We start from the raw sequence: 65,929 nt of genomic DNA on the forward strand, positions 1-65,929 counted from the left end.
CTCACAGTGGTTAAGGGACTTGCCCAGCTGCTGAGGGGCTGAGCTGAGACTCAAACTAGGACTCTCTGATTCCATCCAGTGCTTCTAGCTGGGAGTGTGGAGTAGTCGGTAGGGGTTCTGCTTAAGGTTAAGGGTGTGGAGGGGAAGGGGAAGAGGAAGCAGAGAGGTTCCCAGGGGAGGAAGTCTCTGGCCCCATGTTCCAGGACCAGTGGGGTGAATCCTAGTTGGGGTTCCTGCCCTACTTCTGGGTCCAGCTGCCACACTAGGATGTGTAGCCAGATTCTCCACCCTCCTCTCATGCCAGGGTAGGGCCTCCTCATAAACACACACACACCCACACAGCCCAGCCCCAAAGCCTAGAGAGAGGGAAACAGTAATTGCCTTAGACACAGAAGCTTTATTTTTCTATAAAATTATTCCCCAGAGAAACTTTCTTTTAAATGCCCAAAGTATATTCCTTCTTCAAGAGGAAAACATCCCCAAAGATGGTCTGTCAGAAATCCTTTGGTCAAGCAGGTCAGCTGGCTCCCATGACCCTTAGGATAGCCTGACTCCGTCACTGTCCCTAAAACCTTCTAGGACATCTGCTCCAGGAAGAACTTTCAACTCCAAAATTCATCTCATCTTACAGATGGGAAAAGTGATTCTCAGACCGGACCAGGGTCAGGCCAAGGTCATCCAGCATCAGTGGCTGGGCTGAGACTGAGCCCAGGGAACCCTGCCTGCTCCTCTTTTTTCCCAGTGCTCTCTGTGAGTTCTCTAACCAAGGCAGCGCTCTTGACGGAGAGCTAGGAGGGAGAGATAGGAAGTATAGCTGAGGCCGTGACCACTCCACTCTTCACCTAAAAAATGTAACCAGTGGCAGAGGATCCAGGCACACCTAGGCTTTGGGGCCAAACAGGCCTAAAGAAGTAGGTGACACACTTCCTCCCTGCTGTCACCTCCCCTGGAATCAAGGGTCTGCCAAGCTAAGTGCAAAGGGACACCGGTTTTGAAATAAAGGAGAAGTTCCACATGCCTTTGCTTTGGGTCTGTGTGATCTCAATCTGCTTGGCAACTGAGTGCTGCTCAGAAGTCGTTGTTAACAGTTAAATATGTCTTTGTTTCTTTTTTCTTTTCTTTTTTTTTTTTTTTTTTTTTTGCCGGGACAGGCAAAGTCATTTGGGACACGCGGTCCTCAAAGGTGGAGAAAGATGAACAAAACCATCCTCAGGGCTGAGAAGCCAGGGCTTCTGTGCTATGCAATTGCAGAGGGACTTTCTTTCCGAGCGCGGCATTCCCCATATACCAGAAAGGGGTGGACGAATGTCAGAAGAATGGCAAGAAGGAGCATCACGTTTACCTGCAGAGAGAACAGGAGTGAGGGGAAATCCAGGAATTCTGAACAACAGAATTGTTGCTCAATTAAGCAAGCACAGGTCCATTTCATGGCCAATGAAGGGACCAGAATTCTACCGAGTTTATATTCACTTTTCACTCAAACACTATGGTGCCCTGGAGGAAGCACTTTCAATTACTTTTTATTCTGAACTATGGGGTGGGGTGGGAGATAATAAGCCAATTTCACAGGTGAAGAAACAGGCCTAGTGAGCATTCAGTGACATGCTCGAGGTCACATGGGAAGCTGGTGGAGGCACCAGCTAGAATACAGATTTGCTTATTAGGTCACCTGATGTCACAAGCAAGTCATTCGCCTCAGACTTCAAGTTTAGTCTTTTGGCCATACACAGTGGTTCACGGCTGTAATCACAGCACTTTGGAAGGCAGAGGCGATCACTGGAGGCCAGGACTTCAAAGCCAGCCTGGGCAATGTAGCAAGACCCCAGTGTCTATCAAAAAAAATAATAATAATAATAATTAGCTGGGAGTGGTGACACATGCCTGTAGTGCTACCCATCTTAGCTAAGATGAAAGGATCACTTGAGCCCAGGAGATCGAGGCTGCAGTGAGCCGAGATTGTGGCACTGCACTCCAGCCTGCGTGACGGAGAAAAGACCCTGTCTTCCAAAACAAAAACAAAAAACATTTAGTCTTTCTTTTCTCCAAGTGATGAATTTTAAACTCTAATTTGACAACCTGCTGCTTTAAAAAATGAGGCAAATAGAGCTGTGCAGTGGTCAAAACACTGAATTCAATGTTGAAAGACTTTTGCTCCCTTGCTGGTGCCTCTGAACACATTAAGTCATGTAACCTCCGTGGGCCTCAGTTTTTGCAAAGAACAGGAGAGTCATGCCCACCTCCCAGGGCAGGGCCCCAGAGCATCCCTCCAGATGAAAGGACACAGAGGTGAAAGCACAGAGCTCCTGTCCCTGGGGCCAACTGTGGAAACCCAGCATGGATCTAGGGGAGAAGCCAGGGTGCACCTGCACTCACCATAAGCAGGAAACACCTTTGAAGTCTCAAGTTTTTGAATTTTTGCGAGAATTTCCCACCCTACTCCAGAATGTCTATTTCCCCACACACAAAAATATTTTTGCCCCAAATATTTAAATAACACAGACTCTCTGGGAAGCTGGGCCATGCTACATATCCAGGCCATCACAGCCAGGTTTGGGGTGGCCCTTGCTGAGTCCCTCAAGCCTGGATGTCCTGGGGGGCAGGGGTCTAAGGCCAAGGCCCCCTGCCAGGGATGCCCATCCCCCAGAACTCACGTAGAAAGGGTCATTCTGAAGGGGCCCTTTGATGAGGGTGAAGATCGGGAACTGGAGCAGAGACACCACAGCTGACAAGGCCATCACTAGACCGAAGAGCTTGCCAAAGTGCTGCGACGGGAAACTGGGGAGAGAAACCAGCGGGGTTCCATTGAGCTTCAGGGACCCTCCCTCCAAGCAGACACCTGGCCTCCGGGGGCTCTGTTGGCCACTTGTCCCCACTTCCCTTGTCTTAGACCTGCCCTCCACCCATGCGTGCCTGGCCTTGCCCTCTTCACTCAGACGTTCGACCCACAGAACCCAGAGAAGGCACATACGGGACCCTGCGCAAACAGAGAGGACTCTCATGCAGGCTGCACCAGGGAGGAAAAGACAGACACGTAAATGGATGACATGCCAGACAATGCACTAGCACAGGAAGCAAGACTAGAGTACTAAGGACACAAGGAAGGGAATGTGTTTCCATCTCTGCCCTGGAGAGCTAGAACAGAAGTAAGCCTTGGAGGATGAATCAGAGTTCACCAGGTAGAGAACAGAGGCAGAGGGCGCCACAGATATAAAGCCTCAAGCACATGAATCTTCTAGCCTTCCCATCACCTCTGGTCTCACCCCCTCCACACCTGCCCCCAAACCCAGCCTTCTGCACCTGACCGCCTCCAGGCACAGCCTCACATCCCTATTTCTTTACCTCCAGCTTCTCTTTGCCCCAGTGTGTCCCCCTCCACAGAGCCCACCCCAAGGCCACTTACGCAACGGTGAGGAAGGCCGCGTTGCTCCCGTAGAGGAAGGAGCGGCTGATCACTTGCAGGATGAAGGTGAGGTACTGGAGGGGGAGGACGGGGACTGACGCACAGAGGGCAAAGCCCAGGGACAGCAGGGACGTCAGGGCCAGTGAAGGTACCGTCGAGCAGAGGGCCACCACCCAGGTGGAGGAACCTGGGCCAAGAGGGAGGAAAAAGAGGCTGTCTGGAGACCAACCCAGCAGAGGGCAGGGCAGGGCCAAGGACGATCGGAAAAAGGGGAGGAGCCACTATCCATCCAGCTGTCCCAGCAGAAACCTGGGAGTCATTCTTGAATCCTTTCTCTACATGCCCCACCTCAAATACATCAATAAAGCTGATCATTCACTATATATCATTCAGAGGTATATATCACTATATACCTCTCCAACTCCACTAACTCATCCTAGCTTTAAACCACCATTAACTCAGTCATGGATTATTGCAATGATGGGCTCCATATCTGCCCCTCCCCACCCTGAGCCTGCAGCCAGATCCTCCTTGTGACGCTACTGGTAATAGCAAAAGGCTGGAAACAATCCAAATAGCCATCAATACGGGAATGCTGCAGCAGCTACGCTGCAGCCACATAACGGAGACCCAGGCAATGGTTAAAAGGCATGAGGAGAGGTCCCGGCTACAGAGCCCCCTCAGGATAGAGTTATACCAAAAACACCCCTGCAGAATAGTGTGTACCGTATACTGCCTTTTATCTAAAAGAGAGGGAAATGTATTGATAGGGTTTGGTTGTGTCCTCACCAAAATCTCAACTTGAGCTCTATCTCCCAGAATTCCCACATGTTGTGGGAGGGACCCGGGGGAGGTAACTGAATCATGGGGGCCGGTCTTTCCCATGCTATTCTCATGAGAGTGAATAAGTCTCACGAGATCTGATGGGCTTATCGAGGGTTTTCGCTTTTGCTGCTTCCTCATTTTCTCTTGCCGCCGCCATGTAAGAAGTGCCTTTCACCTCCCACCATGATTCTGAGGCCTCCCCAGTAAAGGTCTTTTTCTTCCCAGTCTCAGATATTTCTTTATCAGCAGCATGAAGACAGACTGATACATGTATATACCCCCATACAATGTTTATATTAAAAAAAATTAAAATGGCTACCTAAAGAAGAGGAAAAGCGGTACAAGAAACAGAGAGGGAAACTAAACTTTTTTGAATATTATCTCGTTTCACAGTTTTAGCTTTGGGAAAATGTAAATGTTGGAACATTACAAGTGTAAAACATTTATAAATGTTTTACAAATAAAATTAAATAATAATAGGAAGAAAACAAGCAAAACAATCTTTAAAAATCAGAAACAGGAAAAAATGAAACCAACAAACATAACTCTATACCAAGTGGGTGACCCTTAAAATACAGTAATTTGGCCCAGTGTGGTGGCTCACACCTACAATCCCAACACTTTCAGAGGCCAGGGCAAGAGGATTGCTTGAGTCCAGGAGTTAGACACCAGCCTGGACAACACAGACCCTTCCTCTAAAAAAAAAAATTGTTTTAAATTAGCCAGACATGGTAGTGCATGCCTGCAGTCCATAGTAATTGGGAGGCTGAAGGGGGAGGATCACTTGAGCCCAGGAGGTTGAGGCTGCAGCGAGCCGTGGTCATACCACGGTACTCTAGCCTGGGCAACACAGTAAAACCTCATCCCGAAAAATAAAAAAGAAAATATGGGAATTTGCTTGTACATCTCTCATGGGATATATCCTAAGGATGAGAAAGGAAGGAGGAAGGACAGAAGGAAGAAAAGAAAGAAGTGGCAAGAGTATTGAGCAAGTATTGTTATCAAGTAACATCAATATTGATAAAACCAGTAATTATATTTAAAATACCACATGTGTATCTACATTTAAATATGCATATGTATATAGTATTGTTAGGAACCAAGATTATCAGAGGAAGAGAAAGGGCTACAAATATAAAATCAAGGAAATAAAAATTTGAATAAAAATATCAGTAGTAAGCATTTACGGTATTTTTCTTATAAAAAATTACATACATGCTAATCCTACCCAAAACCCAAAAGCAATGACAACCCAGGAGCAATAAGAAACCCCAGCATCCAGACTGTAGTCTCTAAATACCATTTCCAACTGAAGAAACTCAGAGCTAGTTGGGAAAAAAATGACTATTTCAGGTCTAGGGTAGGAAACATACCTAGTGAAATGGACCTGAACATTTCTTTGTTCTAGAAGGTAAGTTCACTGTCTAAAAATAATGTGATTTCATCTAAAAGACACAGATTCTGGGTTGGTAAAGTTTTCAATGGTCAAAGGTGAGACAATTTGAGTATCAAGAAGAACAATGACAGAACAGATTGAAACACGTCAAATATATTTAAACATAAAATTTTATAAAAGAAACAGTAGCCATCCCTGGAGCTCTCTAGGATACCAACTCATTATTTTGAACTGGATAAACCTGTAAACCAAGCATTTATTTCTAAGTAACAAAATAGTAAGAAATGTTTTTCTTTCTAGAAGAATTCTAGCAATTGAAAGAGGAAGACAGAAATAGAAAATCATCCTTTCAGCCAGGCGTGGTGTCTCACGCCTGTAATCCCAGCACTGTAGGAGGCCTAGGCGGGTGGATCACCTGAGGTCAGGAGTTCAAGACTAGCCTGGCCAACATGGCAAAACCCCATCTCTACTAAAAATACAAAAATTAGCCAGGCCTGGTTGTGGGCGCCTGTAATTTGAGCTACTCAGGAGGCTGAGGCAGGAGAATCGCTTGAACCTGAGAGGTGGAGGTTGCAGTGAGCTGAGATTGCACCACTGCACTCCAGCCTGGGCAACAGAGTAAGGCTCCGTCTCCAAAAAAAAGAAAAGAAAAGAAAAGAAAATCATCCTTTTGCAATCCTAATAAAATAATGGGCCTAGGCATTGATCATTAATGGCTACTAAAATCACTAAGTATATGGTTGATGGGAAACTTTATAGTTGATGGATCAGACTGGCAATGTCTAAACCAGTTGATCAATCTTAACATCATAACAAGGCAACAGACACCAGAGGCTGCTGATGGGCGACCAGAGGAAACCCACAGCTCCACCTCTGAGTTATTCATGACAAACAAACAAACAAACAAACAAAAAAAAAAACCACTTAAACTGTGTCTCCCCTAAGCCTTTAATCCCACTGTTTACAGGAAATACCCAAGGAAAGGAATACTTTTTAAATGACACATCAAAACAACACCAAATCCAAAATAAGGGAAAATCATCCAGTGTCTTCAAGAAAAAAAACAAGAAAAGGTAGGGGAAGAACTGTTCTAGATTTTAAAAGCTACAGACGACGCATCGACCAAATACATTGCATGCACCAGGCATGGATCCTAATTTGAACAAACCAACTGTAAAAAGATGTATCTGTAATGACTGGAGGAATTTGAATAGTGACTGCACAGTAGATGACATTAAGAAATTACTGTTATTTTTTTAGGTGTGATAATGATTTTTAGGGTGATGTTTAAGTAAAAGAGGCCTTATTTGTTAGAGATACATTTACGGGTATAGAAATACATTTATGGGTAAAATGATATGATGTCTGAGATTTGCTTTGAAAACTCCAGCAGATGTGGGAGAAGCAGGTTCATGGGGTCGGGGAAGGGACAGATGAAATAAGGAGGCAAAATGTTAGTCTACTTTGGTACCTCCTGACCCAGCAGGTTAAAATACCTCAGCATCCCTCTACTCCTCCAACCATGTCCGAGGATCAGGCCAAAACTCTCTGATGTGGTAAACAGCTTGACCCCTTCTCATATACATATCTCTCTCCAGCCTCTTCCCTAAGACTCCCCAGTGCTCTGTGCCCTGGCCAGCCTGACTCACCTGCCTAGATTCCTCAATGTTTCACTCTCTCGTGCACTATTTTGACCCCACTCTCCAAGGCCTCACCTCTTCATCTCCTCCCATCTTACTCATCCTTCAGGTCTTGGCTTAGATGCCACCTCCTCCAGGAAGCCTTCCCTGACACCAACCCCATCCTCACCCAGAACAGATTATGTGACCTTCTTTGTGTCCCCATGGCCCCCTGTGGGTTTGCTTCATGGATTGTAACTGCCTACCTGCCTTTCTCCACCCTCCAGACTGAGAACACCTTCAGAAAAAGAACACACCTGTCTTGTCTGTTGCTGAATCCCCGGTGTTTAGCACCATGGCTGACACACAACTGTCACTCAGTGACTAATGTTTTAATGAATGAATGAATGAGTGTAACGAGACAAGGTTAAGAACAAAAGAGAAGACCGGGCATGGTGCTTCACACCTGTAATCCCGGCACTTTGGGAGGCTGAGGCAGGCAGATCACCTGAGGTCAGGAGTTTGAAACCACCCTGGTCAACATAGTAAAACCCCATCTCTACTAAAAATACAAAATTTAGTTGGGGATGGTGGCACATGCCTGTAATCCCAGCTACTCGGGAGGCTGAGGCAGGAGAATCTCTTGAACCCTGGAGACGGAGGCTGCAAGGATCTGAGATCACACCACTGCACTCCAGCCTGTGCAACAGAGTAAGACTCTGTCTCAAAAAAAAAAAAAAAAAAGAAAGAAAAAAGAAAGAAAGAAAGAAAGAGACCATGTCATGGGGCAAATGAAGACCTCCCTTGCTGGTTCCCTGATTCCCGTCTCACCTGTCTCTCTTGCTTCCTTCTGGTACTTCTGTTTAAGCCGGTCCATGAGCACGCCATTCCAGGGGGCAACCAGCACTCCGAACTGGGTGAAGGCGAAGGCATTTGTGTAGCTGCTGACTGCAGAGGGCAGAGAGGTTGGTTGATGAGAAGTTTCCAAAACTCCCTTTCAGGCAGGGACTCTCCCACCCTGTCCTAGCCCTGCACGTCCCTCCTCCCCACATCATCAGGCCCTCTTCTGCTGTGCACAACCCTGCTGGGAGGTTCTATGTTTCCAGCTGGGACGTGCAGACAGGCTACCGCCACATACCTAATTCCTTGTCCCCCTGGGCCATGTTGGTCAGCAAGGAGTTGAGAGTGCCAATGAAGAGGTAGTGCCACAGCTGTATCACAGACAGCCACACCAGGTGCCAGGCAAAGCGCCGAGAGAAAGCATAGCTCCAGAAGGAGCGGGCTTCCTGCTGCAGCCCTGCTCCTGGGGTCTCTAATGGGGAGAGGAGGATCTGGGTGTGAATTACAAGGAAAGTGGACAGGCAGGATCGGGAGTGTGGAGGCCTCAGTGGAACTGTTTCAGGTCCAGGCTCACCTTCTACCCTTGGCTCCCGGAACTCACCCAGCGTGCTCTGCGCCTGCCTGGGACTCATACATCCCCACCTCCCTGCTTTGTCATGCTGGCCCTACCACCTTGGATGACCCTCTGTGTTCTTCTCTGTCTATTGAAATCTGATCTGTCTCTCACAGCCTGGTCAATGACACTTCTTGCAGTAATACCTTCCTGATCTTTCTCAGCCAGAAAGGTGAAAGAAACGACAAGGAGAGGAGAAAGTCAGAAGGGAGAGGAGGATGAGTGTGGACACTCCTGTTCTAACCTGCTCCTCAGCACCTCCCTTTCTTTTGGTACCAGTATCCTGAGTTTCCCTGGGAAATCTTCCTCTACCCTAATCTTCATGGTCCAAATGGGACGATGAATTCAGTGTCCTGTTCCTCTATCAAGGTTAACCAATGAGACAGTTCCTCCTAACAAGGCAGACTGGCCGTGAGTTCAGATTAGGATGAACCTGATCTAAAATAGGTCTTAGACCTGGCAAGCTCAATTTCCTCCCTTGACTTTGGAAGCTTCCCAGAACCCTATTCTTCTTTCTTTAAAATAAATAAATAAGGCTGGGTGCAGTGGCTCACGCCCATAATCCCAGCACTTTGGGAGGCCTCGGCGGGTAGATCACAAGGTCAAGAGTTCAAGATCAGCCTGGCAAAGATGGTGAAACCCTGTGTCTACTAAAAATACAAAAAAATATTAGCCAGGCGTGGTGGGGCACCTGTAATCCCAGCTACTAGGAAGGCTGAGGCACAGAATTGCTTGAACCTGGGAGGTGGAGGTTGCAGTGATCTGAGATCATGCCACAGTACTCCAGCCTGAGTGACAAAGCGAGACTCCGTCTCAAATAAATAAATAAATATTTTGGATCCAATTATCAGACGGTAAAAATAAAAACAAAAAAATCAATTTTATTGTGTATATTTAAGATATTCAATATGATGTCACAGGATACATATAGCTACAGAGATGGCTAATATAGCGAAGCAAATCGTCTTACATTTGTTTTGTGGCAAAAGCAGTTAAAATCTCCTGTTTAGCAAAGTCCCAAACACAACGCGATTTGATTACCTACAGCCTTCAAGCTGTGCATTAGACCTTTTCATCTCCAGACCTTGTCATCCTGCTCCTCTGCTCCCTGTGTCCTTTGACCCACACCTCCCATCTCCTCTCCCACCCCATTCTTATTTCCACTGTAGCCAGTTGCGGTTTGTGTAACCAAAGATGCAGAACAGAGAGGAAGGAAAGGAGGCAGTGATGGAGTTGGGACAATAAGCGAGGGCAGACCCAAGAGACCTGGATAAACGGGGACATTGCACCAGACTTAGTACAATGGCATCAGGGAAGAGGGCAGAACCGGGGAGTGGGGGGAAGGGAAGGCAGGCTTCAGGGGGTGGGAATGTGACGGGGACATGAAAGAGAGAAAAGACAGACAGAAAAGAGACAAAAGCCCTGCCCCTCTCTGGACCCTCCATGAAGTGAGGGGGTTGGGAAGACACCTAAGTTTCTTTCTCTGCCCTACATTTCTTTTTTCTTTTTTTTTTTCATGATCTGTGGTTTTCTTTTTAATTATCTTAAGTTTTACGATCACACATCACTACGTTTCTTGATTCCCAGTCCCTGAGGGAATTCTGGAGATGAGGAGCCAGGAAAGGCACAAGGAGAGGCTCGGGGGTCTGGAGGAGCAATGGGTTAGCCAGCAGGGCTCACCTTCCTTGGCTGAAAGGAACTCCTTTGACTGTAGCTCCCTGTTTTCCTGCTCAGCTGCTTCCTTCTCTTCCTTCGTGGGGCCATTCCCAGAGCACAGGCTAGGGAAACAGAAGCCCCATCAGCAGGGCCAAGGACTGTGAGCTGAACCTGAGACTCGGATTGGAGGGAAGAGCATGGGGAATCCCACATTTCACTGCACTTTGGAATCACCTTTTAGCCACCCTGATGCTCAGGCTGCAGACCAGACCAGTTAAATCAGATGTCTGGAGGTGAGAGCCAGGCTTCCTTTTCTAAGCTCTCTATGTGAATCTAGTGATTCTAATAGGCAGCCAATTTGGGAAGCACAGGAAGCATGAAAAGATCTGGGCAGGCCCGGGGTTCAAATCCCGCTCTGCCTCTTCCTAGCAGCAGAAAGATGGCTCAGACTTAACCTGTCCGAACCTCATTTTTCTCATTTGGAAAACAGAGATAAGGCTATCTGAGAGGAGTATTGTGAGGATGGAATCAGAGAGCACATGGGGACTGACAAACAGTAAGTGAACAGCAAAGGAATACCCTCCCCCTACTGCTTACAGCAACTGACTGCAAAAATGATCACATTTCTTCACCTCCTCTGTATTTCCCCCCTTTGAACAAGACTTTGCAGCTCTGTTTCCCCATGCCCTGAATCTGGGCCAGCCTTGTGAACTGCTTCAGCCAAAAGAATGCAGCAGAAGTGGTTGTACCAATTCCAAGCCCAAACCTCAAGAACACTTGTGCATTTCTGCGCTCTTTCAGAACTCTGAAATCAGTGTGAATGAGCCCACGCTGGCTTGCTGGAGGATGACAGCCATGTGACCCAGGCATCCCTGTCACTCCAAACCCACGTGAGTGAGGCCATCCTAGCAAAGCCAGCCCCCAAGTCACCCTCCAAATGATCAGATGCGTGAATGAGCCCCCATCAAAATCATCTACATCTGGCCCTGATCAGTAGAACTAGCCAGCTACCCACAGACTTGTAAAAAATAACAAATGCTTAACGTTTTAGGCTGCTGCGTTTTGAGATCATTTGTTACACAGCAATAGCTAACAGATACACTGCTCCCATCCTCCTCCTCTCCGGTGACAGGTTTGCTTTGCCCTGTCCATCCCACCCTAGGGCCAATGAGGGGCCCTGGCCCACAGTCATCAGAGAGTCCTTACCCATAGCTGTAGTCGGGGGGCAGTGGGTATGGGATGTGGCCCCGGGGCATCAGAAGGAAAGTTCGTGCTACATGCCAGGTACTGCAGACAGAGAGGAAGATGAAGGAGGCCCTGAGGCTGGTGCCCGTTTCATAAAGAAGCTGCAGAAGGAGGAGGAAAAAGTCAGGGTCACATTCATGTACACGGCAGTACTATTCACAATAGCCAAAGGATGGAAGCAACCTGAGGGTCTGTCAGCATATGAACAGCTCAACATAATGTGATCTCTACCCACAATGGAATATTATTCAGCCTTAAAAAATGAAGGGGGCCAGCATGCTGGCTCACATCTATCATCCCGGCACTTTGGGAGGGAGGAGGATCACTTGAGTCCAGTCCAAGACCAGGATCACTTGAGGATCACTTGAGTCCAGTTCAAGACCAGGATCACTTGAGTCCAGTTCAATGAAGCATGACCTTGTCTCAAAACAAAAATGGGAAAGAAATTCAGACACATGCTACATAGATGAACCTTAAGACCACCAAGTGGGGCCGAGCGAAGTGGCTCGTGCCTGTAATTCGAGCACTTTAGAAGACCAAGACAGGAGGACTGCTTGAGTCTAGGAGCTTGAGACCAGCCTGGGAAACAGCAAGACCTCGTCTCTACTAAAAATAAATCAGCTGAGCACGGCGGTGCATGCCTGTGATCCCAGCTACTCAGGAGGCTGAGGTGAGAGGATAGCTTGAGCCCAGGAGTTTAAAGCTGCAGTGATCCATGATCAGGCCATTGCACTCAGCTTGAGCAATTCTATAAGACCTTGTTTAAAAAAAAAAAAGGAACATTATGCTAAGAGAAATAAAAGGATACATTCTGTATGATGCCATTCATAGGAGCTACCAGTGTAGTCAGATTCATAGAGAAAAAAAAATCAGAGTGGTGCTAGCCAGAGGCTGGAGGGGCAGGGAAGGGGACGGAAGGAAAAATGGGAAGTTAGTGTTTAATGGTACAGATCCAATTTTAGAAGATAAAAAAGTGTTCTGGAGATGCACGGTGGTGATGATTGTACAGCAACGTGCATGTACTTAAGGCCACTGAACTGCACACCTAATTGTGGGCAAGGCAGGGCGTGGTGGCTCATGCCTGTAATTCCAGCACTTTGGGAGGCTAAGGCAGGTGGATCACTTGAGGCCAGGAGTTCCAGATAAGCCTGGTCAATGTAGTGAAACCTCATCTCTTATAAAAATACAAACATTAGCTGGGCATGTTGGCACGCACCTATAACCCCAGCTACTTGGGTGGTTGAGGCAGGAGAATCACTTAAACCCGGGAGAAGGAGGTGGCAGGGAGCCAAGATCGTGCCACTGCACTCCAGCTTGGGCAACAGAGTGAGACTCTGTCTCGAAAAAAACAAAATACAAAACGTTAAGATGGTAAATTTTATGTTATGATTATTTTATCACACACAAAAACATCGGCATAAGACATCAGAGGCAGGGGCTGGAACTCTGCTTTCTAAGGAGTCCTAGTACAAGCTGCCGCCTACCGTCCTGGAAGCTGATTAGGGACACCTGGTACACACATGCCCCCACCCCAAGACACACCTGGGAGTGGAACAGTCCTCGTATGACCCATCCCTACAGCCTGTGAAGCCGCCTCATGTGGCTCCCCAGAGATCTTCTAGCCCATTGCCTTTTCCCCCAATAACAGCAAAGGCCTTTCGTTCAAAGAAAATTCTACACAAAAATTCAACTTAGAAAACACAACAGAAAGCTTGCCAGTCCCCTCCGTCCGCATTCTCCTTGGTAATTGGCATGGCATCAAAGAGAATCCCTAAGTTCCTCAATACTCCGTTAGAAAACCACTGACCTTGCGCAGCCTCCTCCCATTTTACAGAGAGCAACACTGAGGTCCAGAGAGGTGCAGTGAGTTGCTCAATGAATTGTCAGAGTAAGCAGCAGCAAAATCAGATTAAACTAAGAATTCCCACTCCTGCTTCCTCTCCCCTTCCAACTCTAGAGAGAGAGGAGAGAAGCTGGGCATGGCGGCTCATGCCTGTAATTTCAGCACTTCGGGAAGCCAAGGAAGGCAGATTACTTGAGGTCAAAAGTTTAAGACCAGCCTGGCCAACATGGAGAAACCCCATCTCTGCTGAAAATACAAAAATTAGCCAAGCATGGTGGCACACCTATAGTCCCAGGTACTTGGGAGGCTGAGGCAGGAGAATTGCTTGAACCCAGGAGGTTGCAGTGAGCCAAGATCGCACCAATGCACTCCAGCCTGGGCAACAGAGTGAGACTCCATCTCAAAAAAAAAAAAAAAAAAAAGGCTGGGCACAGTGGCTCACACCTGTAATCCCAGCCCTTTGGGAGGCTGAGTCAGGCAAATTGCAAGGTCAAGAGATCGAGAGCATCCTGGCCAACATGGTGAAATCCCATCTCTACTAAAAATACCAAAAATTAGCCGGGCATGGTGGCATGTGTCTGTAGTCCCAGCTACTTGGGAGGCTGAAGCAGGAGAAATCGCTTGAACCTGGGAGGCGGAGGTTGTACCACTGTACTCCAGTCTGACAACAGAGCGAGACTCCATCTCAAAAAAAAAGAGAGAGGAGAGAAAGGGAGGAACACCCAGGGGCGGGAGGGAAAGCCTGGAAAGTGGCTCTTATGCTGGGAGTGGAAGGCTTGAGTGCGCCAGCAGCTCAGTCTCTGCATGACCCTCCAAACCAAGGTGTTTATGGGACTCAGCTAGACCCACGTAGGGCAGGGACTGCCAGCTAGACCCACGTAGGGTAGGGACTGCCAGAGATCGTCTTCTCTGCCCCCATAACCCACAGGCAGTGCCGACTGCCTCCGGCCTAACACTAAGCCCTGAGAAAAGTCCCAGGTTGGGTGGCTTGAGATTCAGACTCTTCCATTCCTTTCACTTAGCCGTTTGTAGAACAAGCTTGTTGTTCTCCAGCTTGTTGCCTCATAATTGAAGCATGGTTGCCATAGCTCCAGCTATCATCACATCCTCCCACCGCAACATTCAAGGAGGAAGGCTTTGTTTTTACTCTGCTTTCACCTTCCATCAGGGAAGGCATGTCCCCTTGGGTCTTCTACTATATACACCCCCTTTATCTCACTAAAAAGGACTTGATCATAAGCCCACCTCCATCCACCATTAGCAAGGTGTAAAGGGATTGCTGCGGTTGGCTTTGATCAATCAGGATTCATCCCCTGGGCTAAGCAGGTCACTGCCCAGATAAAACTGCCCGCAATGAATAAGGTAGAATGGTTGCTGATTGACCTCTAATAGCCTTGGCAACCATTCATCCTCTGATATCCCAACATCAGACACAGCTGAACAAGCCTCTGTGTGTGCCCCTGCTGTGCCTGCTGGCCACTTGCTACCTTCTTTTCCAAACTAGAAGCTCACAGCAGCAAACACCTGCCTCTAAAGGGCTCCCAGCCTCTGCCCAACACCGGCCCAAGCATATCATGACCACTGCCACAAGAGCTTGGGCAAGGTTGAAGAAGGGGCTTAGTGGTTACAAGCTCTGGCTCTAGAAGCAACAGGCCTGGGTTCAAGTTCAAGTATCATGGTTATTAGCTGCAGAACCTTCAACAAGCTTCTTAACCTCTGAGACTCAAATGCTTCGTCTGCAAAATGGGGGCAACATAGTACCTACCTCACCGAGTTGATGGACAGAAATAGTGCAAGGTTCACAAGACAAGCGTCTGGCATATACAAGGGCTCAATGGACGTTGGCTATTGCTGTATTTACCTTAATAATAAGGAAGACTGCTGAGGAAGAGTCAAATGCTCCATTGTAGAGAGTGATGATGGTCGAACGGTGTTGGCCAAATAGGTTCCCAATCTGGGGATGGTAGGATCATCCTGAATCACGTATTTATTCATGAAACAGACACTTCCTGAGCACATGGTAGGGTCTTCCAGCACGTGACAGGCCCTCCTTATACCCAAACCCACCCTCCACCCCTAGAGCTCCCACCTCAGCTTGGGCCAGCCCCATCTGAGGCAGCCAATTGTAGAAAAGGGTCTCTCCTTCCCTCTACCTTCCCTCCACCTCCCCTCCACCACCCAACCACCCTCCCTCCACCCCCCCTCCAACCCCCTCCACCTCCCTCCACCTTCCCCCCACCTCCCCTCCACCCTCCCTCCACCTTCCCTCCACCCTGCCAAGTGCCCGGGATTAGGGTAGGTTCCCACCTGCAGGTTGGTGATGAGAAACAGAATTCCCCCAACGGAGAGCAGTGGCATGGCCAGGAAGAGCAGCACAGCTGAGCCTGACCCATCAAAATCAGAGGTAGGGTGGTACCACAGGGCAACCCAAACATGGAGCCCCAAACTCTGCTCCCACCTGCTCCAAATTTCCAACAATCCTGGTGTCCAGGCCCCAGTTCTAGCCAGCCTTCAAGCATCCTTCAGGGGTTTTTAGGATACTGGCCTAGGCTTCCCCAGATATCTCTGTGGACGTGTCGTTAGTCACCTTCTTCCCCACCAAAGTTGGTGCTCAATCTGTGGCAGGCCAGGAAGTCTACAGAGGCAGAGCTCTAAGTGAAGCTGCCTGTCTCTTCCCTCAGTAAACCACAAGCTACCTCTCCTTTTCATTCTTGACACTCCAGGAGAACAGAACCCTGGACTTAGGCACCTAGCTTAACCCTCAAGCCCAGCCCCCAATTCATGGCATTGGCCTTGAGCCTCAGTCATCTTATCTGTTAAATGGGAACAACAGTCCCTCCTCTTTCTGCCTCAGGTGCTACGAGAACTGAGTAGGAAAAGGACAATGGTCTTTTCTTTGTTCACTAAACTCAACACTTTCTTGGTGCCAGGCATTGTGCCTGGCACTGGAAACGCAAGATGAATAAAAGATACTCCTTGCCCTTAAGCAGACTGACATGCAAACAAATGGTTATAACAGTTCCAGTAAGTGTGAGATGACAGCAGGAAAGCTTAAGAACTGGGGTAGGGGAACCCTTGACAAATGAGTCCTCCCCACGCCAGACTTCTGCCCCCCACTATTTTGGCCCTAACCCATGCCCGTCCTATTATTCGCTAAAATGTTTTAAGTTGACTCACTTTTATCCAAAAGAAATCTATTTTTAAAGGACACTTTCTATCACTACTGTAGATGAAAACACGGGCATTGCTTGTCATGAATAGAAAGTAACTATAAAAATAAATACAATGAAAGGAAAACAATGCTATTCAACTGTAGCTAGACGCAGTTGCCCTTAGAACGTTCAAAGCCTGAGACCTGCTCTTCTCCTCAGTGTTAAAAATCACACCGGCCCCACATCAAGACATTCTTTCATGAAATCAGAAGGACTGAAAGAGAAATCAAAAGGGAATAGCTGTTCTGCCAGGTGATTTGATGTTTATTAGTGTAGCTGCTGTAGTGTGTGTGTCCCTAACATCCTCTTAAGTACAATGCTATCCCTTAAGAAACACTACCAAGAGCTAATTTTAGAGTATTCACACCATTTACCATTCAATTTCTGTCCTTATGAAATGTACATCTCTTCTATTGCTAAAGGCGGGAGACTCTCCTTTCACAATAGAGTTCTTGTGGCCTCAGTGCTTTTTCCAAAACCAAAAAGCTCTGTTATGAAGGAAGAGGAGGATTGCTGCTCAGACGATTTGCAAGAGAGTGACACACATTACCCAGCCACCACCTCCACATTCGGGCGCTTGAAAATCATTTACAGGCTTTTAGAGGAGATGATGCTGGTTTGATAAGGAGAGTGGTTTGAAATAATTGGTTTGAGGTGCCGGGCCATCTCAGGAGATCTGTGTGGACCAAGACGTTCAGCCTCCATGTTCGCCCAGCGTGAGTGCAGACGGCCTCATGACGCTGTCGGGATTCAGCGCAGCTTATACACACTAACGTACCCTTCTTTCCTAAACCCAAAACTGAGCTGCGAGTGTGACACGAGGGAGGAACATTAGGAGGCATCTCGGGGCCAGCATAACCAAGGCAATGAGAGAAAGCAGAGTCAGGAGTCAGGAGGCCCACCTCCCTCTCACTTCCTCTGTGGCCGTGGGCGTATCTTTGCAAGGGGTCCCTCTGTGGTCTCAGTTTCTCCTCTGTGTAATGGGTGGAAGGGCAGTGGAGAATAAGCCAGATTGGAATCCCAGACTTATAGACTGGTAAAATTTGAAAACAAAGATTTTGAGTACAACAAAGTTGTCAGCTTTTACCCTGCTAAGGATATTTTCAAAATGGTCAATCATATAATCATTTCATTAAAAAGAGAAAGAGAATATTTTAACACATACAAGAAGGATGTAAAGGTTTGTTGTTCTTGCTGTTTAGGTTTTTTTTTTTTTGAGACAGAATCTCACTTTGTCACCCAGGCGGGAGTACAGTGGCGTGATCTTGGCTCACCACAACCTCCGCCTCCTGGGTTCAAGCAATTTTCCTGCCTCAGCCTCCTGAGTAGCTGGGATTATAGGTGTGTGCCACTGCCCAGCTATTTTTTGTATTTTTTTAGTAGAGAAGGGATTTCATCGTGTTGGCCAGGCTGGTCTCAAACTCCTGACCTCAGGTGATCCACCCACCTCAGCCTCCCAAAGTGCTGGGATTACAGGAGTGAGCCACTGTGCCTGGCCAGATGTGAAGTTTTGAACAAATTCTACTCTCTGAAGTAACCCCTCTCCATTGTCCTTCCTTCTCACATTTTCTCCAAAGACTAAACTGTTTTCACAGAGCAGTAATAGTTCAATATCCTTCCCGGATCCTTTCAAGCTGCGGATCTCTGAATCACCATGTGGCCTATATGTGTTGCCTATGGCCCTCTGCACCTGCCCCAGCCACCAGGTGCCCCTGAGCTTGCTTCATGCCCACCCCACCTCACAGCACTCACCTGCGGAGGTGAAGGCTATGATGAGTGTGGCAGTGGTGTAGAAAAATCTGAAACACAAAACAGGAAAAGCAGAATGTTGTCAAGGAAGGAGCAACCTGGGAGACAAAACACGATTCTGTCACCCAACCCACAGGTGTAGGACGTGACCACACCCTCGGCCTGGGATGCCCGGGCACTGATGTCTCTGAGCCCCGGGCTCAGAACCAGCTGTGAGAAGCTGCAATGAGATTGAGATGTGGCCCTGACCTCACGGACTGTGCATTTTGCTCATTCTGAGGCCCAAGGCCAGCATGGGGAATCTTGGCCAATTAGTTCAGCTGATGATGTGATTGGCTTGTGATTTAGCCAAGACAAGGTCCTCCCACCTCGAAGCCCCAACAGCCTGACCTCCTGGAGAAAGGGGTTAGTGCCTAGTCTGCAAATCAAGACCTTGAGTTCCGCTCGTCCTCATTGTGAGACCTTGGGCAAGGCGCTGTCCTTCTCTGGGCCTCAGAAGCCTTTTCTTTTTTTTTTTTTTAATTGCATTTTAGGTTTTGGGGTACATGTGAAGAACATGCAAGATTGTTGCATAGGTACACACATGGCAGCGTGATTTGCTGCCTTCTTCCCCTTCACCTATATCTGGCATTTCTCCCCATGCTATCTCTCCCCACCTCCCCACCCCCCGCTGTCCCTCACCCTATAGCCTTTTCTATAAAAAGAAATAATTGGGCCAGACACAGTGGCTCATGCCTGTAATCCCAGAACTTTGGGAGGCTGAAGTGGTCAGATCATGAGGTCAGGAGTTCAAGAACAACCTGGTCAACATGGTAAAACCCCATCTCCAGTAAAAATACAAAAATTAGCCGGGCGTGGTGGTGTGCGCATAATCCCAGAGGCTGAGGCGAAGAATCGCTTCAACCCAGGAAGCAGAGGTTGCAATGAGCCAAGTTCACACCACTGCATTCCAGACTGAGCGACAGAGCAAGACTCTGTCTTCAAAAAAAAAAAAGAAAGAAAGAAATGACTGATCTAGCTCAGAGTGCTATGATTTCAGGACCACAGTCCCAAAGCTATAAGGATCCCTTAGCATTTGAGGGTCTTGTAAGACATGCAGTAATAAAAGCCACGTTCTAAGGCTGGAGAAGAGGAAGGGGGCAAAGAAGGGGAGGAAAGAGATGGGGGCAGGGAGCCAAAGACCAACAAGGACTGAGATATAGTCATTCTGCATCCAAAGGTTTAAAATGTGGCCGGGCGCGGTGGCTCAAGCCTGTAATCCCAGCACTTTGGGAGGCCGAGGCGGGTGGATCACGAGGTCAAGAGATCGAGACCATCCTGGTCAACATAGTGAAACCCCGTCTCTACTAAAAATACAAAAAATTAGCTGGGCATGGTGGCACGTGCCTGTAATCCCAGCTACTCAGGAGGCTGAGGCAGGAGAATTGCCTGAACCCAGGGGGCGGAGGTTGCGGTGAGCCGAGATCGCGCCATTGCACTCCAGCCTGGGTAACAGGAGCGAAACGCCGTCTCAAAAAAAAAAAAAAAAAATGTAAGGGACGGGCTTTACTCTCTGGCTATTTCTAGACAGGCAGGCCCAGCCAGCCCTCCGTCCCTCTTTCTGACAATTGATCTCACACGTGCCTCCCTGGAAACACCTGCTCTGAGCTGTATCAGCCCCCAGCAGGCCGTTGATTATCACTGAGCCTGGCCACAGAGCAGGAGATTAGGATGCAGCCACACGCTGTGTGGGCGAGATCACGCCCCGAACCTCCTGACTCATCTGCACAGGAAACCTCCACTGTCTGCCCTCCAGTCAGAAGGGACCTGAAATTTCACCAGTGGCAATACCAAGGAAACTTCCTATCAGCTAAGCCCCTGGGGAGGGATGGTGGCGGAGCGGGGAGCGAGGAGAATGAGGATGAAGCCTGAGCAACGTGGATGTGAGGCTGTGCTAAGGATGAGGACGGGGATCCTCCGGGTGAAGGAAGAGAGGAGCAATTTTAAGTTTTGCTAATTTTGTAACCCTGGCTCCAAGCCAGCCCTTACAGGAAATCAGCCTGGCCTTGGCTCAATTCAGCACATGAGAGGGAAGCCACATTCTTACGGAGCAGGGAAAGAGGTGAGGAAATGGAAGCAGGGCTGTGGGAAGTGGGTGAGTCCAGAGTCCCGCTGCCTGGGGCTGTTCCTAACGGCTGCTGGGAGTGAGCCGAAGGTGTGGGGTCTGGCAGGGTGGCGGCGCTGTCTGACCTGGATTTCACTCCAAGCTAGGCTGCTGCCTGAAGAGTCCCCCTTGCCCACCTTTGCCTGGGCTGGGCCTTTGGGACTTACATGGCTATGAGGCGTGCCACGGTGGTCCTGAACCGGTCAAAAACATAGCCGCTGGGGAACGTCATGAAGTTGTTCATGAAGGACGCGATGGTGAAGATGAGTGAGAACCTCTCATCCTGGACTTTGCAATCTGGAGGGGAAAAAAAAGGTCTCCCATGCATCCCAGCCTTCCTGCCAAATAAGCACACAGCCCGGGTTCCCCCCACCTCGGACAGCTTGCCGGTGGCAAAGTCATCCCTTAAGCTGAGCTGAACTGTGACTGCCCCTGATGACCCCTCAGGAGCTGGTGCCTCCCTCCCAGGCACTTCCCAGACCAAGTGAGGAGAGGGCTACTGGCCCTTCCCCTCACCATAGAAAGGCTGGATGGGTGGGCAGGGAGCCAAATCCTACCCACCCCTTGCCACCACCTGGGAGCCAGACCTAACTTCCTTAGAAAAGTGCACTCTGCCCTTACCAGCCTGCTCTGTGGCATTGCCAATCAGCCCAGCATCTGGTTCACACAGCTTTTCAAAGTAATGCTCTTTCTTGAAGACAAACACGAGCGAAGGCCAGCCAAAGAGGACGCCTGCAAAGCACAGGCATTCCAGCAGCCCCGTCAGCAGGGTGGCCAAGCGCAGGGGCAGGCCCAGGCCCGCCATGGCCCGAGGCGGAGTGGATCCTCAAATCCCACTTTATCCTCCTGGAGCGATCACAGGCCCTGTAAGCCCGGCGTTTGAGCACTTGGAAAATTCCTCTGGCAAGCCAAGGCCTCCCCTTCCCGTAGCTGTCTGGTTCTGCTGCAGGCCTGGGCCAAAACCATCAGCGGGTGATTCTCTGGATCCTGTGAAATAAAGATAGAGGCTGCTGGAAGAGGAGGCTTGCGGGAAAGGTAAAGGTGGACTAGAGTTATTTGTGGGGTGCAGTAAGAGACAGGGTGATGGCCACTGGCAGCAAATGTGGGGGAAAACTACTCCAACACATCATTTCAGGCACTGCATCTGGGTAACCATGTGGCGAGTAGAGAGGCAGGTCTTCGTGGCCACCTGGAGTCACAGGTGAGATCAACGGCTTACCCAGTAGCTCCCCCAGCAGCAGATGGAGAAGCAGAGCTCCTGTGTTCGAATTTTGAATACCGTCCGCTGAAATAACGACAGCAGCTTAACCAGGTGCAGGGGCAGGGAGGCTTTACACCGAACACACAAACTCCCGCTGCCAAGCTGGTGTTGTTATCTTCAGTTTATTGACAAAGAAACAAAAGCTCCCGCGGATTTCAGGAACTTGCCCAAGGTCACAGGGCTGTTTAGTCTCGACGCAGGCCAGGCTACTGCCAGAAAGACCCCAAAACCCAGGACCCTGGCCTAGGACTCCCAAACCTGATCCCCGCCGCCCTTGCTCGCATCAACTTCCACCAGGAAAGCCTCCGGGGGCGGCTCCCCGCCAGCCTCCGCACCCAGCTCCAGCCTGCGGCCGGCCCTCCCCGCAGACGAGCCCGAGGGGCCTTGGCCCCAGAAAAGGTGACCCCTCACCCTACCCGCCTGCTCCGCGCTGGGGCTCTCCGCGCCCTTCCCCTCCGCGCGCGCGATTGCCGCGCTGGCCAAGATTCGCTTTCGCGCCTCTCACCGCCCCTCCCAGTCCCCTGCTGGCCTCCCGCCCCCGCCTGCCCTCCCGGAAGGGGCCGGGGCAAGCCTGCCAGTCTCCATCACTTCCTTCTCCTTTTCCCTTCCTCGCAGCCTCCCGCGTCCTTTTTACCTCTCCTTCTTGGAATTTCTTCTCCCTCTAGAACCCCCTGTAGCCCCAGCGGCGTCTTTCCCCCAACTCGCTGCCTTTCAGCCTCCCCGCCCCCTTGCCTCCGCCTCCCCTAACCAAATTAGTTGAATGCTGTTACTCACTCAGGCCTACCCAGGGAAAATGTCACACACTTCCGGCACCCAGAGGACACACAGATCACATGCGGGCATACAGACACACACACTCTGTCTATTTCATGCATCTTGCCTTGACCGCTGGGTGTGCAGGAAACATAGTTTTCCTATTTGCTCACCAGCTCAACCCTCTCTCCCAGTTTCACACTCCCACAGCTGCCAGAATATCCCAACCACAGAATCAGGGAGCCAGGAACCAGGACTGAGGGCTTTTCAGAAACCATCCCCTGGAGGAGTGTCTTTTCACTCCCAAGGACCCCTTCCCGCCAGACTGCACTGATTAACTATTCATTCATTGCCCCATTTTTTATTAATCAAAGACATATATAATTGCCCATTGGAGCTTGTGATCAGCGTGAGGTAGCCAGTCTAAGCAGCTGCCTTACTATCCTTCCAGCCCAGAGCACGTGAGCTGACTGACGTCTTCTTTGGCCTGTGTGTCCCTTTCCTTGCCAAAAGCCCAGTTTGGGGGGGAGTTTATTGCATATTAGATGCAGTCTGCAGACTCCCAATCCCAGCTTTCTGGTTCCCCTGGGGCCCCAGGAACTCCAGCTATTCCAAACCCACTCCTATTTTTTTTTTTAAAGAGGAAGAAACAGAAGTTGGTGTAGGGAATGGCCAGAACTGAGTATTTTCCAGATCACCACCAAAGCACAAAAGATAAAGTCTGTGACCCCACCCTAGTGACTTGGCTGAATGGAGGAAGGGGTGGCTGGGGTCCTGTACCCTAAGGTACTCGCTAGTTATACAACCGGAGGCAAGCTTTTCCGCTGCTCCACCTGTAAGACAAGGACAATGGTACCTTAATTATAGGAACTGTCATAAAAGAAGTTTGAGAGGAATGTATGAGGTCCCTGCATGGCACAGGTGCTGCCGGCAGCCTGTAGGGTAGTGGATTTTCTAGTCTGCAGTTATGTAGACAGAGCCAGGGAAGCAGCTTTGGGGACAAATTTCAAAGGAGCTTGCCAAGGTCACTCTGCGAAGCCACAGTACCTTCCCAACTCTGAAACCTATGCTCTCATCACCCCGTCTTAACAGATATTTGGATAGAGAAAACAAGTCTTTTCTCAAAGTAACATTATTTACTGGAGAAAAATCCACTAAAAGAAAGCAGCCCAGGCCGGGCATGGTGGCTCAAGCCTGTAATCCCAGCACTTAGGGAGGCCGAGGCGGGTGGATCACGAGGTCAAGAGATCAAGACCATCCTGATCAACAAGGTGAAACCCCGTCTCTACTAAAAATACAAAAAATTAGCTGGGCATGGTGGCGCGTGCCTGTAATCCCAGCTACTCGGGAGGCTGAGACAGGAGAATTGCCTGAACCCAGGAGGCGGAGGTTGCGGTGAGCCGAGATCGCGCCATTGCACTCCAGCCTGAATAACAAGAGCGAAACTCCATCTAAAAAAATAAATAAATAAAATAAAATAAAAATAAAAATAAAAATAAAGCCGCCCAGGACAAACAGGTCTTAAGATCCAAGATTTAGTATTTTACCGAAAGACACAAAGGCACTGAAATTCATGCATGCCCCATCTTCTGCTCTGGCGTACATCTTAGTCTCCTGAGGATCTGGGAGATCAGTAAGTGTGGAAGTAGCAAGGGAGAATAGAAAAAAGTCAAAGCAAAGAGAGAGAGTTTAGAATGTTAATCTGCAGGAGTCTGTCAGAAAGGTCCGGCTCACAGGCTATCTGCACATCCAGGACTGGAGCACGGGACACGGACAGGTCGTCCAGGGCTCTGTCCACCTTATCTTATTACCTCTCTTGGCTTTCAGTCCCTCCACTCCACGCCCCCCCATCAATGTCTGTGGAAGACACGGCCTCTAATAACACAAGTCTTACTGAAACTGTTGGGACAGGAAATTAGAATATCCTCTGAACCGTTCCTGTGTTCTTCGGTTCGAATTCCAGCAGCCAGCAAAGGCAGATGCTGCTCTATCACTCTCATCCCTGGCTCTGATGAGGATTAATGAGTAACATCAGAGAGAGGAGTGATTATAATAAGGTCTGATGGCACACCCGATGTCCTCATCGCTTTTCTCTTCGCCTCCTTCCATTTCACATCTTTTTTTAAATGGATTCATTGGTTCAACCAATACATGTGGCGCCCCAGGCTCTGTGCCAGGTGCCGGGATTCATAGAGAAGAGATTCAGTGCCCGCCCTCAAGGGGCTCATTCTCTAGTGGGAGAGAGACAAAGAGACCCCAGGAGTGAGGGAATAGTCTACCAGGCAGAGACCAGCACAGCACAGTGAAAGGCATGGAACCTCAACAGCACGAGAACATTTGGGAACCAGATAGAGCACAGATTGGTGATGAAAGTGGCAAGATTTGAGGCCAGCGTCACCATCTAAGTGAGGGCATTAAGATTTCAGCCCACATCAATCAATCATGTCCTGTTGATTTCACCCCTTAATATCGCTCCTATCCATCCTTGGCCACTGCTGTGTGCAGACACTCATCATCTCTCTCGAAGGCATCATCTGCATCCAAACCATCTTCATTCTGCTGCAAGAGTTTATTTCCATGGGCCCTGCTGGATGACATCCCTTAGCTGCTCAAAAGCCTTCTGAGGTCCAGTTAACTGGCTGGTAAGGACCAGTCCAGGTTCTGGGGATGCCAGCCACCCGACATTGCTTTGAGGGGAAGAGGGAGCACAGAACTGGGTCTCCTGCATCCTACCCAAGGACCAATGCTAGAGGGGGTTTTCCTTCCCATCATCAGCAGGTCTGGATATCCAGGATTCACCCTATGGGTGTTTGTATGGCCAGCGTGGGAAAATGGATATGTTTAGGTTTGGGGAAAAGGGTTTGCCAAACAGGGCAATATAAGTGAGCTGCACCCCATTATTCCCCTGGCACAGGCAATGGTTAGTCCCCTCTAGTCCCCCAGAGTGCCGCCTTCCAATGCAGCCCCCACCTCTCCAAGGAACCCTCTCCTTAAGCCTCCTCTGAACAACCTCAGCGAGGGCAATTGCCAGTCTCTGGGCAGAGTCTAGATATTCTCTCCTTCCCTCTGACATCACTTTCTAAATTTGTAGCTGTAGATAAACTCTGAGCCATTCACATAAAGGGCTTTGATTTCGGCTACACCAAACACATAAGCAAACCAAAACAAACAAACATAAGCTTTCCTTTCACAATGGGATCATGCAAATTACAATGTTTGGTTTTCCCAGCTACAGTCTTGAAAGGGGTTTGGTTTTCCCACCTACAGTCTTGAAAGTCTCTAGACCCTGCTTTGGAAGCAGCAGAACCAATGTTTGGTTTTCCCACCTACAGTCTTGAAAGTCTCTAGAGCCTGCTTTGGAAGTCAGAAAGCAAAAGGTAAATGCAAACATCTTCATTTCAACTGAGGGAACGTGCTAACCATCTTGAGGCTGATGCCAGAAATAATACAAGCACATTGATATCCAGCCGATTACTGATATCTCCAAGCTTCTATCCCCTCATCTACAAAATTGGTATCGAGTTGTATGGATTAAAGATAATGTATGAAAACTGGCCAATTAGTACACTATTAATAAATAGCAGCTATTGTTGTTAACAAATATTATGGACTTGCTGGAAAACAAAGAGGAAATAAAGTCACATTTGGGGAGAATTGCAAAGTGCTCCTAACCTTGAAAAGAAATAATTCGGGAAAAACATCCACTGAGTGATGGGTGAGCTCAGTTTACCTCGCTTAAGAAGCCCCATCTTAGGGAACTGATCTCTAGGTAACCTCAAATGCACTCAGTGCCACCCCCCGAGACTGCCTGGGGTTCGGGCAGGGGCTTGGATTGTGCTGGAAGCTGTGGGAAGTCTGCTCATGAGCCAGAGTAGACAGGAAGGGGATGGAGCCTTAGAGCTGGACTCTTCGGGGTATCTCCTAGTGTGTTCAAAGCAGTTCTCAGGAGGGTGGGGAACTTCAACACAGCCAAGTAAAGATGAGGGCTCCTTGTTCTGGGGAGACCTTTCTCTTTAACAGAGGTGAATCTGAAAGGACTCCCAAGAGGCACTGGAGGGAAGGGGCCACTCTGGCCCCACAAAGCAGCCAGCTCAGCTTTGGTCGATGCCAGAGACAGCAGATGTTGCACCTGGATCAGGCTCCCTTTCACCAGGCAGAAAACAGAGCTCCCTGACCAGACCAGACACATGGAGCGCTGGGCCAGGCCTTAGAGAAAGGGGAGCCCCAGGCCCCACCACCCCAGGCCTGATGAGGCTCCTGCTACCCTTTCCAACCCCCAGCTCCACTTCCATGTTCATCAAGCGGCCGTTTACCAGTAACTTGACTTCCCAATAGATTTTGCTAGAAATTTCTCAGGGCACTGACAATATCTAAACCTGCAACTCTAAGGACCAGGCTAGGGAACAAGTGTCAAGGCGAAGGCATGTCCCACCCCTGAGAAGAAAAATGGCAAATAACAGCCGGGCTCGGTGGCTCACACCTATAATCCTAGCACTTTGGGTGTCTGAGGTGGGCGGATCACCTGAGGTCGGGAGTTCGAGACCAGCCTGACCAACATGGAGAAACCCTGTCTTTACTGAAAAATACAAAAAATAAAAAAAATCTGGGCATGGTGGCACATGCCCGTAGTCCCAGCTACTCAGGAAGCTGAGGCAGGAGAATTGCTTGAACCCGGGAGGTGGAGGTTGTGACAAGCAGAGATCGTGCCATTGCACTCCAGCCTGGACAAGAAGAGTGAAACTCTGTCCCAAAAAAAGAAAAAAGAAAAATGACGAATATCAATAATACCTGCTGTGTACTGAGCACTGACTATGTATCTGATTCGAAGTGCTTTTTGCTTAATCTGTCACTCATCTCAAGATAGGTGTTGTTATTAGCATCTATTATCTGGGCCAACTAAGCCACAGAGGGTTCAACCCTCTCCATCAACTAAGCCCCAGAGGGTTCACGCAACTCTCCTGACATCACCGGGTAGCAGTGGTGGGACTGGGAAACCTGATGCTCTGACTGCAGCTAATGCTTTTTTCCTTTTCTTTCTTTTTTTGGGGAGACAAGAGTCTCACTCTGCCACCCAGGCTGGAAGGCCGTGGCGTGATCTCAGTTTACTGCAACCTCCACCTCCCAGGTTCAAGTGATTCTCCTGCCTCAGCCTCCCGAGTAGCCGGGATTACAGGTGTGTGCCACCATGCCCAGCTATTTTTTTTGTATTTTTGGTAGAGACAGGGTATTGTCATGTTGACCAGACTGGTCTCAAACTCCTGAGCTCAAGTGATCTGCCTGCCTCAGCCCCCAAAAGTGCTAGGATTACAGGCATGAGCCACCATGCCCAGCCAGCTGATACTCTTAACCTGTGCCCTACCCAGCGTTCCTGGGAGGCTTCCCAAAAGCTAGACAGAGCATGAACTCTGGAATTGGGTTGATGGGGGTACCAATTATTACTAATAGGAATGAATATGGGTAGTCCTTTCAGAAGGCACCCTTGTTTAAAACAAGAAAGATGGGCCAGGCATGGTGGCTCATGCCTGTAAGCCCAGCACTTTGGGAGGCTGAGGAGGGCAGATCACCTGAGGTCAGGAGTTCAAGACCGGCCTGACCAACATGGAGAAACCCCGTCTCTAATAAAAATACAAAATCAGCTGGGCATGGTGGTGCATGCCTGTAATCTCATCTATTCAGGAAGGCTAAGGCAGGAAAATCGCTTGAACCTGGGAGGCGGAAGTTGCAGTGAGCCGAGATCTCACCATTGCACTCCAGTCTGGGCAACAAGAGTGAAACTCGTCTCAAAAAAAAAAAAAAAAAAAAAAAAAAAAGAGAGAGAGAAGTGCTGCCTCCCTGTGATTCTGTCTCCCTGCCCCTGCTGACACAGACACCCACACCCACACCCACCCACATGTCCAATCGTGAAAAGAGGAAATGGATACAGGAGGAGGAGACAGAATTAATTCCTGAGTAAAAACAACGGGGTTTTTCACTTTGGGAGCTTTGTCCAAGTCCCCCAAGATAAAAAGAGCAGGAAATAGCTGGGACCAATTGAACACTGGACTTTTGTTGTGGAAAAAGGCAAAGGGAAGCAGGAAGAGACTAGAACAGTTTCCAAGGTGCTGAAGGAGGGTGGGGAAGGGGATAGGGATTAGCTGGAGGAAGGAGGAGAAGCTGGGGTGGAGGGGAACCTCCCCTTGCCAGGAGAACACATGTAACCCCAGATGGTACTCTAGGCATGGCATTAAACCAGAAGCCAGTCTGTGCTGAAATTAGGGAAGTCTCCACTGGGGACTGTAGACAGAGCACTGGACAAGGAAGTGGCAGACCTGGGGGCCAGTGCCGGCTTTGGGGCCCCCTGGGTGGGCTACCCCGAGCACCTTTCTCTCTTGGGACCTCCCTTCCTTCCTCTGTGAAGCGAGTGCTGAGCCTCTCTCTGCCCTGACTTTATAAAATGCCGGGACTCCGTACAGAGGCTGACACTGAGTAGGGCTCTGTCACAGGGGGCAGCGGTTTGCCTCCAGGTGCGGCACGGGAGAGGCAGAAAAGGCCTGTACGGTGAGTCCACCCTGGGAGCCTCTGCTTGGAAGCTGAGGTGGCCTGAGAGTGACTCAGAAACCACGGAAGTTCCCGGGGCTGATGGGTTCTTATAGATTGTGCGTGCAGCTCTCCTCGAGGGCTGCAAAACCACAAGATGGGCTGTGACCACTCTCAAGGAAAGAGCCCTGTCTGCAAAAAGCATTCTGCCCTCCTGCAAAAAACGCAGGGCTTAAAGCAAAACAGACTCCATTCTTCCTCCTTTTAAGACAAAATTGCCTTGGGGGCACCAGGGAGACAGCAGGTCTCCAATGTGTGTCTTTCTAGAATTCTCAGTGAGAGCACACTTTTGGGTATTAATAATGGCAACAGTAACGCCAATCATTCACTGAGTGCTGCTGTGGGACAGGCATTGTGCTTAGAGCTATAGGTAATATATATTATTTTCTAATGCCCACAGCCACCCCATAAAGAGGGGGAGGTATTATCATTATGCCAACTTTAAAGATGAAGAAACTGAGGCCTCAGCCGGGCGTGGTAGCTCATGCCTATAATCCTAGCACTTTGGGAGGCCAAGGCAGATGGATCACCTGAGGTCAGGGGTTCAAGACCAGCCTGGCCAACACGGTAAAACCCCATCTCTGTTAAAAATACACATACACACATACACACATACACACACACACACACACACACACACACACACACACACACACAAATTAGCTGGGTGTGGTGGCAAGTGCCTGTAATCCCAGCTACTCGGGAGGCCGAGGCAGTAGAATCACTTGAACCTGGGAGGCAGAGGTTGCAGTGAGCCAAGATCATGCCACTACACTCCAGCCTGGGCAACAAGAGCAAAACTTCATCTCAAAAAAAGAAAAAGAGAGAGAGAGAGAGAGAGAGAGGAAGAAAGAAAGAAGAAAGAAAGAAAAAGAAAAGAAACTGAGGCCTCAAGACATGAAGTAACTTGGCCAAGTCACTGAGCCAGTAAATGGGAAGAGATAGACTTCCAACCCAGATAGGCAGACGCCAGAGCCCATGTTTTCACCGTTATGCTGAAATACCTCTTTTCCAGTGCCAGTGTGATCCACCTCCAGGAGTCTTGTCTTGACGTTCGCTTCTCCATACGGAAGCCCTCTCTGTGTCCTCTTCAGCCTGATAGTTATCTTTTCATACCACTCTTTGGACATCTGTTATGCTACCACGATAGTGTTCCCTCCCCGGGAGCTTAGTTGTGATTAAGTATAGGGGAAATGACCCACAGTGAACAAACTCATAAGAGACTGACTGATAAACCTGAAATGCAATTTATTAATTTACATTAAGAAATGAAATCATCCAGCAGACAGGAATCCTGAGGCTGACTGGTCAGCACAATCTCTTTCAGGAAGGACAGGCTTTTGGGAAAGGAAATCAATACCAGAAGGTTCTTTGTTGAGTACAAAGTCAGAGTGAAGGGAGTTGATGGATTGACATGAAGGTGAAGCCTGACATACATCTATAAAGCTTCCATCCTGCCAAGGATCAGAATATCCAAGGCAAGAAGCCATTTGGGTGTCCTCTCCTTTGGACAGTGCTGGATCTTTCTGGATCCTATGAATGTCTTACCTTTCTGGCTGCGTTTATCATGATTGTGGAAGGCTTTTTGTATCCCTGTTTGCTTAGATTAATTTCTGCATATTTAATAGAACTGAAAGGCAATTTCCCATTGAAACCCACTGAAGAGGAATAATCAATACATACTAGCTGTGCAGCTCTTGGCAGAGAATTCACTTCAGTGTTATCACTGTGTCCTCACCCTTCCTTACAATGGAGGGACAGAGATGGTAAAAACCTGGACTTGGAAGCCAGACTGTCTGGGTTTGAATCCTGACTCTTTGTTATTTATAAGCTCCGTGACCTCAGGCAGATTACCTACGTCAGTTTCCCCTTCTCTGAATCAGAGACAATAATAGCACCCACCTCAACATGTGTCAAGAGGATTCAATGAGGGAATACACATAAAGTGCTTAGAACAGTGTCTGCCATCTGGTAAGCAGTCAATACTTGTTAGCGATGATTAATAATTCATTTCACAGATGAAAAAACTGAAGCCTAGAGAGATAAAAAGTCAACTAAGATCATACAGCCAGTAAGTGGTGAAGATATCATTGAAAATTAAACTGGCATCCTTTAAGCGCTAAGCTCTTTTCCTCAGACTAGTTTCTTACCCATTAGCTTTCATAACAAACTGAAAGAGAGCTTGTTTAAAAATGCAGGTATCGGGCCGGGTACGGTGGCTCACGCCTATAGTCCCAACACTTTGGGAGGCCGAGGCAGATGGATCACCTGAGGTTGGGAGTTCGAGACCAGACAGACCAACATGGAGAAACCCTGTCTCTACTAAAAATACAAAATTAGCCAGGCTTGGTGGTAGGCTGAGGCAGGAGAATTGCTTGAACCCGGAAGGCGGAGGTTGTGGTGAGCCAAGATCACGCCATTGCACTCCGGCCTGGGCAACAAGAGCAAAACTCTGTTTCAAAAAAAAAAAGGGCAGGTATCTACCCACAAGAATGGGTAAATTTTAAAAGAATGAAAATATCAAGGTGGGGCTTGGACACAGAACAACTGGAGGGAGTAAGCAGGAGCAGCCACTTTGGAGAAGTGTCTGGCAGTTTTGAACTGAGTAAAACAAACACTGAATCAGCCGGGTTCAACCAGGAATGAACCACTCTCTCTACTGATCTACGGGGATCTGACCTTACTCAATCGCCGGAGGTAGTTAAGCAGTCTCGCAAGGCTATTATCTTTGCATGTCACGTTGACGTTGAATTACATAGGTCGGGCAGTTGGGAAGGGAAGACGGATACAAAGTGGGGAAGACAGAGCAAACTGAGCCCCAAAAGTATGATCTGGAACCCCATGAGGATGAACTGAAGCCTTTAAATCCATGTCGGCTCTTGTCGCCTCTGTGGTCGTTAACGTGAGTATTCTGCAGAAGCCCAGGGTTCTTTGCTTAGAGCTAACCACATACACACCTGGCCCAATAGCAGGCGAAGCCAAAGGAGAAACCAGCTGCCTGCCAGTCAGGTGCAGCGGCAGTTCAGCCACGACGTGCGTGAGCCACAAACTAACTGCCGCTTCCCTTCCGTGCCGCAGATTCCCTCAAGGGTCGCCCTCACGTCTCGCTCTAACCAGAAATACATGAAAAAGGGAATTCAGCACAGCCAAGTCAGCACATTACAAAGCCAACACACCTACCTTATGATTAGGTAATCCCATCCAAGATATTTACATGAGCAAAATGAGTGCATATGCTCAGCAGAAGCAGTGTACAAGAATATCCATAGCAACTCTATTCATAATAGCCGGAACCTGGAAACAGATCAAATGCCCACCAACAGGACTGCAGATAAGCAAACTGTCCTATAGTCACGTGATGGGATACTGCATCACAACAAAAAGCATCAACATTTCATACACACAATGTAGATTAATTTTGCTGAGGTGATGTTGAGCAAAAGAAACCAGATACCAAAAACTACATTATATATACATACATATATATATATATATATATATTTTTTTTTTTTTTTCTTTTTTGATGCAGGATTTCACTCTGTCACCCAGGCCGCAGTGCAGTGGTGCAATCATGGCTCACTGTAGCCTGAATCTCCCAGACTCAAGAGATTCTCCTGTCTCAGCCTCCCACACTCAAGAGATTCTCCTATCCCAGCACTTTGGGAAGTCGAGGTGGGTGAATCACTTGAGGTCAGGAGTTCCAGACTAGCCTGGCCAACATGGTGAAACCTCGTCTCTATAAAATAAAAAAAAATTAGCCAGGCATTCTGGTGCGATTCGGGAGGCTGAAACAGGAGAATCACTTGAACCCAGGAGGCGGAGGTTGCAGTGAGCCCAGATTGTGCCACTGCACTCCAGCCTGGGTGACAGAGCCAGACTCCATCTCAAAACAGAAACAAAAACAAAACAAACAAAAAACAGTGTAGACTTTGTGTTTTTCTCAAAAGCATTGTCAAGCCCAGGCATCCCCATACTTTTTACACCGGGGGCCAGTTCACTGTCCCTCAGACCGTTGGAGGGCGACCACATACTGTGCTCCTCTCACTGACCACCAATGAAAGAGGTGCCCCTTCCTGAAGTGCGGCGGGGAGCCGGAAAAATGGCCTCAGGGGGCTGCATGCGGCCTGTGGGCCGTAGTCTGGGGATGCCGGGTCAAGCCAGTGCCCCCAGGAGTGAGCCCAGACACCTCCAGTCTTGCCTCATGGTCAGTTTCGTTCCTGTTGTCTCAAACAGCTAAGACTACAAGCATACACCACCATGACCAGCTAATTTTGTGTGTGTGTGTGTGTGTGTGTGTGTGTGTGTGTGTGTGTGTAGAGCCGGGGTCTCACTATATTGTCCAGAGTAGCCTCCAACTGCTAGGCTCAAGTGATCCTCCCATCTCCGCCTCCCAAAGTGCTGAGATTACAGGTGTGAGCCACCACACCGGACGATGTACATCTGTGTGAAGTTCAAGAATGGGAAAAACTAATTGATAGTGAGAATTGAACAAAACAAACACTTAGAACAAACACTTAAAAAGTTAGGATAGTTGTTAATTACCACTGGAGCAGGGGAGGTGGGTCAGTTGCCTCTACTGGGGAGGAGTATGATGGAGTCTGAGTGCCTGGAAAGTCTTCTATGTCTTGATCGAGGTGATAGTTACACAGCTGTATAGATGTGTAAAATTTCACTGGGCTTAAGTTCTGTGACCTTAACAATATATATTACATACTTTAATTTGAAAATGAATTGTAGATTCCTGAGCTCTATCTCTATTCTCTATCCCACAGAGATAGCTGATGGTCTGGGGGACTTTCGGGAGGGCTCTGACCTGTGCCTTATTTCTTCCCAAGTTTGCTCCCCATTCTGTATGGTCAGTCATTCTTGAATTCACCCTAAAACCAAGTTTTTCAAGAATAGAGAACAGTAAACTTTACTCTTACTTCTCTGGAATTTGAAAAAGCAAATTCCTATTCATAAAGGTACCCTCCGTGTGGGATGTCATCAACCAGAAAGCTCCTTTCTTGTAACGGTGGCGGTGCTGTAAGGCGTGTTAACCATCTCAGAACTTGAACCGCTCTTGGTTTTAAGATGCCAAGTAGCTTAATGGTTTGCCGCTTTCATGGACCATTCCTTTGGGAACCGCTAGGAATTGGAGCATCTCTGTTTTCATAATACTTTCCCACGTCCCAAACACCGCTCAGCTGCCCTCTCCTGGTGTCAACAGAACCCAGTCCAGACCTGGAACTGCTGCCTGCATTTTGAGACGCTGAATCTTGTAGGGACTGGAGGTCCTCACTCCCTAAGGAGCAGTGTCTTCCCTGGGGAAAACTCATGAAGATCATAAGAGTCCTAGACACAAACGGCCCAAGCTTCCACAAAATGCATAGCATTCCCTTTCCTCCCATTTAAAACACAGATGTGGCCAAGCGCAGCGGCTCACACCTATATTACCACCGTTTCGGGAGTCCAAGGCAGGCTGATCACTTGAGGTCTGGATTTCGAGACCAGCCTGACCAACGTGGTGAAATCCTGTCTCTACTAAAAATACAAAAATCAGCCGGATGTGGTGGCAGGCATCTGTAATCCCAGGTACTCGGGAGGCTGAGGCAGAATTGCTTGAACCCAGCAGGTGGAGGTTGCAGTGAGCCGAGACCGTGCCACTGCACTCCAGCCTGGATGACAGAGTGAGACTCCGTCTCTGCCTTAAAAATATATATAAATAAATAAAAATAAAATAAAACACAGATGTGCCTGTGGAGGAAAGGGTACAATATGAGCTCAAGCCTGATTTGTCCTTACACCCCTCCAGAGCCTCAGTTTCCATTCTTCACAGGGGAACATGGGCCATGAGATGCTGGTTCATGTCGAAAAGAAAGGGAATGGACAGAATGATCACTCCTATTTACACAGTTCACTACAATTTGCAAAGCAAAGCACTTCCTCGTGCCCTCCCTGAGGCACCCCCACCCCATTCCCACCCCCACCCTCCAGCTCCCGCAAGCCTGAAGTCCTATAGGAATCGTTCTTTAGAATTCGCTTGCCCTTGCTTCTGGTTTAATTTCGGAGTCCCCAGTGAGAAGCAGACACCTCCCAGGAGTAACTCTTCAGGTGTCAGCCAACACCTGATACGTATTTGGGCTCAGAGGAAATGATACCTGAGAGGTGACACAGAGAAATTAAGCCATTAAGCACATGCCTAGCACCTGAACAGGTGAGCGGGGCAGGGGCGGGGAACGATACCCAGACTCCATGGTGCAGCAGAGGCCCAAGGTTTTGGGAAGAGCAGACACGGGCTAAGAGGTCTTTATGTGCAATCTCATTGTGTCATTAGGTGACCAGTCAGAGACAGAACCTTTCTTTCTTCTACCAGAGCCAGGCAGCTAGGGCAGCCAGAGCACCTGGGCTGCAGAAGAAGGAAGCCTTCCTGTATGCCCCCCTCACCCGTGGAGCAGCTGGGCAGGCCTCCCGACAGTGCCCGGGCTGGTTGTGGCTGGACCTTCTAACCTCCAACTTGTGCACCTCAAAGTTGCGGCTCCTCAGTTTATTTCTACCTCCTATAGGGTCAGCCATTAAGCCATGGTAAGGGACAAAGGAAAGACCTGAAGTCAGATCTGAAAATTTTAGATAAAGCAAGCCACCTGTCAAAGAGGTCCAAAGGAAGTGATGGGATGGGAGGAATGCTGGCAAGCGGGGCTCGGAGAAGCCAAGCTGGCAGATTGATCTGGAAAGGACAACAGGAACGAACAGCTATGATGAGGCTCAGTCTGTACATCACCGAGCCAATGGATTGGGTCCAGCGAGGATGTGAAATGTGTTGAGTGCGGCGTGCCTCCTCTGCACACACCTGCAGCTCCCCATTCAGGATGGGGAGGGATTGAGAGCGTGACAAACCAGGTCAGGCCACAGACTCTGGATTTAGGGCAATCAAAAAGTAGGTGGGACTCGGTAGGGCACGGTAGCTCATGCATGTAATCTCAGCCCTTTGGGAGGCCGAGGAGGGCGGATCACATGAGGTCGGGAGTTTGAGACCAGCCTGAACAACATAGAGAAACCCTGTCTCTACTAAAAATACAAAATTCGTTGGGCATGGTGGCATGTGCCCGTAGTCCCAGCTATTCGGGAAGCTGAGGTGGGAGAATCGCTTGAACCCGGGAGGTGGAGGTTGTGGTGACCTGAGATTGAGCCACTGTGCTCCAGCCTGGGCAACAAGAGAGAAATTCAAGCAGAAAATGGAAAAAAAAAAACAAAACAAAACAAAACAAAACTCGTACATGGGGGAAGTGCCCAGGGAGGCTGGAAACTGACGCTGAGGCAAGAGTGGGGGTGTCTGGGCCACTCCTGGGGGCACTGGCTTGGCAATGCTTTTGAGAAAAACGCAAAGTCTACACTGTTTTTTGTTTTTGTTTCTGTTTTGAAACAGAGTCTCACTCTGTCGCCCAGGCTGGAGTGAAGTATGCAATCTCTGCTCACTGCAACCTCCACCTCCCAGGTTCAAGTGATTCTCCTGCATCAGCCTCCCAAATAGCTGGGACTACAGGCATGTACCATCATGCCCAGCTAATTTTTGTATTTTGTAGTGAGAAGGTTTCCCCATGTTGGCCAGGCTAGTCTGGAACTCCTGACCTCAAGTAATCTGCCCACCTGGGCCTCCCAAAGTGCTGGAATTACAGGTATGAGCCACCACACCCAGCCTACACTGTTTTTTAACCTGTCCCTGACTCACTTGTCCTGATTTCTCAAGAGAGGGACTTTCAGAAAATGGAAAAACAGAGAACTTTTACTAAAGATCTTCAGTATTGGAAAGAAGAGAACCGATCCCCTCTCAGCAAGGACGGGAGACAGCAGAGAGATCCGCATCATGGGAAGGGGACAGCAGAGCATCAGCAGGAGGGGTAGCGACAGTGTCCCCAAGACAGATACCTGTCGGGTGTGTGTGGGAGGGCCTGGTCCCCACCAAGTCTACAGAGTTGAGGCTTGCTGGTCAAAGTCATCATGACCTTTGTCCAAGCCTTGGATGGCCACCCCTTCTCCATAAGCCTCCATCCCACACTGAGACACTCCCTGGGTGTCCTTCCTCCTCTAAGCCGCCTCTCAACCAGAAAAGAGAAATGAACTTGCACTGAGCTCCCTCCAGGGCTCCATGAACATCTCATAAGATTCCAGCCCCTAGCTCTGGGCTGTCACAACTCTATCCTTTGTGCACTCCATCATCATGATGCAATCATGCATGTACATTAACACACCGGGCGGGGCATGGTGGCTCACACTTGTAATCCCAGCACTTTGGGAGGCTGAGGTAGGTAGATCAGAAGGTCAGGAGTTCGAGACCAGCCTGGCCAACATGGTGAAACCGTGTCTCTACAAAAAATACAAAAAATTAGCTGGGTGTGGTGTCATGCACCTGTAATCCCAGGTACTCAGGAGGCAGAGTCAGGAGAATCGCTTATACCTGGGAGGAAGAGGTTGCGGTGAGCCAAGATTGTGCCACTGTACTCCAGCCTGTGTGACAGAGCGAGACTCTGTCTCCTGCCAAAAAAACCACACACACACACACACACACACACACACACACACACACAAACACTGCTAAAGCAAATGAAAGCTGAGGCCAGGCTTGAAGACCCCTTGGGCAAGCAAAACTAGTTAAGCTTTCTAGGTGACCTGAACCTTGCTAGATTTGAAAACGTAAGTGGGCTGGGCCTGTCTTCCACTCCCACACTAGAAGGTTCTCAGGCTCACACCTGTAATCCCAGCCCTTTGGGAAACTAAAGCAGGGGGAATGATTGAGCCCAGGAGTTTGAGACAAATCTGAGCAACATAGCAGACACCTCTACAGAAAACAAAAGACAAAAAATAATTAGCTGGGCATGGTGACTCATGCCTGTAGCCTCAGTTATGGGGAGTCTGAGGCAGGAGGAAATAAAAATTAATTAGCTGGGCATGGTGGCTCATACCTGTAGTCTCAGTTACTGGGGAGGCTAAGGCAGGAGGGTCTCTTGAGCCCAAGAGTTGGAGGCTGCAGTGCGCTATCGTTGCACCATTGCGCCCCAACTTTGGTGACACTGTGAGAATCTGTCTCTAAAAAAAAGAAAAATTAAACAACAAAAAGGAACTGAACTTGAGCTATTTCTTGTAAATGCCTATACAGTCATGTACTGCTTAACAAGAAGAATCTGCTCAGAGAAATGTATCATTAGGTAATTTTATCTTTGTGCAGATACGATAGAGTGTGCTTACACAAACCGAGACAGTGCAGCCTACCCATGTACGCTACATCGTCTACTGCTCCCAGTCTACAAACCCATACATGTTACTGTACTGATTACTGTGGGCGGTTGTAACACAATGGTAAACATTTATGTAGCTAATCAAAGAAAAGGCGCAGTAAAAATATAGTATAAGATACAAAAAATGAGGGCCGGGTGAGGTGGCTCACACCTGTAATCCCAGCACTTTGGGAGGCTGAGGCGGGTGGATCACTCAAGAGGTCAGCAGTTCGAGACCAGCCTACAAACATGGTGAAATCCCGTCTCTACTAAAAATACAAAAATTAGCCTGGCGTGGTGGTGTGTGCCTGTAATCCCAGCTACTCAGGAGGCTGAGACAGGAGACTCGCTTGAACCGGGGAGGCGCAGGTTGCAGTGAGCCAATCACTGCACTCCAGCCTGGACAACAGAGTAAAACTCCGTCTCAAAACAATATGTATAAAATGGTTCACCTGTACAGGGCACTTACCATGCATGCAACCTGCAGGATTGGCAGTCGCTCTGGGTTAGTCAGTGAGTGAGTGGTGAGTGAATGTGAAGGTCTAGGACATTGCCGTACACTGCTGGAGACTTTATAAACACTACACTGGCCAGGCCTAGTGGCTCACGCCTGTAATCCCAGCACTTTGGGAGGCTGAGGCGAATGGATCACCTGAGGTCAGGAGTTCGAGACCAGCCTGGCCAACATGGTGAAACCCTGTCTCTACTGAAAATACAAAAAACTAGGCAGGTGTGGCTGTGGGTGCCTGTAATCCTGGCTACTTGGGAGGCTGAGGCAGGAGAATCGCCTGAACTGGGAGACAGAGGTTGCAGTGAGCTGAGATCGCACCAATGCACTCCAGCCTGGGCAATAAGAGTGGGAAACTCCATCTCGAGTGAAAGCGAAAAGAATGAGAGGATGCCACACCTTCACATGAATTCTTGTTGCTCACGCACCAGGAGATTCCCAGCGGAGGAGCCCCACGGGTCGCCAGCGCGACTCTTGTGACCGGCGAGGCGGTTTTGCCGGCGCCTTGGAGCGACGGTTCTTGGTGCAGAGTCAGAAAAGCACCATCAACCTTAACGCCGCTGATTTGGTCGGTGCAGTGGGTTGCTCAGATTTCGGCGCTGAGAATCAGTAAGTTGGACGTCCACTCAGAAACCTAATTACAAAGACTGTCAATACAAAGACCACAGATGGATAAATTTATAACGAAGGGAGGAAAACGGCCAAAAAAGGCTGAGAATGCCCAAGATCAGAACGCCTCTCCCTCAGCGGGGGATCACAGTTCCTCATCAGCAACGGAACAAAGCTTGATGGAGAACGAGTGTGTTCCAATTACAGAAGCAGGCTTCAAAATGTGGATAATGAGAAACTTCTGTGAATTAAAAGAACTTGTTTTAACCCAATCTAAAGTAACTAAGAACTTTGAAAAAAGATTTGACGAAATGTTAACAAGAATACACAATTTAGAGAGGAATATCAGTGAATTGATGGAGCTGAAAAACACAATAGGAGAACTTCGTGAAGTATGCACAAGTTTTAACAGCCGAATTGATCAAGCAGAAGAAAGGATATCAGAGGTCGAAGACCAACTCAATGAAATAAAACAAGAAGACAAGATTAGAGAAAAAAGGATAAAAAGGAACGAGCAAAGTCTCCAAGAAATATGGGACTATGTGAAAAGACCTAATCTACGCTTGATAGGTGTACCTGAATGTGACGAAGAGAATGAATCCAAGCTGGAAAATACGCTTCAGGACATTATTCAGGAAAATTTTCCCAGCCTAGTAAGGCAGGATAATATACAACTCCAGGTAATACAGAGAACACCACAGAGATATTCCTCAAGAAGAGCAACTCCAAGGCACATAATCGTCAGATTCACCAGGGTTGAAATGAAGGAGAAAATACTAAGGGCAACCAGAGAGAAAGGTCAGGTTACCCACAAAGGGAAGCCTATCAGACTTGCAGCAGATCTCTCAGCAGAAACCCTACAAGCCAGAAGAGAGTGGGGGCCAATATTCAACATCCTTAAAGAAAAGAACTTGCAACCCAGAATTTCACATCCAGCCAAACTAAGCTTCACAAGTGAAGTAAAAATAAAGTTTTTTGTGAATAAGCAAGCACTCAGAGATTTCATCACCACCAGGCCTGCTTTACAAGAGCTTCTGAAAGAACCACTACGCATAGAAAGGAACAAACAGTATCAGCCTTTCTAAAAAAAATTATCAAAAAGAGCATTAATATAATGAAGAATTTACATCAACTAATGGACAAAATAGCCAGCTAATGGCAGTATTAAACTCACATATATTATTATTAATTCTAAATTTAAATTGACTAAACCCCTCAATCCAAAGACAGGCAATTTGAATAAAAAACTAAAACCCATCAGTATGCTGCATCCAGACCCATCTCACATTCAAGGATACACAAAGACTCCAAACAAGGGATGGAGAAAGATTTACCAACAAAACAGAGAGCTAAAATAAATAAATAAAAAGCAGAAGTTACAATTAAGCAACAAAGATCAAAAGAGGCAAAGAAGGACATTATATAATGATAAAAGGATCAATGCAACAACAAGAAGAGCTAAAGATCCTAAATATATACGCACCCAATACAGGAATACGCAGACATACAAGACTTATAAAGAGACTTAGACTCCCACATAATAATAGTGGGAGACTTCAACATTAATATTAGACAGATCAATGAGACAGAAAATTAACAACGATATTCAGGACCTGAACTCAGATCTGGAACAAGTAAATGTAATTAATATTTATAGAACTCTCCACTTTAAATATACAAAATATACACTCTTATCAGTACCACATCATATCAACTTAGAAGTTTAAAAAAAAAAAAAAAGAAAAAGAAAAAAAAAAGAGTGAAACTCCATCTCAAAACAATTAAATTAAATTAAATTAAATTAAATTAAAAACGCTGTACACTTAGACTACACTGTTTATACAAAGACATTTTTCTTTTATCAATAATTAACCCTAGCTTACTTAGCTTTTTTACTTTATAAACCTTTGACTCTTTTGTAATACCATTTGGCTTAAAACACAGCTACACAAAAATACTTTCTTCCTTGATATCCTTAAGTTTTTTTTTTTTTCTTTTGAGACAAGGTTTCACTCTGTCACCCGGGCTGGAGTGCAGTGGCACAATCACAGCTCACTGCAGCCTCAAACACCTGGGGTCAAGTGACCCTCCCACCTCAGCCCCTCGATTAGCTGAGATTATAGCCGCATGCCACCAGATCCAGCTAATTTTGTAGAGATGGGGTTTCATCATGTTGCCCAGGCTGGTCTTGAACTCCTGAGTTCAAGCAATCCACCCTCCTTGGCCTCCCCAGGTGGTGAGATTACAGGTGTGAGCCACAATTCCGGGGCAGCTTTTTTCCATTGTAAAAAGTTTTTATTTTATTTTAACTTTTTAAACTTTCTTGTTAAAAGCAAAGACACAAACACACACATTAGCCTAGGCCTACACAGGGTCCAGATGATCAATGTCACCATCTTCCACTTCCACACTAGAAGGTTTTCAGAGACAGCAACATCCACGGAGCTGTCATCTCCTATGATAACAATGTCTTCTTCTTCTGGAATATCTGCTGAAGGACCTGCCTGAGGCTGTTTTACAGTTAACTTTTTTTTTTTATAAGTATAAGGAGTACACTCTAAAATAATGATAAATAGGCCAGGCGTGGTGGTTCACACCTATAATCCCAGCAATTTGGGAGGCCAAGGCGGGCAAATCACTTGAGGTCAGGAGTTCAAGACCATCCTGGCCAACATGGTGAAACCCTGTCTCTACTAAAAATACCAAAAAAATTAGCAGGGCGTCATGATGCATGCCTGTAATCCCGGCTACTCGGGAGGCTGAGGCAAAAGAATCACTTAAACCCAGGAAGCGGAGGCTGCCGTGAGCCAAGATTGCACCACTGCACTGCAGCTTGGGTGACAGAATGAGACTCTGTCTCAAAAATGAAATAAAATAAATAATATAGTAAATACATAAACCAGTAATATTATTATGTGTTACCATTATCAAATATTATTTACTATACATAACTGTATATGCTATTCTTTTTTTTTTTTCTTTTTTGAGATGGAGTCTCACTCTGTTGCCAGGCTGGAGTGCAGTGGCAGGATCTCAGCTCACTGCAAACTCTGTCTCCCGGGTTCAATCAATTCTCCTGCCTCAGCCTCCTGAGTAGCTGGGACTACAGGTGCAAACCACCATGCCCAGCTAATTTTTGTATTTTTAGTAGAGACAAGGTTTCACCACGTTGGCCAGGATGGTCTCAATCTCTTAACCTCATGACTTGCGCGCCTCAGCCTCCCAAAGTGCTGGGATTACAGGCGTGCTATTCTTTTACATGACTAGCAGTGCAGTAAGTGTGTTTATACCAGCATTGCTGCAAAACATAAGCAATACGTTGTGCTGCAACATCAGGACCGCTACGCCTTAGACAGCAGGAATGCTTCAGCTCCATTATCATCTTATGGGACCACCACTGTATATGCCATCTCTCCTTGACCAAAACGTCATTATGGGGCACACAACTGCATTAAAGGACAACAAAACTTAAGCTTAACCAATCAGAAACAGCCAACAAACTTAAAATTATGGAACTAGGAACTTTCAAATGGAATAGACCAAATAAGGCAACTATATAACTAACCAATCAAATAATGTTTTGAGCCAGGATCTCACTCTGTTGACCAGGCTGGAGTGCAGTGGCAAGATCACAGCTCACTGCAGCCTCGCCCTCCTGGGTTCAAGTGATCCTCCCACCTTGGCCTTCCAAAGTTTTGTTATTAGTCGTGAGTCGTTGTGCCCAGCCCAAATAATTTCTTTATCATGCTCCCACATTTCCCCCGTAAATACCTGTCTCCGACACTTTGTCATCTAAGCGGTCTCACCACTGTTGTATCCTGTCCTTACACATCGCCCCCTACTAGCTCCCTTATTTTAACAGCCACCTGGTAAAGTAAGTGTTATCCCGGTTCTAGAAATAAGAAAGTCCTAGAGAGGTGAGGGAACTTGGGCTCAGTGAAGCCACTGAAATAAGTCATGACTGAAAAACCACCTCTGAAACTACCCCCATTCATGGATTGCTTCTTACTTAAACTTTCCAAAATTTTATTGTGCCTCAGGTTTTTCTGCCTCTGATTTCTCTTTAATTTTTTTTTTTTTTTTTTTTTTTGAGACTGAGTTTTGCTCTTGTTGCCCAGGCTGAAGTGCAATGGCATGATCTCAGCTCACCATAACCTCTGCCTCCCAGGTTCAAGCAATTCTCCAGCCTCAGCCTCCTAAGTAGCTGGGATTACAGGTATGTGGCTCCACCTCCCAGGTTCAAGCAATTCTCCTGACTCAGCCTCCCAAGTAGCTGGAATTACAGGCCTGTGCCACCACACCTGGCTAATTTTGTATTTTTAGTAGAGACGGAGTTTCTCCTTGTTGGTCAGGCTGGTCTCAAACTCCCGACCTCAGGTGATCCTCCCGCTTTAGCCTCCCAAAGTGCTGGGATTACAGGAAAGAACCACCGTGACTGGCCACAGATTTTTCTTTAACAATATGTACACCCCCTCATAACTATATGAGGGCAGGTACCTTTAGTCACTTATTCAACAATGGTGGATGAAGTGACTCTTGTGTGCCAGGGACTAAGCCAGGGGCTGCAGACACACAGTAAGTAAAAAGGCAAAAATCCCTATTCTCATGAGTTTACATTCTAGTAGAGGAAGACAGACAATAGACAGTAAACCTAGTAAATAAATAACTTGCATAGTATGTTAGGAGGTTGTGAGTGCTATGGGAATGAAAGAAAAATTAGAGCTGATCAGGTGGAGGAATGGAGTATGGAGGTCAGGGAGGCCTCATTGAAAAGGGGAATTATGAGCAAAACCTGAAAGAAAGCAAGGATTTGGCAGAGGTCTGCCTGGTCTGTGCTAGATTGCCAGCCCCTGGCACCAGGCTCAGCACCCAGCAGTTGTTTCATAAATTATTAAACAGATGAACCAGGAGCCATGGCTCATGCCTATAATCCCAGCATTTTGGAAGGCAAAGGTGGGCATACTGCTTGAGCTCAGGAGTTCGAGACCAGCCTGGGCAATACGGCGAAACTCCATCTCTACAAAAAAATGTGAAAATTAGTTGAACATGCACCTGGAGTTCCAGCTACCTGGGAGGCTGAGGTAGGAGGATCACTTGCATGTGGAAGTGCCACTTGAGCCTGGGAGGTTAAGGCTGATCATGAGCCATGATCACACCACTGCACTCCAGTCTGGGTGACAGAGTGAGATTCCGTCTCAAAAAATAATAATAATAATAATCAAAAACCAGATAAATAGGTAGATAAATGAATGGATAGTCTTTCTTTTTCTACATTTGACACCCAACCAAGATGCTGTGACCTAGACCGAGGAATCTGAGCTAGACACCATGTTTGACATCTCCCAAAGCATCTCTTTCTCACTCCCCAACTGTTCAGAAGAATGTGGCTTGGGGTTTTGATCTCATCTGCAGAGCTGCTCTGAGGAGTCCAAGACAATCATGACAGTATCATACTCCTTGCCCCAAACTGGCTCAGGAACCCTGACTTAAGACCATCCATGTATATGACCTTCCTGATGACAATCATCGGCTTCAGATGAATTTTGACCTAAGCAATCCTAAACAGAAAAGGAAAGTCTTTCATTCCGTAACTGGGGAAGGGCCACTTTCTGCTTCTGAGGATGAACAGGGAGGCATGCAGCATTGGCTGGCCCAGCAGCCAACTTGTAATCAGGACAGGAACAATCCGGCTTAGGATGAAGCTGGCCCTACAGACAGAGGTGCCAAGACAGAAAGAACCTGAGTCCTTGATGACATCGTTAAGCCACTGGATCAACCAACCCTGGAATCCCCTACCTCTGGGCTTGCTGCTGCCTGAGATGAATAAGAATAGATCTTCTTGCCACTTAAGCCAGTTAGGGCTGGGTTTTCTTTTTCTTTTTCTTTTTGAGCCTGAGTTTCACTCTTGTCCCCCAGGTTGGAGTGCAATGGCGCAATCGTGGCTCACCGCAACCTCCACAATCCTCCTGCCTCAGCCTCCCGAGTAGCTGGGATTACAGGCATTCACCACTATGCCCAGCTAATTTTGTATTTTTAGTACAGACAGGGTTTCTCCATGTTGGTCAGGCTGGTCTCCAACTCCCAACCACAGGCAATCCGCCCGCCTTGGCCTTCCAAAGTGCTGGGATTACAGGTGTGAGCCTCCATGCCCGGGTAGGGCTGGGTTTTCTATAACTTGCACCCTCCAAATATTCTAACTGATGAGGGGCTTTCCTACTTCCACTGAGTGCTGATTTGATAGGTGTCACCCTCGCAGGCCAACTTTTAGCTTTTTGAGCGATCTCATCATTGCTTTATCCTGTCCTTATGCACCACCCGGTACCAGCTCCCTTACACTCACAACCACCTTCTGGAGTATGTGTTATCCCTGTTCTAGAAACAAGGAAACAAAGTCCTGGAGAGGTGAGGGAACTCAGGCTCAGTGAAGCCACTAAAATGTCTCGACTGAAAAACTATCTCTGAAACTATCACCAACTACAACTCAGAGAAGGGAGAAGATAACATCTTCTACTGAAAAGAGACGAGGGAGTCCATAGGTCCTGAAGGTATGCGGAAGCAGTACTCAGACCTTGACATCTCAGCCTCTCACACCTGGGTCCACTGATGCTGAGCTTGGATGTATTAGGCTGTTCTTGCATCGCTATACAGAAATACCTGAGAGTGGGTAATTTATAAAGAAAATAAGCCTCCTACCTGGGCACAATGGCTCACGCCTGTAATCCCAGGACTTTGGGTGGCTAAAGTGGGCAGATCACCTGAGGTCAGGAGACCAGCCTGGCCAACATGGCGAAACTTTGTCTCTGCTTAAAAGTACAAAAATGAGCCAGGCGTGGTGGCATGCACCTGTAATCCCAGCTACTCAGGAGGCTGAGGCAGGAGAATTGCTTGAACCCAGGAGGCGGTGGTTGCGGTGAGCCGAGATCGCGCCATTGCACTCCAGCCTGGGTAACAGAGCAAGACTCCATCTCAAAATTAAAAATAAAAATAATAAAGAAAATAAGCCTCCCATCCAACAGGGGGACTGCCTAGTGGAGCTGGTGTGGTCATGTCGGTGGGAGGCAATACTGGGAGGAGAAGTTGGGATTCTCCGTGATCTTTGTTACTCATATTCCCAAGCCTCTCAAATTAGCCTGAGGCTTATGGTTCTGCAGGCTATATAGAAAGCATGGTGCCAGCATCTGCTTAGCTTCTGGGAGGCCTCAGGATGTTTTACTCACAGCAAAAGATGAAGCAAAAGAGAGCTGGTAGGGGGACCTGCCACACACTTTTTTTCTTTTCTTTTTTTTTGAGACAGTCTTGCTCTGTCACCCAGGCTGGAGTGCAGTAGCGCCATCTTGGCTCACTGCAACCTCCACTTACCGGGTTCAAGTGATTCTCCTGCTTCAGTCTCCCAAGTAGCTGGGGCTACAGGTGCACCACCATGCCTGGAAAATTTTTGTATTTTTAGTAGAGATAGGGTTTCACCATATTGGTCAGGCTGGTCTTGAACCCCTGACCTCGTGACCCCCTCACCCTCGGCCTCCCAAAGTGCTGGGATTACAAGCATGAACCACTGCACCTGGCCAACACACCCTTTTAAACAACCAGATCTCATTCATCAGGGGCAGTGCCGGGGAGGCGGGGGTCGCTGGTGTGGGCATGTGGTTGGAAGTGATACTGGGGGAAGTTAGATTCTCCATGACGTCTGTTACACATATTCCCACATCCCTCAAATTAGCCTGAGTCTCGAGGACAGTCTGATGGCTGAGCAAACCCTGTGGCAGAACTAGTCCCCCGCCCTCCCCTCTCAACCAGAGTACTTCCAATACATGAGTCTGGGCAGCTGTTGTTGCCCATATTCTCCTCGTTCTAGAGATATCAATGCATGCATCAGCATATGTGTATAATTATTGTAACTATATTTCATCCCATAGGATTTTGACATCAATAGTAGCATATTACTAAACTGTTCCGTACCTTATTTTGTTAACTTAGTATCTTTGGTACTGCTCAATATAACAACATATAGACCTGGCCTGGTATGGTGCCTCATGCCTATAATCCTAGCACTTTGGGAGGCCAAAGTGGGTGGATCACTTGAGGTCAGGAGTTCAAAAGCAGCCTGGCCATCATGGTGAAACCCCATCTCTACTAAAAATACATAAATTAGCCAGATGCAGTGGCAGATGCCTGTAATCCCAGCTACTCAGGAGGCTGAGGCAGGAGAATCGCCTGAACCTGGGAGGCAGAGGCTGCAGTGAGCCAAGATAGAGCCACCGCACTCCAGGATGGGAGACAAAGTGAGACTCTGCCTCAAAAAATAAAAATATAAATATAAACCTTTTCTGTTCTTTTTGATGACTGCAGGTGGGTGTTCTAAAATTTATGTAACCAATCTCTTATTGATAATATTTAGGTTACATCTTCCACAGCATATGCTACTTACAAGCAAGGTTGCATTGACTGTCCATCTACAAATGTCTTTTTGCACATTTCAAGAATAACTGCAGGATAAATTCCTAAAATGAGAATTCATGGGTCAAAGAGGATATGCATTTTCCATTTAATAGCTATTTGTCAAATTGTCTTCCAAAGTGGTCATACCATTGAACACCTCACCTGTAATAAATAAGAGTGCCTTTTCCCCCCACACCCTGGAGAGGCGAAAAATTTATAGGCCCACTTTGTAGTACACAGCAGAGGAAGTTGTTGGCCTGTTATATAACCCTCATCATTACTAAGGCTGGGGGTGGGGGATAAAGAGAGTTTGGTTAGTGGGTGCAAAGGTACAATCAGATAGAAGTAATAAGTTCGAATGTTCGACAGCAGAGTAGAGTGACTGTAGTTCACAACAATGTATTGTATATTTCGAATTAGCTAGAAGAGAGGACTTGAAATGTTCCCAACACACAGAAATAATAAATGCTTGTCTGTAGCCATACCAGCCTGAATGTGCCAGATCTTGTTTGTTCTTGGAAGCTAAACAGGGTTGAGCCTGGTTAGTATTTGGATGTGAGAAATGATAAATGCTTGAGGTGATAGATATCCTAAATACCCCGTCAAACATTACACATTCTATGCCCGTAAGAAAATATCACATATATCCCATGAATATGTATAAATATAATGTATCAGTAAAGAGAGGGCTGGGCATGGTGGCTCACACCTGAAATCCCAGCACTTTGGGAGGCCAAGGTGGGAGGATAGTTTGAGGAGTTGAAGATCAGCCTGGGCAACGTAGCGAAACTCTGTCTGCACAAAAAATAAAAATAAAAAATGAATTAGCCAGATGCAGTGATGCATGTTTATAGTCTCAGCTACTTGGGAGGCTGAGGGAGGAGGATTGAGCCCAGGAGTTTGAGGCTGCAGTGAGCTATGACTGCACCATTGCACTCCAGCCTGGGCAACAGAGCAAGACCCTGTCTCTAAAAAAAAAAAAAAATTAAGTAAATAAAAATAAAAAACTTAAAAGGAGAGTAGTAAGATAAAGGACTTTGTGGGTCAACAGTACTAGCCTTGAACCCTGGCTGTTACTTCTCCACCGTGTGATAAGCAAACGCCTTACCCCTGTGTGCCTCACTTTCCTAATATATAATAAACAAGTAAAATACCCGGCTGGGCGCAGTGGCTCCCCATCTGTAATCCCAGCACTTTGGGAGGCCAAGGCAGGAGGATCATGAGGTCAAGAGATTGAGACCATCCTGGCCAAGATGGTGAAACCCTATCTCTACTAAAAATACAAAAATTAGCTGAGCATGGTGGTATGCGCCTATAGTCCCAGCTACTCAGGAGGCTGAGGCAGGAGAATTGCTTGAACCGGGAGGTGGAGGTTGCAGTGAGCCAAGATCGCGCCACTGCCCTCCAGCCTGGTGCCTGGCAACAGAGTGAGACTCTGCCTCAAAAAAAAAAATAAATAAATAATAAGAAGAAGTAAAATGTCACACCCACTTCAAAGGTCATTATAAAAAGCCAATAGAGATAATGTGTATAAAGCTTCTGGAATGATGCCTGGTACACGGTAGGAGCTTAATAAATGGAAATTCATTGTTGCAGTGGGCAGGCTTCCGAATCGGTGTCCTCTCTGTCTACTGATGGTTTTTAATCTGGATTTGGCTCAGGCAAGACCTGGGGAAGTGCTGAAACTGGGTAGAGGTATAGGGTGGTCTGAGCTTCCCCGGCGGAGTGAGGCTGGGGAAGTTCTGGGAGATGGACCAGGGAGGGGCTGATCAGACCAGAATGGGGCTGGAGCATAAGCTAGTTCAGTTTTTCCCAAAGAAGGGTGTACAAGACAATTTTGTATGATTTCTTTATACTGTTAATGTTTTCATTTTATTGTGCACTGAAAAATAACCAACACATTTAATGAATGATTCCAAGGGGATTCTTGCTTTTAAACAAATGCTAAAGTAGGCATTTAAATGTAAAGTGAGTTGATTTAAATTTTAAAATTAAGTCATGGTACATGTGTGAGCCACAGCTATCCCCAAAATCATGATGGTGATACATTAATGACTGAAGTTCTTTAAACATCAACATACAATGCCAATTCTGGAATTCAGCTCAAATTCTGTAATTACACAGCCTGGGGTTGAAACCCAGGGTTTTTGCTGTGTAAAGTTAGGCAGGAAGGCTAACCTCGCTGAATCTCAGATTTCTAATCTGTACATTGATGACAACATTAGTTTTTATCTCACGGGGTTGTTGTGAAGATTCAATAAAATCACAAAACGTGAGGACGATCTGGCTGTGACATCCGTCACCCCACTGATCTTCAGAGTTGATTCAGCTGATCAGGTGAGCTGAGCAGGTGTCCTCTTCATTCCATGTGCGTTCCTCCCGGAACTGCACACCTGGTCAGAGGAAGACCTTTCCTGATAAAGGAGGACCATTCTTCAGTCAACGGTATGTGAGTACCTGTTCTCCCCAGCCAGACTCTCAAACGAGCTCTCCGTAAAATCACAAGATTTTATTGTGCATGGTAGCATAAGTCTGTAATCCCAGCTACTCAGGAGGCTGAGGTAGTGGGATTGCTTGAGCCCAGGAGTTTCAGACCAGCCTCCGCAACATAGTGAGACCCTGTGTCATAAAGAAAAAAAAAGGTGGGGAGGGGTGCCGGGCTCAGTAGCTCATGCCTGTAATCCCAGGACTTTGGGAGGCCAAGGTGGGTGGATCACCTGAGGTCAGGAGTTCGAGACCATGCTGACCAAACACCGTCTCTACTAAAAATACAAAATTAGCTGGGCATGGTGGTGCATGCCTATAATTCCAGCTACTTGTGAAGCTGAGTCAGGAGAATCGCTTGAACCCAGGAGGTGGAGGTTGCAGTGAGCTGAGATGGCACCATTGCACTCCAGCCTGGGCAACAAAAGCAAAACTCTGTCTCAAAAAAAAAAAAAGAAGAAGAAGAAAATAATAATAATAATAGTAATAAATCACCTGTTCAGTGTGCTCACTTCACTCTTTGGAATGTAGTAAGTGTAGCTAATAAATGTGATCATTGTAATCAGAGTGAGCACAGGCTAAGCATCTTGACCTTATTCTATAAGATTAAAGAGGATTTATCTTTACAGAACTCACTCTGTTGTGAAAATAATTTTTCAACATGAACAACATTCTTCAGCTACAAGAAAAACCACCCATCCTTCTCCCAAACTTCAACAATTTTCATTTTTGCATATTCTCCAGACTTTGTCAACACGAATACTTACTTTGCATTGGGGCTATCAGGGTGTTCATGCAAACATTTTTATCCCTCCTTTTATCAACAAATATGAGGTTATCACCAGTTTCCATGTTTCTGCATATTCTTTATAATTATCATTTTGTGGCTGCACAATATTGCATTGACTGTATCGACCATGGTTTTCTTAACCATTTCACTGCCTGGGGAAATGGAGGAGGGTAATGCCAGGGTCATGCTGGAGCTTTTTTTGTCTATTGCATTATATTCTTAAGATCAAATCCCAGAAGTAAGATTAGTCAGTCAAAAGGTAATAATATTTTCAAGGCTCTTGCTATATTTTACTAGATTGTTTTCCAGAGTTTTGCACTCTGCTTCCAGAGATGTAGGAACACAGACGTCATCCAACCTTGTCATCACTGAGAGATGGTGTTTATAAAATTCTGCTAATTTAATAAGAAATGCTATCCTCACACGGCTTTCATTTCCATCTCTTTGATCATGAACAGGTTGGACTATTTTCCAAGTATTTGTTTACTCTCTGCATATCCTCTTGGGTAAAGTAGTCATCCAGATCCTTCCCCTGTTTATCTGTCGAAGTCTTGAGGCTTATCTTATAAATATGAGTGAGCACTTTGGAGTCAATCAACATTAATCACTTCCAGCCAGATTTGGCCATTGAGGCTTCAGAGCAGGGGGAGGCATGACCAAAACTATACCCAGGACAGGTTAAATTAATTGGAAAAAATGGGCTGAGAGGCATCTGTCGGTGGGCTACTGTGTTCGATCCTATAGTGGGGACCTGAACTAGGGGAACAGTCTGAGTATCCCACTACCAGCAGCAGGAGGTTCCATGTCCCCCATATTAGAGCCTACAGCACTTCCAGTTACCCCACCTCCTACAATATCCCATATACAGGTACTCACTCTCCCTTGCAAGTCTAGTGGCTTCAACACACAGAATTTAAGGGGGAAAAAATTGTTCTGTCCTGTCCACTTACCATAGAAATGAGAAAAGCATCGCCCACATAGGGTCATCTAACGAAGGGATGCCACCCCTAACTGGTGCCTACAAGGAAATGGGGGAGGGTTGCAGAGTCGGTGCAAAAGGCAACAAGGAACCATCAGAGTCTCTTGCCCCATGATAGAGGGTTCCCAGATTAAGAGAATCTAAGGCAACTAATCTCCCGGCCACCCTGGGCAGGGCTTCCCAATGCTTCCCCAACCCCACCTCCATCCTAGACTTTACTCCCTCTGCTGAACACAGATGTGACCCATGGCACCTTGCACCACAATTATTTGATTAGCATCTCCCCCAGTAGAAGACGTTTCTGATAGGTCGGCAACATTTGCTGAGTCAGGGCTGTGCTAGGTGCACAAAATAAGCAAAGCCAAAGAAAACATGGACCCTGAACTCAGCAAATTCGGAGTTAAGTGGGAAAAGGAGGAGCTCTTCGCTGGAAGGTAGCTCTAAGAAACACAGTGGGACTCAACTTTCCAACCAAGAGAACTCCAGGGAGCCAAAATTCTGACTTCTGGTTAAGACTGGTATGGAGCTTCATTAAAGAAGAAAAGTCACACAGACCTGAGTTCACGGCCTGGCTTTGCAGCTTTTAAGTCAACTTTTGACGTAACCTTTGATGAAGTTATGTGACCTCTCTACCTAGCAGCCCCTAACACTTGCAGATTCAGGGCTGGAGCAAAAGACGGCACTGGTACCACAGCCTGGAAGACACGACCCAACTAATCCAGGCCAGGCAACTCCTGCCCACAAGGCATCCCTAGCCTCCCAACTGCAAACATCACTCTTGCATTTTGCAAAGGAAACTTACCTTGGAAATCTAGGTTCAAATTTAGAATAATCCAACTCCTTGAAGTTCTATATAGAAATACAGCCAGCAGCCAGGCACAGTGGCTCACGCTTGTAATCCCAGCACTTTGGGAGGCTGAGGCGGCAGGTGGGTCACAAGGTCAGGAGTTCGAGACCAGCCTGGCCAACATGGTGAAACCCCATCTCTACTACAAATAAAAAAATTAGCCGGGTGTGGTGGCACACACCTGTAGTCCCAGCTATTCGGGAGGCTGAGGCAGGAAAATTGCTTGAACCCAGGAGGCAGAGGTTGCAGTGAGCCGAGATAGTACCATTGCATTCCAGCCTGGGTGCAAGAGCAAAACTCTGTCTCAAAAAAAAAAAAAAAAAATATATATATATATATATATATGTATGTATATATACCCAGCTCCCCTTCTCTTCCCAACCACAGCTCCACCTCAGACAACAAAGACCCTCACAGCCATGCACAAGAATATCCTACCCACATGTCTAAGGCCCAACCATATCCTCTCCAAACGTCTGCCCCTTGGCCACCCTTTGGCCATGGGTTCATGCACTGGCAGAAAGGCAGTTCAGAGAAGAAGCTCACAAAGGCCCTGGAAGCCGACTTGGGCTTTTTGAAATTTCAGGGTCCTGGATACCCAAAGTGAGGTCCAGAAGGGAGATGCAGCCTCTGGAGGCACATCATTTGGTCTTAGGGATTTCTTGCCCCACGGAGGGACACTGGCTAGAGGAGGGCCAGAGCAGAGCTCTCTGAAACACAGGGCTCAGGGAAGGACACTTTTTGCCCAGATCTAAGAGCAGTACTATCTCTCTGAGCCTGTTCCTCCATCTGTAAGAAGGGGATATTAATAGACTCTCCCCCATAGAGTTATTCTACATCAGCTAGCACACATAAGTTCATGATATGAAGCAAGTGCTTAACGTATACCCATTCTATTATAAATAACAGGACAGGCGCGGTGGCTCACACCTGTAATCCCAGCACTTTGGGAGGCCAAGGTGGGTGGATCACAAGGTCAGGAGTTCAAGACCAGCCTGGCCAACATGAAGAAACCCCATCTCTACTAAAAATGCAAAAATCAGCCAGGTGCGGTGGCAGGTGCTTGTAGTCCCAGCTACTTGGGAGGCTGAGACAGGAGAATTGCTCAGCCCCAGGAGGCAGAGGTGGCAGTGAGCCAAGATCTCCCCACTGCATTCCAGCCTGGGTGACAGAGCAAGACTCCATCTCTAAATAAACAAATAAATAAATAAAATACATGGACAGGGACCCTAAAAATGAGAAAGGCAAAGAGAAAAACATGTTCTGACAACCTTGCCCTTTATACTAATCTAGGTTTTCTTCCCTGTTTTACAAAGGGCCTGGAAAGGAGTCCTGTTCCCCTCAGGCCAGGCAGAGCAGGGCGTGGAACTCACTGTGTAAGGGTTCTGCGTGACACGTGCAGCCCCGTCCCTCCACCTCCCAGCGCAGCAAGCATTGACTGGTGGCCAGTGGGAGAGGTGAGGAGCCCAGGGTGGGGTCTGAAAGAATCCCCAGAAAACCTGATTTTCCCCCGGGGCCCACATCATATGCCCAGAGTTGGGAGAGTGGGGACAGCATGGGATCTAGCTGAGAGGTTCCATTTTTGGTAGCTTCCAGTTTGAGAGTCACAGAGACACCGGGATGATACAAAGATGTAGCTGTGCAGGACTCTAGACAACATAGAGTCCAAGATATTTCCTTCAATGATGGGAGCCTGAAGCCCAGAGAGGAGAGGTCTGTCCCAGTTACGTAGCTGTCCAGAGGCAGGCTGGAACTCAGGACTTTTAATTTGGGCCAAGATTCCTTTTATCACAGTGGGCAGCACTGGCAAGTGCCAGGTAGGGTGGAGCTGGGAAGGTCATCCGAAGGGTAGCACAGGTGGGTGGGAAGTCATATCGAAGGACGGACCCCCAGACCTAGCTATGCCACTCACCCTTTATCAGACCACAGGTCAGCTGGGTACAGCGGCTCACACCTGCAATCCCAACACTTTGGGAGGACGAGGTGGGTAGATTGCTTGAGTCCAGGAATTCAAGACCAGCCTGGGAAACATAGTGAGACCCCCATCTCTACAGAAACTACAAAAATGAGCCAGGCATGGTGGTGTCTGACTGTAGTCCCAGCTACTCAGGATGCTGAGGTGGGAGGATTGCTTGAGCCTGGGAGGTGGAGGTTGCAGGGAGCAGGTTTGTGCCACTGCACTTCAGTCTGGGCGACAGAGATGGAAGGATACGCTGTCTCAAAAAAAAAAAAAAAAAAGACACCAGGTCAGGTCATTATTTTTCTTTCTGCCTCTAGACTGCAATGACTATCCAGGTTGTCATTAAGCTAAAAGTGAAAATAATATTATTAGCATTTCTCGAACACAGGATCAGCTGCTCTGTTAGCTTCTTTCATGCTTTTAATCCTCAAACACCGCTGTGAGCTGGGAACTAGTATCACGCTCCTCCCTCTCATCTTTATTTATTTATCTATTCATTTATTTATTTATTTTGAGACAAGGCCCTGCTAAGTCACTAGGGCTGGTCTCAAACTTGTGCTGGAAACCAGTGACACCCCCCCCCAATTTCTTTTATTGATTGATTGATTGACTGGTTAATTTTGAGGCAAGGGTCTCGCTAATTCCCCAGGGCTGGTCTCAAACTCCTAATCTTAAGCAATCCTCCGGCCTCAGCCTCCCAGAGTGCTGGGATCACCAACGCGAGCCACCATGCCTGGACCCTCCCATCTTCTGGATGGAAAAACTGGGATTTGAAAAGGCAGGCGACTTCCCCAAGCCCCCGCCCTCCCACGCCCAGCTAGAGAGTCGCAGGGCCAGGACACAACCCATAAAGCCTGTGCTCTCCTCCACTGAGCCACTGCCCCTCCTACATTAACCACCAAGCGTTCTACACAGTGAAGGTGCCAAAGGGGTGGAGGGAAGAGCCAGGGAGGTTCTGTGGGCTCACTCGGTGGGTCTGCCCAGAGCGAAGAGGTTTCTTGGGTGACATACTGAGAGTAGCTGCGCTGTTAGTAAGTAGGAATTCGTAGAGGAAGTCCAGCCTCTCCCATTCTGGGTCAATATCCCCCTCCTTCTACCTGGTCTCTTTCCAAAGCCCACTGTTGTCCAGACAATGCAGGTGGGGGCAGGGGGTCCCCCTCCTTCTCAGGGAACATCCGACGCTGAGCCCATCTCCAGAGATTTTGGCTTCCCGTGGGGCTGCACATTCACCTAGAGCCGCCAGAGGGCGGGCCAGCTCTGCGGCCCAGGCCTGAAGACCCAGCACCCCAAAGCCCGGCCAAGCCACCAGCACAGAGTCCAGGACTCCAGCCAGAGGCCGGGTCCTCGATTACCCTTTGCCATCAGCTTACTCCTCAGATCTCAAAACGTCTAACTGCAGAAGCCCAACTCGTGTTCAGGCATGGTGTGTCTGATTCCATTGGGACAACCATCGCCACCAAAGAATTAGTGCCAAAGTAGTAAAGACATCAGCTACCTACCATCCCTACACACACGCACGCGCACACACACACACACACATACACACTTTTTTTCAATTTTCAATTTTCAATTTTTCAATTTTCAATTCACTCACTTGTCCATTTTCCCAAGCACTTTCTCATACCTGGAGTGCCTGGAGACAATGCAGCCTCGTGAATGACCGGGTAGCCTCACTGTACAGATGAGGAAACTGAGGCACAAGGAAGGGGAGCACATTGTCTAGGGTCACCTGGAAAACTCTGGTCTCCGAACTGAAGTTTCCAAATCATCCCCCCACCCCACAAACCTAACTGGAGATGGGTCGGGTGGGGACAGCGAATGAGGGCGGGGGGAGGAAAGAAGGGTCAGAGTTCTCTACAGAGAAGACTGAATGCATTGTGGCACCTACTGTAAAATGAGACCAGCCGGCCACCCACCCACCCACCCACCATCCAGCCACCCAAAAGTCTTCAGTGGGCACCTGCTGGAAACACGACCATGGATGACACGAGTTCCCTGCCCTCAAAAAGCTGGCAGTCTAGTTGGGGGCGGAGGGGGTGAGTCAGCAGATAATCGTGGGAAACCGTGACACCTGTATAAGGGGCGGGGCTGCGCAGAGGGGCTGCGACTTCCTGGACGGGGCATCCCTGTCCCCGCAGCTCGTCCCGGGAGCGGGGCTCCCCTCCCAGCTTCGGGGTTCCGCCTGCGTTGGGGGCCCGGGGTCCCCTCCCACCCCTCTCGAAGAGCGCGGGCCCGGGGAACCGATGACAGCACACCTGAGTCAGCCCGCCGCCCACCCGCCCCTCAGCGTCTGTCTCCGCATCTTGTGATATTTCGCTCCCCGGGAGCCAGCCCCACTGCGCTCCGGAGGCAGCTCGGCAAACAAACCCAGCGACAGATTGTGCCGCGGCTCATTCCGGGGAAGGACGCCAAACCCCACCCTGCTACCCCCAACACTCCCTCCCCGCTGCCGCCTCCGGGCCCTCCTCCTAGGCGCGGGCCCCAGTCGGAGTGGGTCCCGGGGAAACGCAGGGGCTTGTCCCGCTTCCTGGAGATAGGGGGAGGCGGGGGTGGGGGCAGACGGGAGCCCCAGAGACGTTCCTTTTTGTTTCTACCTGATCCGAAAACGGGAGGGGCGGGAGAGGAAATTTAGGGGCACAAAGATGAGCCGGGAACCCCGGAAAGTCCGATAATGGAAGCGGCAGGGGGCGCCCGAGAGCCGAGGTGCCCGGGGGCTGCAGCCGGAGCCTGAAACTGGGGGAGTCGGGGAGAGAGAGGGAGGCAGAGACACCGAGACATACAGAGACGAGAGACGGAGACACAGGGAGCCCCGGGGAGAGGAGGAGGGAGACGAAGACTAGGAGAGACCGTGAGAAAGAGCGAAGACGGTGGCAGGGAAACGGAGAAGAGTGAGGAGAGGCCCCGGAGAGGGAGGGAGGGAGGGAACAGAGACGGAGACCATGAACTATGAATAATAGTGTGGGGAGAAGAGCAGAGAAATCGAATGAGAACGCCAGAAGAACGAGAGACCATGGAAGGAGCAGAGAGTGAATGGGAAGAATAAAACCAGCATTTATCAAGCGCCAACTGTATGTCAGGCACTGCGTTGGACCCTGGCACGGATAGGAGTGGAGGAGCCGCGGCGCGCGCCGCAGGGCGAGGGGCTTCTGTGCTCATGGGAGCCGCAGCCCCAGGGACTCAGAGGCCCGGGCACGGCCGCACCTGCGGCTCCCGCAGCCCCAACCCAGCCCGCGCTGCCTGGCCATGGTACCCGAAGCGGCTCCCTCGAGGGCGCCGAGCCTAGCCCACGCCGGGGCGGCTCCGCGGACGCGCTGGGCGGAGTCGAGACCTCGGTCAACAGCCCCGCAGCCTTTGTAGGGAAGCGCCTAGGTTACGGGTCGGCTGAGACCGCTCGGAAACAGGCCACCAAGGGCCAGAGGAGCTCCAGTGAGACCAGATCCGCCCCTCTTTAAAACGGGGTAGAGGAAGCGCGAAGTCAACGGTCTCCTGCCCAGCCTTGGGTCCTCTCTTGCGCCCCCGCGGGGGATAAGGTCTCCCCTCCCAGACACATCACACGTACACATAAAAACGCACACTCGCACGCGCGCCTAACTCGCACCCGCTCGTAACTGCATTGAGGGGCACACACACACCGGGCACTTACTCCCTCTCCACCCATCCCCAAGATCGCAAGCGCAAAACCTCACACAGCCTCACGTTTCCCACCGGCTCAGACATGCACGCTGGCGGGCTCTCAGTGGCTCACCCGTGTGCACACTCACGTGCCCCCCGCTTTCCCAGGCCCGTACAGGGGGTAACGTGCAAGCCTCCTGAGTCACACCTGTACAAGCATCCCTGCGAGCATGTGCACGCTCACAAGCACTCGATCTTGCACGCAAAAACTCTGGCATATACTATTCTTATGGTCGCACACTGGGCTTGAGGTCTGGGAATGGAAGGAAAAGTGGAATCTTGGAGCGGTCCCAGGGGACAGAAACCTTGAAGACCGGGACACTGGCGCGAGGGACGCGGCTGGGGTCCGGGGCAGGTGTGACCCATAAGCTCATCTTCTCCTGGAAAGTTGGGAGGGGAAAACAGAGGAAGTCCACGGGGTTCCCCTCAACTACCGCACTCCCCCGAGAAAGGATTTCTCTAGAAGCTCGGCGCCGCAAGGACGATCGAACACAGTCCTCCCGGTCCCTTAAGCGAGGGGAGGAGGCCGGGGTGGAGGGCGTTAGAAAGCCGCTCCCGCCTCCTAGTGGCCAAGAAAGGGTTAAGTCGGCAAGCCAGCAAGCGAGGGAGGAGCCAGCGAGTGCGGGAAGGAGTGGGGGTGGTTGGGAAGAGCTTCCTAGCTGTCCCCACTCTCCCTCGGCTAGCAACCTGGGCGCACGGACCGACGGACTGACGGACTCCAGCGCAGACCCCGCAGCTAGCGGGGTGCAAGCGCTGGGCGTTGACGGCCAGCCCCAGCCCTCCCCGCCCCGTCGCGCCCCGCCCCGTCCCGTCGGGGCCGATGGCTCCTCCCGAGGCCCGCAGCCCGGGGGGCGCAGGGTAGAGAGCCGCGGCCCGGCCACGCAGCCCGGGGACTCCCGGGCCCTCCGGAGCCCCGCGGGGTCCCCGCCGTGCACCCGGCGGGCTCAGGGAGCGAGTGGGAGCGCCCTCCCCCCGCTGCCCCTCCCCCGAGCGTCGAGACAAGATGCTGCCCGGGCTCCGGCGCCTGCTGCAAGGTAAAAACCGGCGGCGGGAGGGCAGAGGGCGTCCTGGGGAGAGAAGCAGGGCGTCCCCTTTTTCAGGGATCGAGGGTGGGGCAGTTGGGGGGTGAGCGACCTGGGGAAGGGGAAAAGCTTAGCGCTGAGGCCGCGCCCCCGCCCTCAGGGCTGCTCTCAGCAGGAGGGCACTTGGCTGGGAGCCTGCGGGCGCGTGCGGGGAGCTCGTGACCCAGGTGGGACGCAGGGGGCAGGCGAACCCGGCCCGGAGCGGGGAGGGAGGCTCAGGTTCCACCGTCCCGGCTCCACCTGCTCCGGGGGACGCTGAGGACTCGGGCCGGCTGGGGAAGCGCCGACTCAGCAACTCCTCCTGGCCGGTGCCTCAGCACTTTCCAGTCACCTGGGAAGACAGGGGATGTGGGTAGGGGGCTGTCTGGGGAGGTAGGAGGTGCGGAGGGAAACCCAAGTGGCCCTCCTTGGCAGGACAGTTGGAGGGCGCTAGAAAGAGGGTAGTTCTACTGATTGAGTGACTGATGAGGGTGTGGACCAGAGATGGGGGGAGGGGTCGGGGGAGAGGGATGGGAAGAGGAAGTCAAAGATGGAGAAAGTGGTAAGGGAAGCTGAAAGGAGGAGGGAGATGGAGCGGGGGAAGGGGAGGAGGAGGAGAAGGAATGAAGGTTAGATGGGAAAAGGGAAAATCGTGGAGGGAAATGGGACCCAGGTGAAGACCAAGGAAGGCGAAAGGAGAGGAAAGCCCAGATCAGGGAGGGGTGGGAAGACTAGGCAGGGGGCCCAGAATCCGGGGATGGAGGTAATGGGAAAGAGAATCGGGACTGGGACACTGGGGACTCGAATGGAAAAAGAGAATGGAAAAATCAGAAACCAGAGAAGGATGGGAATGGTGGCTCGAGAACCGGTGTCAGGAACCCGGCGAGAGGGTTGGAGATAGGGAACCATGGATGGCAGAGGGGCTGGAGCGAAGGGACGAGGAGGAGGAAGAGAAAGGCTGGGAGAAAAGGACCAGGGGCTTGGGGTGCTGCCCGGGGACGAGACAAAGAGGCTTCTGTAACCACTTCCACGTGGGAAGCCCTCGGTTCCCAAAGCGCCTGCCTGCCGCGTCCCTTCTCTCAGGGAGTGGCTGGCAGGCCAGATGGGGGTGCTCTGAGCTCAGGGCCCTGGGGGTGGCTGCGAGGGATGGAGGGTGAGGACTTTGGAGAGGAATGGCAGCCTCTGAGGGTGGGCACCCAGACTGGCTCCTGTGCTGCCATTTATTTATCCGGTCCGACGTTGGATCCTGCCGCCGCCACCACTGCTGTGGCTGCTTATTTTGGGGTGTTAAATTCTGGCAGAGTGAGAAGCTGTTTGCAGCAGCTCTAAACCTCCGTCACCCGCGTCAGTGCCTCCCCAGGCCCCTGCGTCACTGGCATCACCACCACCTCCATCCCACTCCTCAGCTCCCACCTCCTCAGCCCCTGCCCCCTCAGCATCTGCCCGCCGGCCCTGGCCTTTCCCTGAAGCAGCCTGTTGGATGTGGAGCCCTTGCTTCTTGGCTGGGACCCTGTGCCCCTCCTTCCAGAGCAAGAGGCCTCAGCTGCCTTTCCAGGGAGCATTGTTTCCTGGGACTACTCTGTTCTAGCGACTCTGCCCTGTGGGTGGGTGTGCACCCTGTCTTCTGCCCCCTACCTTGGGTTCAGTTTTCTCCTCCTCAAGTTCCTTCTTCTACAGGGGACTCTGGCCCAAAGAGTGGCCTGTGGGGTGAGAACTTTGTTTCTGAGCCTTGGTACTCCAAGCTTTGATAGCCAGAGTCCTGGACAGTGGTCCTTCCGTGAACGTGAACGGATACTTTTGGCTCTGGATACTTCAGCCTTCTGGGATCAATATCATGTTCTGGCCTCTCTTGACTCGCTCCCCTGTCAGTTCTGGCCATATCTTCTGGACAGGGGTCATCTCTTGACTCCCAAATGTAATCACTACTCTAAAGCAACCACAACTGGAAGCCTAGGAGATGAGAGTTGCAAAGAGAGCTGGAATCCCTTCCTTGCCTTGACCCTGAGTAGCCAAACAGACTCAGTACTGTGGCTGGCCCAGCCCTAGGCACCTGTGTGCAATTACTGTCCTGCCTTTACCTCAAGGGCAGTGTCTCACACATCCAGTCGTGGTTTCTGCGGAGGATGTGGCAGCCTCTTGAAGAAAAGTCAGAGAGTCCCTTTGACATGGGCTTGACGCCCCTCTTCCGATCTGGGTTCCACCTTGTATGAGCTGCGTGGCCTGAGGCCAACAGGTCATGTTTCTGGGGCTCCCTGCCTTCATCTGCAAATTGGGAGCCACAATATTGACCTCCAGGGGGTTGTGTGTGTTGTGTTCCTGTATAAAGAAATTAACATGTATAAAGAAATTAACGTACAAATGCAGTGCCTGGCACAAAACAGGTGCTTCCTGGTTTCCTCCTACCCTGCTGTACTCTCCCCTGCAGCTCTAGCCATCCCCCGCTGGCTTTAGAGGAGGGGTGCGCAGAGAGGGTGGAGGAGCTGCTACAAAGGGCTTTCCTCTGCCCATGAAGTAGCGGAGGGCGGAAGTGAAGGCTTCTGAGAAAGACAGTGCAGGCAGGCCGTAGAGACCTGGCCAGGAGGCCTGGGGGGGCCCAGAAACTGACACTTCCCCTCCCCCACCCTCCGTGGTGCTACCGGTGACCTGAGGGGTCGACTCTAGGTGGCCACCAAGGTATCCCCCTTCCCAGCTCTGATACTCTGTGCCTCTTGCCCCAGTCTCCACTGGGAATTCACAAAATGAAGGCCAGGAGTAGAGCTGTGGTCCTCGGGAAAGCGAGGCGGAGGCATGGGCCTGAAGGAGGGGTGGTGAGGGGGCGTGAGAACTCGGGGTGGGGAAGGGACCTGGCAGGAAAGAAAAGGGCACACACACTGGGCAGGGCTGGGACCGAGGGCGGGGGAGGGAGGGAAAGGCACAGTTCTCTAGTCCTCCAACCCTCCCCAAGTCCCGCCACCTCTGCCCTGGAGTGCTCGCTCCAGCCCCAGCGGGCCTGGGGGCAGTGAAGCCCAGAGCCCCCCACCCCCCCTCCTCCTTGCCTCCAGTGAGAGCCACAGCCTGAATTATGGATGAGGCTCCTTGGGTTACAGCAGCTTTGCACGGCAGTGGCAAGGGCCAGAAATGGCAACAGTCACTGTTCTGCAGTAGCTGTCATGGAGGGCCCCCCCGCAACCCACGGCACGGGGTCCCTCTTCAGAGAGCCTGCAGGGACCACTATCACGGGCTGGGGGAGGTGAGCCCTGGTTGGGGTGAGACATGGGAAGAAGACGGAAGGAGTGTGGGGAAAGAGAAGAGAAGAGGGCTAATGTGGGCAGGTGAGGGGCAGGAGGGTCTAGGGGAAGAAGGAGGGGTGGGCACCCTTGCCAGCTCCTGCAGAGTTTACCCTCCAGGCTGGAAGGGACCCTGGTGCCAGGGGAGTGGGCGTTGACTCTGGGGCCCTCTGAGATTGCACATCCTTCCCTCTACCTCTTCTGGGGCAGCGGTCAGTCCGGAGGCTGGGGTAGAGCTCTGTAATCCTCGCTCACACTCTGGTGAGCTTGTGGAAGGGGTAGGATTAAGGGATCAGAGAGGGATTTGGCTTCTTTTGCTGTCAAGTCCTTAGGGAAGTGGAGCTCAGAGGGTGACTCTGACAGGAAGGGAAGTGCCCTGGCTGGGCATCAAGAGACTTTTCTGGTCCTTGCCCTGCCAGCATTTTGCTGTGTGACCTTGGGTAAGTCACTTGCTTTCTCTGAGCTCCAATCATCACTTCAGTAGAACAAATGCTTGAACCAGAGGAATCGAGGGGACCTTTCCAGCTTTGAAATCTCCAGTTCTAAGCCCCAAAACTCAATCCCCATGAAACCCTCTGGGGTCCCCCTGTGCTTCCAAACTCCACCTCTGCCTGGTTCACATGAGGGGTGAGAGACACTGCTCCTCCACCCCACGTGGGTCTGAGAAACTCGGGAGGAGAAAGTAATCGTGAAACGCCGCACGGGGGAGGGGTGAGAAGGGCCGAGAAGCGCGGAGGTGGTGTGAAGGAATGGAACAGCAGCGGCTGTGTCACTGAGTATTACATCACACCCAGCCTACACACGCACGGGGCCCGGCGCTCACACACACGCGGAGGATAGCCGGCACGCCCCGACGCAGCGCCAGGAGGGGCCAGGGACACTCACGGGGGTTGGGGGGGCCCCAAATCAAGGAACAGCACAGCACACCGGGGGTGTGGGTCCTCCACCGCACCTGTGTGCTCCCCACTCTGGAGGAGGAACACCAGGGCATCTGGATGCCAGCGCCACACTCGGGGCCTGTCAGTGCCATGCGTGCACACCTGGCCCAGCAGCACCACATTTGGCAAGCACCTGGTTCACACCATAAAAATCACAGACGTATACACACATTCACACATACACGGCAACCTCAGGAGTGTGACACATCACACACAAAACAACCACTACGCATGTGCAACTGGCAGCCTCGGAGAGCCCACGCTCAAAATCACCAACCTCTCAGTCTCTCCCCGGGTCTCTGAACCCCAAGGAGCCCCAGGATCTCAGGGTCCAGAAACAGGCCTTCCTCCCACTGCCTTCAAAAGCCTTAGGGCACTGTTTGAAGCAGAAAGTGCTCCGTCACTATGTTTTCCGGGAAATGACTGCCTGGCTTTGGGGGTGCAAGCTCCCCTTCTCCCCAGGCAAAATTGCCAGAAGAAAATCCCAGGAGTCACCTGGAAATTATAATAAAATGTAGATGTCAAACTAGTTCCGGCCTAGAACTTTATCAGCTACAGCAAGGGCAGGAAGGCAAAGGCCAAGCAGGACGGGAGGTCCTGGACCCCTGTCAAAGTGTGAGTCCAGGCACCTGCACTCCACTCTCTAACCCCCAGCCTCTCTGAGCCTGCTTTTCCACCGGTATAAGAAGGTTGGATATGATGCAACCTTCGAAAGTTACTTTGAGGGAAAAAAAAAAAAAAAAAAGCTTTGGCTGGACGCAGTAGCTCAGGCCTGCTAATTCCAGCACTTTGGAAGGCTGAAGTGGGAGGACTGTTTGAGGCCAGGAGTTTGAGACCAGCCTGAGCAACATAGCGAGACCCCATCTCTACAAAAATTTAAAAAATTTTAGCTGGGTGCAATGGCACAGGCCTGTGGTCCCAGCTACTCAAGAGGCTGAGGCAGGAGGATTGCTTGAGCCCAGGTGGTCAAAGTTGCAGTAAGCTGTGATCACACCACTGCGCTCCAGCCTGGGTGATGGAGCAGGACCCTGCCTCCAAAAGAGAAAAAAAAATATTTTTAAGTAACTGCGAATGAAGAGCACCTGGGGTGTAAAATGCAGATTCCCAGGCTTCCCCCCAAGAATTCTGCATGTTCCCAGGACTGCAACTGATGATGTCATCTGTGGCTGGTGGCTCCACTTAGAGACCCCACTGAGCCCTGGCCCCTAAGGCCCCTCCTGGCACAGAGAGGCTCTGACTCTGCAAGGGTGAAAAGTACAGGAAAGTAAGGGCAGTGGGCACCAGCAGGCTGGCAAGACCAGACCTCAGGGCGGGTCCATTTCACACGGGCCTCAGATCCCTACAGGGTCTCAGGTTACTTCCACTCATTCTCCAGTGGGGTGACTTTGCCCCCCAGGGGACATTTGGCAATGTCTGGAGACATTTTGGTTATCACAACTGGAGGCAGGGTGCTGCTGGCATCTAGTGGGTAGAAGACAGAGATGCTGCTAAATGCCTTTTATAGGGCTGCCCCCACAGCAAGGAACTATCCAGCCCAACTGTCAATACCGACGCAGAGAAACTTCGACGTTAGTCTTTTGACATTAATCTCTAGACAAGGTCAAACATGCAACAGTGAAAACAGGAATGAAAAGGTGATCATTCTTCAAATAACCTTAAACGTGTCACAGTGCTTTCTGCAATGTCCTCTTGGCATTATTTTTTAATGCACCAGAAGCCTTGGTAAGTGGAAGTGGCCAGGCCACTCGAGGCTGCAATGCTGTCCCCTCAGTCCCCCGACATGGGAGCGCCAGGGCGCCAGGCCTTTATTTTTATTTTTTATTTTTTCTCCCCAAATCAGTGTCTCGTTGTGTTGCCCAGGGTGGAGTGCCAGGGTGTCATCACTGCTCACCACAGCCTCAAATTCCTGACCTCAAGCGATCCTCCTGCCTCAGCCTCCCAAGTGGTTGGGGCTACAGTCTCGTGCCACCATGCCCGTAGTGGGTCTGAGAAACTCA

At 49.4% G+C, this 65,929-nt stretch overlaps 2 protein-coding genes across 4 annotated transcripts in view; one reads left to right on the plus strand and one right to left on the minus strand.

Moving 5' to 3' along the window:
* Positions 1-377: 377 nt before the first annotated feature.
* SLC43A3 (solute carrier family 43 member 3) lies at positions 378-22,503 on the minus strand. 3 transcript variants are annotated; one of them, XM_010334660.3, is made up of 14 exons: positions 22,219-22,294; positions 21,761-21,826; positions 21,163-21,528; positions 20,709-20,838; positions 18,402-18,448; positions 15,745-15,821; positions 15,299-15,391; positions 11,556-11,695; positions 10,374-10,471; positions 8,379-8,552; positions 8,072-8,188; positions 3,401-3,587; positions 2,652-2,775; positions 378-1,342 (listed from the first exon to the last, which is right to left on the minus strand). In XM_010334660.3, exons 3-14 carry the CDS (start codon positions 21,344-21,346, stop codon positions 1,238-1,240), a joined length of 1,476 nt encoding a protein of 491 aa, XP_010332962.2. In that variant the 5' UTR covers positions 21,347-21,528; positions 21,761-21,826; positions 22,219-22,294; the 3' UTR covers positions 378-1,237. The 3 variants fall into 3 exon arrangements, with proteins under 3 accessions (XP_010332962.2, XP_010332975.2, XP_010332966.2); XM_010334673.3 differs by lacking the exons at positions 21,761-21,826; positions 22,219-22,294 and adding an exon at positions 22,437-22,503; XM_010334664.3 differs by lacking the exon at positions 21,761-21,826 and having other exon boundaries at positions 22,219-22,310.
* A 36,791-nt stretch (positions 22,504-59,294) lies between these two features.
* RTN4RL2 (reticulon 4 receptor like 2) overlaps positions 59,295-65,929 on the plus strand; it is a 17,397-nt gene continuing 10,762 nt past the window's right edge. The window contains exon 1 of the mRNA XM_010337574.3: positions 59,295-59,701. Within this exon, the coding sequence (XP_010335876.2) occupies positions 59,671-59,701 (31 nt within the window). The 5' untranslated portion in view covers positions 59,295-59,670. The remainder of the gene's footprint in view (positions 59,702-65,929) is intronic.

Source organism: Saimiri boliviensis, chromosome 6 (genome assembly GCF_048565385.1).
Source record: "Saimiri boliviensis isolate mSaiBol1 chromosome 6, mSaiBol1.pri, whole genome shotgun sequence".
Taxonomy (NCBI): domain Eukaryota; kingdom Metazoa; phylum Chordata; class Mammalia; order Primates; family Cebidae; genus Saimiri; species Saimiri boliviensis.

Bases quoted from the DNA above. Each gene is read 5' to 3' on its own strand.
- SLC43A3 (XM_010334673.3), bottom strand. From the start codon at position 21,346: ATGGCGGGCCTGGGCCTGCCCCTGCGCTTGGCCACCCTGCTGACGGGG. The intron at 18,449-20,708 runs GTAAGTCCCAAA...TTTGTGTTTCAG, and splicing joins GTGGCACGCCTCATAGCCAT to ATTTTTCTACACCACTGCCA. The intron at 3,588-8,071 runs GTGAGACGGGAA...CTCTTGGCCCAG, and splicing joins GAAGGAAGCAAGAGAGACAG to GTTCCTCCACCTGGGTGGTG.